The 72,089-nt window shown below is 47.4% G+C and overlaps 1 protein-coding gene across 1 annotated transcript; it reads left to right on the top strand.

Moving 5' to 3' along the window:
* Positions 1 to 19,127: 19,127 nt before the first annotated feature.
* LOC109883381 (dual specificity protein phosphatase 7) lies at positions 19,128 to 39,709 on the top strand. Its single transcript, XM_031825800.1, has 3 exons — positions 19,128 to 19,966; positions 25,011 to 25,442; positions 34,350 to 39,709. The coding sequence occupies exons 1-3, from the start codon at positions 19,558 to 19,560 to the stop codon at positions 34,658 to 34,660; spliced, it is 1,152 nt and encodes a 383-aa protein (XP_031681660.1). The 5' UTR covers positions 19,128 to 19,557; the 3' UTR covers positions 34,661 to 39,709.
* The last annotated feature ends 32,380 nt before the right edge of the window (positions 39,710 to 72,089 follow it).

Raw genomic sequence — 72,089 nt, 5'->3', positions numbered from 1 at the left:
ACCCTGGACTCTAGTCATCAACCCTCCATTTACCTCAGAAACCCTGGACTCTAGTCATCAACCCTCCATTTACCTCAGAAACCAAACTAATCATCAACCCTCCATTTACCCCAGAAACCCTGGACTCTAGTCATCAACCCTCCATTTACCTCAGAAACCAAACTAATCATCAACCCTCCATTTACCTCAGAAACCAAACTGAATGTTCTTGAAATGTGCTTGACCTAATTTCCCTACAGCTCTAGCTACATAAATCCTCTCAATAATAGTGTACCATTAGCTATGGCTCAAACTGCAAAGACACTGAATATGTGTCCCAAATGGCACCCTATTCCCTATACAGTGCACTACTTTTGACGTTGGCCCATAGGGCTCTGGTCTAAAGTAGTGCATTATGTAGGGAATAGGGTGCCATAGGGCTTTGGTCTAAAGTAGTGCATTATGTAGGGAATAGGGTGCCATAGGGCTTTGGTCTAAAGTAGTGCACTATGTAGGGTGCCATTTTGGATACCACCTGAAACTTTATCACCTGGTGGTAGCTACTCTACTACTCTTGTGTTATACACACTGCCTCCCTCCCACACACACACACACACCCACCCACATATACCTACACACACCCACATACACACACATACCCAAACACACACATACCCAAACACACACACACACACACCCACCCACATATACCTACACACACCCACATACACACACATACCCAAACACATACCCAAACACACACACTCACACACACCCACATGCACACATACCCACACACACACACACACACACACACACCCACATTGACATGCACACACATACCCAAACACACACACCCACACATACCCAAACACACACACCCACATACACACACATGCCCACATGCACACACACCCACATATACCCACATACACACCCACATATACCCACCTATACACCCACATACCCTCACATACACACACACACACCAACATACACACACAAGCACACCAACATACACACACACACACACCCACATACACATACACACACACACCCACACCAACGTAAATACACACACACAGACTTCATGTATTACTTAGTGTAGAATAAGTGTGTGTATTAATGATTAGGAGTCATCCAGGTCTCCATGGTAACCCGACCCCTGTCCGTCAACATCACAGAGTAAACACAAAGGTTCCGCTGGTTTATGAGGACACTGCAGTTATGGTTATCTGTGTCCTGTTTAACCGTATCGGAGGTACGTCATCCTGATTCATCGGGCCTTTATACACAGAGATCATCTCGTGTTCACTTCCAGAAGCACTTAGATCTCAATCTGATACTTCACAATGGGTGGGAATACTTTAAAAAATATATATATACAGTCTGAATGTACGGCTAATCCACTGTGTAGAATTTTAAATTTTATTTTACTAGGCAAGTCAGTTAAGAATAAACTCTTATTTTCAATGACGGCCTAGGAACAGTGGGTTAACTGCCTGTTCAGGGGCAGAATGACAGATTTGTACCTTGTCAGCTCGGGGATTCGAACTTGCAACCTTTCGGTTACTAGTCCAACACTCTAACCACTAGGCTACCCTGCCGCCCCATGAATGAAAAGACTGTTCTCTTTTTAAAAAGGCACCGGGAGCCAAAGTGGAGCGAGAGACAGGCCTACAGACAGACAGGCAGGCAGGCAGACTGACAGGCAGACAGTAAAGCAGGCAGACTGACAGGCAAACCGACAGGCAGACAGACAGACAAGCAGGCAGACAGACTGAGAGAGAGAGAGAGAGCGAACTCAAATGAATAGGTTTTCCATGCAACAGCCGTACAGAACTTTATGAGTTGTGGACGTTGGTGTTCTTTGGGCTGGCCAGAGGAAGTCCCTGCAGAGGAAATGTGTGGGAGTCTGTGCATGCATCCCAAATGGTATCCTATTACCTAGTGCACTATATAGGGAATAGGGTGCTGTTCTAAAGTAGTGCACTATATAGGGAATAGGGTGCCATTTGAAACACTCAAGACGGGGAAGGATCAGGACTGGAGTGGGCTGCTCTGTAAAAAAAAAAACGACCGTCAGACTACAGCACTTTGTCATTGGCTGAATTAAGAAACCACACTTCATCCCAGCGGTGTTCATTTAGCTCTCACTTCATCCCAGCGGTGTTCATTTAGCCCTCACTTCATCCCAGCGGTGTTCATTTAGCCCTCACTTCATCCCAGCGGTGTTCATTTAGCCCTCACTTCATCCCAGCGGTGTCCTGTTGAAAAACAAATGATAGTCCCACTAAGCACAAACCAGATGGGATGTCGCATCGCTGCAGAATGCTGTGGTAGCCATGCTGGTTAAGTGTGCCTTGAATTCTAAATAAAACACAGACCGTATCACCAGCAAAGCACCCCCACACCATTACACCTCCTCTTCCATGCTTCACGGTGGGAACCACACATGCGGAGATCATCCATTCACCTACTCTGCGTCTCACAAAGACAGTCCAAATCTCAAATTTGGACTCATCAGACCAAAGGACAGATTTCCACCAGTCTAATGTCCATTGCTCGTGTTTCTTGGCACAAGAAAGTATCTTCTTCTTATTGATGTCCTTTAGTAGTGGTTCCTTTGCAGTAATTCGACCATGAAGACCTGATTCACGCAGTCTCCTCTGAACAGTTGATGTTGAGATGTGTCTGTTACCTGAACTCTGTGAAGCATTTATTTGGGCTGCAATCTGAGGCTGGTAACTCTAATGAACTCATCCTCTGCAGCAGAGGTAACTCTGGGTCTTACTTTCCTGTGACGGTCCTCATGAGAGCCAGTTTCATCATAGCGCTTCATGGTTTTTGCTTGATGGTTTTTGCATTTTCTGTATTGACTGACCTTCATGTCTTAAAGTAAGGATGGACTGTCATTTCTCTTTGCTTATTTGAGCTGTTCTTGCCATTATATGGACTTGGTCTTTTACCAAATAGTGCTATCTTCTGTATACCAACCCTACCTTGTCACAACACAACTGATTGGCTCAAACGCATGAGGAAGGAAAGAATTTCCACAAATTAACTTTTAAGAAGGCACACCTGTTTAAATTAAATGCATTCCAGGTGACTACCTCATGAAGCTGGTTGAGAGAATGCCAAGAGTGTGCAAAGCTGTCATCAAGGCAAAAGGGTGGCTACTTTGAAGAATCTCAAATATAAACTATATTGTTTAACACTTTTATGGTTACTACATGATTCCATATGTGTTATCTCATAGTGTTGATGTCTTCACTGTTATTCTACAACGTAGAACATAGTAAAATAAAGAAAAACCCTTGAATGAGTAGATGTCTGAACTTTTGACTGGTACTGTAAATGTGAAAGATAGTTTTTTTTTGTAGTATACTTCATAAACACGTTTGTGTCTGTGAAACAACGTTTTACATTGGAATTAGTAGTTCATATATTCATGGTTGAACAGTATCTATGTCTGCTGAAGATAGTTTTTCATTTGGAATAGTTTGTCCTGTACGTTCATGGTTGTATATCTGTGAAAGGTAGTATAGGTCATAAAGTCATGGTTGTATATCTGTGAAAGGTAGTATAGGTCATAAAGTCATGGTTGTATATCTGTGAAAGGTAGTATAGGTCATAAAGTCATGGTTGTATATCTGTGAAAGGTAGTATAGGTCATAAAGTCATGGTTGTATATCTGTGAAAGGTAGTATAGGTCATATAGTCATGGTTGTATATCTGTGAAAGGTAGTATAGGTCATAAAGTCATGGTTGTATATCTGTGAAAGGTAGTATAGGTCATAAAGTCATGGTTGTATATCTGTGAAAGGTAGTATAGGTCATAAAGTCATGGTTGTATATCTGTGAAAGGTAGTATAGGTCATAAAGTCATGGTTGTATATCTGTGAAAGGTAGTATAGGTCATAAAGTCATGGTTGTATATCTGTGAAAGGTAGTATAGGTCATAAAGTCATGGTTGTATATCTGTGAAAGGTAGTATAGGTCATAAAGTCATGGTTGTATATCTGTGAAAGGTAGTATAGGTCATAAAGTCATGGTTGTATATCTGTGAAAGGTAGTATAGGTCATAAAGTCATGGTTGTATATCTGTGAAAGGTAGTATAGGTCATAAAGTCATGGTTGTATATCTGTGAAAGGTAGTATAGGTCATAAAGTCATGGTTGTATATCTGTGAAAGGTAGTATAGGTCATAAAGTCATGGTTGTATATCTGTGAAAGGTAGTATAGGTCATAAAGTCATGGTTATATATCCAGGTCATTTACAGTTACAATAGTTCATATACACTATTCTTGCACTCTACTGATCCAGGACTAGGGTTGCGAAATTCCAGGGAATGTTGAAATAAACCATGGTTTTCCAGAAATTCTGCTTGGAGGAGTCATTTTTTTATTCCCTCTTGATTCCGGAAATCCTCAAAAAGGGATTTGGGGATTAGTATTGAAAAAGTAAACGCAGACAGTGGAACTAGTGGCTCCTGACCAGGGAAAACTCTGATTCCTTGTAGTGTATGTATGTATGTATGTATGTATGTACAGTTGAAGTCGGAAGTTTACATACACTTAGGTTGGAGTCATTAAAACTCGTTTTTCAACCACTCCACAAATGTCTTGTTTTAACAAACTATAGTTTTGGCCAGTCAGTTAGGACATCTGCTTTGTGCATGACACGAGTAATTTTAGCAACAATTATTTACAGGCAGTGTATGTAAACTTCTGACCCACTGGAAATGTGATACATGAATTATAAGTGAAATAATCTAAGTTGACTGTGCCTTTAAACAGCTTTGAAAATTGGGCTAATTGACATCATTTGAGTCAATTGGAGGTGTACCAGTGGATGTATTTCAAGGCCCACCTTCAAACTCAGAGCCTCTTTGCTTGACATCATGGGAAAATCAAAAGATATCAGCCAAGACTTCAGAAAAAAAATTGTGGACCTCCACAAGTCTCCTCCAATTGACTCAAATTATGTCAGTTAGCCTATCTGTCACGACTCCTACCGAAGGTGGCTCCCCTTCCTGTTCGGGTGGCGCTCGGCGGTCGTCGTCACCGGCCTACTAGCTGCCACTGATGCTTTCTCCCCTTTCTGTTTATTGGTTTCACCTGTTTGTGTTTAGGCTGATTAGTCGGGCTTTATTTACCAGTAGGAGGACGGTGGTATGGTGGAGGATTGTTTTGTGTAACTTGTGTGCACGTCTGTGGGTTACATGTTTCCCATTTAGTGGGGTTTTGCTGGACAGTTTAAGTCCCATGTTTGGCGCCATCGTTTTGTTGTGCGCCCTGCCCTGTGTTTTCGTGGGGTTTGCTTCTGTTCGCCACTTTGTGCATTAAAGTAGCACTACCCTGAAGTCTCTGCTTCCTGTGCCTGACTTCTCACCCACTACACCCAGTCGGTTACAGAATCCCGCACCCTCTATGGAGTCAGCAGCAGCTGCTGCCAACCCCCTTCCATCCATGGAGGAACGTGTCCTCCACCATACCACCGTCCTCCATCGTACCACCGTCCTCCATCATACCACCGTCCTCCATCATACCACCGTCCTCCATCGTACCACCGTCCTCCACCATACCACCGTCCTCCATCGTACCACTGTCCTCCACCATACCACCGTCCTCCACCATACCACCGTCCTCCATCGTACCATCGTCCTCCATCGTACCACTGTCCTCCACCATACCACCGTCCTCCACCATACCACCGTCCTCCATCGTACCACTGTCCTCCATCGTACCACTGTCCTCCATCGTACCACTGTCCTCCATCATACCACCGTCCTCCATCATACCACCGTCCTTCACCATACCACCGTCCTCCATCATACCACCGTCCTCCAACATACCACCGTCCTCCACCATACCACCGTCCTCCATCATACCACCGTCCTTCACCATACCACCATCCTCCATCATACCACCATCCTCCATCATACCACCGTCCTCCATCGTACCACTGTCCTCCACCCTACCACCGTCCTCCATCATACCACCGTCCTCCATCGTACCACTGTCCTCCACCATAGCACCGTCCTCCACCATACCACCGTCCTCCATCGTACCACTGTCCTCCATCGTACCACTGTCCTCCATCATACCACCGTCCTCCACCATACCACCGTCCTCCACCATACCACCGTCCTCCATCGTACCACTGTCCTCCATCGTACCACTGTCCTCCATCATACCACCGTCCTCCATCATACCACCGTCCTTCACCATACCACCGTCCTCCATCATACCACCGTCCTCCACCATACCACCGTCCTCCACCATACCACCGTCCTCCACCATACCACCGTCCTTCACCATACCACCGTCCTCCATCATACCACCGTCCTCCATCGTACCACTGTCCTCCACCATACCACCGTCCTCCATCGTACCACCGTCCTCCATCGTACCACTGTCCTCCACCATACCACCGTCCTCCACCATACCACCGTCCTCCACCATACCACCGTCCTCCATCGTACCACCGTCCTCCACCATACCACCGTCCTCCACCATACCACCGTCCTCCATCGTACCACCGTCCTCCATCATACCACCGTCCTCCACCATACCACCGTCCTCCACCATACCACCGTCCTCCACCATACCACCGTCCTCCATCGTACCACTGTCCTCCATCGTACCACTGTCCTCCATCATACCACCGTCCTCCATCATACCACCGTCCTCCATCGTACCACCGTCCTCCACCATACCACCATCCTCCACCGTACCACCGTCCTCCATCATACCACCGTCCTCCATCATACCACCGTCCTCCATCATACCACCGTCCCCCATCGTACCACCGTCCTCCACCATACCACCGTCCTCCACCATACCACCGTCCTCCATCGTACCACTGTCCTCCATCGTACCACCGTCCTCCATCATACCACCGTCCTCCATCATACCACCGTCCTCCATCGTACCACCGTCCTCCACCATACCACCGTCCTCCACCGTACCACCGTCCTCCATCATACCACCGTCCTCCATCATACCACCGTCCTCCATCATACCACCGTCCCCCATCGTACCACCGTCCCCCATCGTACCACCGTCCTCCACCGCACCACCGTCCTCCATCGTACCACCGTCCTCCATCATACCACCGTCCACCATCATACCACCGTCCCCCATCGTACCACCGTCCTCCACCACACCACCGTCCTCCATCGTACCACCGTCCTCCATCGTACCACCGTCCTCCATCATACTACCGTCCTCCATCATACCACCGTCCTCCATCATACCACCGTCCACCATCATACCACCGTCCCCCATCGTACCACCGTCCTCCACCACACCACCGTCCTCCATCGTACCACCGTCCTCCATCGTACCACCGTCCTCCATCATACTACCGTCCTCCATCATACCACCGTCCTCCATCATACCACCGTCCTCCATCATACCACTGTCCTCCATCATACCACTGTCGTCCATCGTACCACTGTCCTCCACCCTACCACCATCCTCCATCATACCACCGTCCTCCATCGTACCACTGTCCTCCACCATAGCACCGTCCTCCACCATACCACCGTCCTCCATCGTACCACTGTCCTCCATCGTACCACTGTCCTCCATCATACCACCGTCCTTCACCATACCACCGTCCTCCATCATACCACCGTCCTCCATCGTACCACTGTCCTCCACCGTACCACCGTCCTCCATCGTACCACCGTCCTCCATCGTACCACTGTCCTCCACCATACCACCGTCCTCCACCATACCACCGTCCTCCATCGTACCACCGTCCTCCATCATACCACCGTCCTCCACCATACCACCGTCCTCCACCGTACCACCGTCCTCCACCATACCACCGTCCTCCATCGTACCACTGTCCTCCACCATACCACCGTCCTCCACCATACCCCCGTCCTCCACCGTACCACCGTCCTCCATCATACCACCGTCCTCCATCGTACCACTGTCCTCCATCGTACCACCGTCCTCCAACGTACCACCGTCCTCCACCGTACCACCGTCCTCCATCGTACCACCGTCCTCTATCATACCACCGTCCTCCATCATACCACAGTCCCCCATCGTACCACCGTCCCCCATCGTACCACCGTCCTCCACCACACCACCGTCCTCCATCGTACCACCGTCCTCCATCATACCACCGTCCACCATCATACCACCGTCCCCCATCGTACCACCGTCCTCCACCACACCACCGTCCTCCATCGTACCACCGTCCTCCATCGTACCACCGTCCTCCATCATACTACCGTCCTCCATCATACCACCGTCCTCCATCATACCACCGTCCTCCATCACACCACCGTCCTCCACCACACCACCGTCCTCCATCGCACCACCGTCCTCCATCGTACCACCGTCCTCCATCGTACCACCGTCCTCCACCGTACCACCGTCCTCCACCACACCACCGTCCTCCATCACACCACCGTCCTCCACCATACCACCGTCCTCCATCACACCACCGTCCTCCACCATACCACCGTCCTCCATCATACCACTGTCCTCCATCGTACCACTGTCCTCCATCGTACCACCGTCCTCCATCGTACCACCGTCCTTCACCATACCACCGTCCTCCATCATACCACCGTCCTCCAACATACCACCGTCCTCCACCATACCACCGTCCTCCACCATACCACCGTCCTCCATCATACCACCGTCCTTCACCATACCACCATCCTCCATCATACCACCATCCTCCATCATACCACCGTCCTCCATCATACCACCGTCCTCCATCGTACCACTGTCCTCCACCATAGCACCGTCCTCCACCATACCACCGTCCTGCATCGTACCACTGTCCTCCATCGTACCACTGTCCTCCATCATACCACCGTCCTCCACCATACCACCGTCCTCCACCATACCACCGTCCTCCATCGTACCACTGTCCTCCATCGTACCACTGTCCTCCATCATACCACCGTCCTCCATCATACCACCGTCCTTCACCATACCACCGTCCTCCATCATACCACCGTCCTCCACCATACCACCGTCCTCCACCATACCACCGTCCTCCACCATACCACCGTCCTTCACCATACCACCGTCCTCCATCATACCACCGTCCTCCATCGTACCACTGTCCTCCACCATACCACCGTCCTCCATCGTACCACCGTCCTCCATCGTACCACCGTCCTCCACCATACCACCGTCCTCCACCATACCACCGTCCTCCACCATACCACCGTCCTCCATCGTACCACCGTCCTCCATCATACCACCGTCCTCCACCATACCACCGTCCTCCACCATACCACCGTCCTCCACCATACCACCGTCCTCCACCATACCACCGTCCTCCATCGTACCACTGTCCTCCATCGTACCACTGTCCTCCATCATACCACCGTCCTCCATCATACCACCGTCCTCCATCGTACCACCGTCCTCCACCATACCACCATCCTCCACCGTACCACCGTCCTCCATCATACCACCGTCCTCCATCATACCACCGTCCTCCATCATACCACCGTCCCCCATCGTACCACCGTCCTCCACCATACCACCGTCCTCCACCATACCACCGTCCTCCATCGTACCACTGTCCTCCATCGTACCACTGTCCTCCATCATACCACCGTCCTCCATCATACCACCGTCCTCCATCGTACCACCGTCCTCCACCATACCACCGTCCTCCACCGTACCACCGTCCTCCATCATACCACCGTCCTCCATCATACCACCGTCCTCCATCATACCACCGTCCCCCATCGTACCACCGTCCCCCACCGTACCACCGTCCTCCACCGCACCACCGTCCTCCATCGTACCACCGTCCTCCATCATACCACCGTCCACCATCATACCACCGTCCCCCATCGTAACACCGTCCTCCACCACACCACCGTCCTCCATCGTACCACCGTCCTCCATCGTACCACCGTCCTCCATCATACTACCGTCCTCCATCATACCACCGTCCTCCATCATACCACCGTCCACCATCATACCACCGTCCCCCATCGTACCACCGTCCTCCACCACACCACCGTCCTCCATCGTACCACCGTCCTCCATCGTACCACCGTCCTCCATCATACTACCGTCCTCCATCATACCACCGTCCTCCATCATACCACCGTCCTCCATCATACCACTGTCCTCCATCATACCACTGTCGTCCATCGTACCACTGTCCTCCACCCTACCACCATCCTCCATCATACCACCGTCCTCCATCGTACCACTGTCCTCCACCATAGCACCGTCCTCCACCATACCACCGTCCTCCATCGTACCACTGTCCTCCATCGTACCACTGTCCTCCATCATACCACCGTCCTCCACCATACCACCGTCCTCCACCATACCACCGTCCTCCACCATACCACCGTCCTCCATCGTACCACTGTCCTCCACCGCACCACCGTCCTCCATCGTACCACCGTCCTCCATCATACCACCGTCCACCATCATACCACCGTCCCCCATCGTACCACCGTCCTCCACCACACCACCGTCCTCCATCGTACCACCGTCCTCCATCGTACCACCGTCCTCCATCATACTACCGTCCTCCATCATACCACCGTCCTCCATCATACCACCGTCCACCATCATACCACCGTCCCCCATCGTACCACCGTCCTCCACCACACCACCGTCCTCCATCGTACCACCGTCCTCCATCGTACCACCGTCCTCCATCATACTACCGTCCTCCATCATACCACCGTCCTCCATCATACCACCGTCCTCCATCATACCACTGTCCTCCATCATACCACTGTCGTCCATCGTACCACTGTCCTCCACCCTACCACCATCCTCCATCATACCACCGTCCTCCATCGTACCACTGTCCTCCACCATAGCACCGTCCTCCACCATACCACCGTCCTCCATCGTACCACTGTCCTCCATCGTACCACTGTCCTCCATCATACCACCGTCCTCCACCATACCACCGTCCTCCACCATACCACCGTCCTCCACCATACCACCGTCCTCCATCGTACCACTGTCCTCCATCATACCACCGTCCTCCATCATACCACCGTCCTTCACCATACCACCGTCCTCCATCATACCACCGTCCTCCACCATACCACCGTCCTCCATCATACCACCGTCCTTCACCATACCACCGTCCTCCATCATACCACCGTCCTCCATCGTACCACTGTCCTCCACCGTACCACCGTCCTCCATCGTACCACCGTCCTCCATCGTACCACTGTCTTCCACCATACCACTGTCCTCCACCATACCACCGTCCTCCATCGTACCACCGTCCTCCATCATACCACCGTCCTCCACCATACCACCGTCCTCCACCGTACCACCGTCCTCCACCATACCACCGTCCTCCATCGTACCACTGTCCTCCACCATACCACCGTCCTCCACCATACCCCCGTCCTCCACCGTACCACCGTCCTCCATCATACCACCGTCCTCCATCGTACCACTGTCCTCCATCGTACCACCGTCCTCCAACGTACCACCGTCCTCCACCGTACCACCGTCCTCCATCGTACCACCGTCCTCTATCATACCACCGTCCTCCATCATACCACAGTCCCCCATCGTACCACCGTCCCCCATCGTACCACCGTCCTCCACCACACCACCGTCCTCCATCGTACCACCGTCCTCCATCATACCACCGTCCACCATCATACCACCGTCCCCCATCGGTGCTCCATCGTACCACCGTCCTCCATCATACTACCGTCCTCCATCATACCACAGTCCTCCATCATACCACCGTCCTCCATCACACCACCATCCTCCACCACACCACCGTCCTCCATCGCACCACCGTCCTCCATCGTACCACCGTCCTCCATCGTACCACCGTCCTCCACCGTACCACCGTCCTCCACCACACCACCGTCCTCCATCATACCACCGTCCTCCACCATACCACCGTCCTCCACCACACCACCGTCCTCCATCATACCACCGTCCTCCATCGTACCACCGTCCTCCACCGTACCACCGTCCTCCACCGTACCATCGCACCACCGTCCTCCATCGCACCACCGTCCTCCATCGCACCACCGTCCTCCATCGTACCACCGTCCTCCACCGTACCACTGTCCTCCATCGTACCACCGTCCTCCATCATACCACCGTCCTCCATCATACCACAGTCCCCCATCGTACCACCGTCCTCCACCGTACCACCGTCCTCCACCGTACCACCGTCCTCCATCGCACCACCGTCCTCCATCGCACCACCGTCCTCCATCGCACCACCGTCCTCCATCGTACCACCGTCCTCCATCGCACCACCGTCCTCCATCGTACCACCGTCCTCCATCGCACCACCGTCCTCCATCGTACCACCGTCCTCCATCGTACCACCGTCCTCCACCGTACCACCGTCCTCCACCGTACCACCGTCCTCCACCGTACCACCGTCCTCCACCATCCTCCATCGCACCACCGTCCTCCATCGCACCACCGTCCTCCATCGTACCACCGTCCTCCATCGCACCACCGTCCTCCATCGTACCACCGTCCTCCACCACACCACCGTCCTCCATCACACCACCGTCCTCCACCATACCACCGTCCTCCATCACACCACCGTCCTCCACCATACCACCGTCCTCCATCGTACCACCGTCCTCCATCGTACCACCGTCCTCCACCGTACCACCGTCCTCCATCGTACCACCGTCCTCCACCGTACCACCGTCCTCCACCGCACCACCGTCCTCCATCACACCACCGTCCTCCACCATACCACCGTCCTCCATCACACCACCGTCCTCCACCATACCACCGTCCTCCATCACACCACCGTCCTCCACCATACCACCGTCCTCCATCTCACCACCGTCCTCCATCGTACCACAGTCCTTCATCGTACCACCGTCCTCCATCGTACCACCGTCCTCCACCATACCACCGTCCTCCATCGTACCACCGTCCTCCATCGCACCACCGTCCTCCATCGTACCACCGTCCTCCACCGTACCACCGTCCTCCACCGTACCACCGTCCTCCACCGTACCACCGTCCTCCACCGTACCACCGTCCTCCACCGTACCACCGTCCTCCACCGCACCACCGTCCTCCACCGCACCACCGTCCTCCATCGCACCACCGTCCTCCATCGTACCACCGTCCTCCATCGCACCACCGTCCTCCATCGCACCACCGTCCTCCATCGTACCACCGTCCTCCACCGTACCACCGTCCTCCACCGTACCACCGTCCTCCACCGTACCACCGTCCTCCACCGTACCACCGTCCTCCACCGTACCACCGTCCTCCACCGTACCACCGTCCTCCACCGTACCACCGTCCTCCATCGCACCACCGTCCTCCATCGCACCACCGTCCTCCATCGCACCACCGTCCTCCATCGCACCACCGTCCTCCATCATACCACCGTCCTTCACCATACCACCGTCCTCCATCATACCACCGTCCTTCACCATACCACCGTCCTCCATCATACCACCGTCCTCCACCATACCACCGTCCTCCATCATACCACCGTCCTTCACCATACCACCGTCCTCCATCATACCACCGTCCTCCATCGTACCACTGTCCTCCACCGTACCACCGTCCTCCATCGTACCACCGTCCTCCATCGTACCACTGTCCTCCACCATACCACCGTCCTCCACCATACCACCGTCCTCCATCGTACCACCGTCCTCCATCATACCACCGTCCTCCACCATACCACCGTCCTCCACCGTACCACCGTCCTCCACCATACCACCGTCCTCCATCGTACCACTGTCCTCCACCATACCACCGTCCTCCACCATACCCCCGTCCTCCACCGTACCACCGTCCTCCATCATACCACCGTCCTCCATCGTACCACTGTCCTCCATCGTACCACCGTCCTCCAACGTACCACCGTCCTCCACCGTACCACCGTCCTCCATCGTACCACCGTCCTCTATCATACCACCGTCCTCCATCATACCACAGTCCCCCATCGTACCACCGTCCCCCATCGTACCACCGTCCTCCACCACACCACCGTCCTCCATCGTACCACCGTCCTCCATCATACCACCGTCCACCATCATACCACCGTCCCCCATCGTACCACCGTCCTCCACCACACCACCGTCCTCCATCGTACCACCGTCCTCCATCGTACCACCGTCCTCCATCATACTACCGTCCTCCATCATACCACCGTCCTCCATCATACCACCGTCCTCCATCACACCACCGTCCTCCACCACACCACCGTCCTCCATCGCACCACCGTCCTCCATCGTACCACCGTCCTCCATCGTACCACCGTCCTCCACCGTACCACCGTCCTCCACCACACCACCGTCCTCCATCACACCACCGTCCTCCACCATACCACCGTCCTCATCACACCACCGTCCTCCACCATACCACCGTCCTCCATCATACCACCGTCCTCCACCATACCACCGTCCTCCACCACACCACCGTCCTCCATCATACCACCGTCCTCCACCATACCACCGTCCTCCATCGTACCACCGTCCTCCACCGTACCACCGTCCTCCACCGTACCATCGCACCACCGTCCTCCATCGTACCACCGTCCTCCACCGTACCACCGTCCTCCATCGTACCACCGTCCTCCATCGTACCACCGTCCTCCATCGTACCACCGTCCTCCATCATACCACCGTCCTCCATCATACCACAGTCCCCCATCGTACCACCGTCCTCCACCGTACCACCGTCCTCCACCGTACCACCGTCCTCCATCGCACCACCGTCCTCCATCGCACCACCGTCCTCCATCGCACCACCGTCCTCCATCGTACCACCGTCCTCCATCGCACCACCGTCCTCCATCGTACCACCGTCCTCCATCGCACCACCGTCCTCCATCGTACCACCGTCCTCCATCGTACCACCGTCCTCCACCGTACCACCGTCCTCCACCGTACCACCGTCCTCCACCGTACCACCGTCCTCCACCATCCTCCATCGCACCACCGTCCTCCATCGCACCACCGTCCTCCATCGTACCACCGTCCTCCATCGCACCACCGTCCTCCATCGTACCACCGTCCTCCACCACACCACCGTCCTCCATCACACCACCGTCCTCCACCATACCACCGTCCTCCATCACACCACCGTCCTCCACCATACCACCGTCCTCCATCATACCACCGTCCTCCACCATACCACCGTCCTCCATCATACCACCGTCCTCCATCTCACCACCGTCCTCCATCGTACCACAGTCCTTCATCGTACCACCGTCCTCCATCGTACCACCGTCCTCCACCATACCACCGTCCTCCATCGTACCACCGTCCTCCATCACACCACCGTCCTCCATCGTACCACCGTCCTCCACCGTACCACCGTCCTCCACCGTACCACCGTCCTCCACCGTACCACCGTCCTCCATCGCACCACCGTCCTCCATCGTACCACCGTCCTCCATCGCACCACCGTCCTCCATCGTACCACCGTCCTCCATCGTACCACCGTCCTCCACCGTACCACCGTCCTCCACCGTACCACCGTCCTCCACCGTACCACCGTCCTCCACCGTACCACCGTCCTCCACCATCCTCCATCGCACCACCGTCCTCCATCGCACCACCGTCCTCCATCGTACCACCGTCCTCCATCACACCACCGTCCTCCATCGTACCACCGTCCTCCATCGCACCACCGTCCTCCATCGCACCACCGTCCTCCATCGCACCACCGTCCTCCATCGCACCACCGTCCTCCATCGCACCACCGTCCTCCATCGTACCACCGTCCTCCACCGTACCACCGTCCTCCACCGTACCACCGTACCACCGTCCTCCACCGTACCACCGTCCTCCACCGTACCACCGTCCTCCATCGCACCACCGTCCTCCATCGCACCACCGTCCTCCATCGCACCACCGTCCTCCATCGTACCACCGTCCTCCATCGCACCACCGTCCTCCATCGCACCACCGTCCTCCATCGCACCACCGTCCTCCATCGCACCACCGTCCTCCATCGCACCACCGTCCTCCATCGTACCACCGTCCTCCACCGTACCACCGTCCTCCATCGCACCACCGTCCTCCATCGCACCACCGTCCTCCATCGCACCACCGTCCTCCATCGTACCACCGTCCTCCATCGCACCACCGTCCTCCATCGTACCACCGTCCTCCATCGTACCACCGTCCTCCACCGTACCACCGTCCTCCACCGTACCACCGTCCTCCACCGTACCACCGTCCTCCACCATCCTCCATCGCACCACCGTCCTCCATCGCACCACCGTCCTCCATCGTACCACCGTCCTCCATCGCACCACCGTCCTCCATCGTACCACCGTCCTCCACCACACCACCGTCCTCCATCACACCACCGTCCTCCACCATACCACCGTCCTCCATCACACCACCGTCCTCCACCATACCACCGTCCTCCACCATACCACCGTCCTCCATCATACCACCGTCCTCCATCTCACCACCGTCCTCCATCGTACCACAGTCCTTCATCGTACCACCGTCCTCCATCGTACCACCGTCCTCCACCATACCACCGTCCTCCATCGTACCACCGTCCTCCATCACACCACCGTCCTCCATCGTACCACCGTCCTCCACCGTACCACCGTCCTCCACCGTACCACCGTCCTCCACCGTACCACCGTCCTCCACCGTACCACCGTCCTCCACCGTACCACCGTCCTCCACCGTACCACCGTCCTCCACCGTACCACCGTCCTCCACCGTACCACCATCCTCCACCATCCTCCATCGCACCACCGTCCTCCATCGCACCACCGTCCTCCATCGTACCACCGTCCTCCATCGCACCACCGTCCTCCATCGTACCACCGTCCTCCATCGTACCACCGTCCTCCATCGTACCACCGTCCTCCATCGTACCACCGTCCTCCATCACACCACCGTCCTCCATCACACCACCGTCCTCCATCACACCACCGTCCTCCACCATACCACCGTCCTCCATCATACCACCGTCCTCCATCTCACCACCGTCCTCCATCACACCACCGTCCTCCATCACACCACCGTCCTCCATCACACCACCGTCCTCCATCGTACCACCGTCCTCCATCGTACCATCGTCCTCCACCGTACCACCGTCCTCCACCGTACCACCGTCCTCCACCGTACCACCGTCCTCCATCACACCACCGTCCTCCATCGTACCACCGTCCTCCATCGTACCACCACCAGGGCCCAGTTTTGCAAGGCTAACAGTCACAGCTCACTGTGATACAGTAGCTAGCCTAAAAGCATTAGCACTCAGTGGGCAGGTCTTTATCTTATTGTTGAGAGGCTAACAGTAGCTAGCTTAGTGGCTAACTGTTAGCCTCTCAACAATAAGTTACAGACCTGCCCAATGAGTACTAATGCTACTAGGCTACAGTTAGCCTAGCTACAGTTAGCCTAGTGTGTATTAGGTAGTTGTTGGGGAATTGTTAGAATATTTGCTAGATATTACTACACTGTCGGAACTAGACACACAAGCATTTCGCTACACTCACATTAACATCTGCTAGCCACGTGTATGTGACAAATAAAATTTGATTTGATTTTGATTTGTCGTTAGCGCTCAGTGGGCAGGTCTGTATCTTATTGTTGAGAGGCTAACTGTAGCTTGTAGCGTTAGCGCTCAATGGGCAAGTCAGCCTCTCAACAATAAGATACAGACTTGCCCATTGAGAGCTAACGCTACAAGCTACAGTTAGCCTCTCAACAATAAGATACAAACTGTAGCTTGTAGCATTAGCGCTCAGTGGGCAAGTCTGTATCTTATTGTTGAGAGACTAACTGTAGCTTGTAGCGTTAGCGCTCAGTGGGCAAGTCTGTAACTTATTGTTCATGGGGGGTGGGGGGGGGGGGGTTGTGATGAGAGGGATGGAAACACAAGAGCTTGCTGTCAGAGAGTCTGAAGTAACTGTAAGTCATTGGGACTGAGGGATAAAGAGCCATTGTCTGCTGTCAGTGGGTCTCTACGCCTTCTGTCCTGCAGCTGTGTGTGTGTGTGTGTACGTGTGTGTGTGTGTGGTCTGTGTAAAATCCTACAGTTTCTCTCTCCACCAGTGGATGTAGGCTCCCAACTGTACAAATATGCTACTTAGCTGTCCAAAGGAGTAGGTCAGTAAAACTGTACTTGTCAATTATGGAAATTCTATGGTATTCCATTTATTTAACCAGGCAAGTCTAATTTAATATAATGTCATAGATTAGAATAGAATACCATAGAATGAAATAGAATAGGATGGAATATAATGTCATAGATTAGAATAGAATACCATAGAATGAAATAGAAGAGGATGGAATATAATGTAATAGATTAGAATAGAATAGAAAAGAATATCATAGAATGAAATAGAATAGGATGGAATATAATATAATGTAATATATTATAATAGAAGGAAATATAATATAATGGAATAGAATAGGACTGAATTTAATATAATGTATTCGATTAGATTATAATACCACAGTATGGAATATAATGTATTCGATTAGATTATAATACCACAGTATGGAATATAATGTAATAGATTAGATTATAATATCATGAAATAGAATAGAGCAGACAACACGTCTGCTTGTGATCAACTACAGGTTAATTTCAGTCAGATTTGATCAACCATGAGATATTTTTTTTCAATCGAGGGGCGGTCCATTCATAACGAATGTTCTTATCAGGTTGGGAGGGTGAAAGAGAGGATGGAGGGTGAGACAGAGTGGGGCAGATCTGTTAAAGAGGAACCGGCTGCATCTGAGTCTTCTGTAGCCATCGATAGAGCATTATGCGTTGTCCTTTAGTTTCTAATATCTCTGTATTGAAAAGCATCTATGTGGACGTTTAGAAGGGGTGTTGTTATGGTCCAATGGCTTTACTCCTATGAATTGGCATTGTCATATATCCTATGTGCCAAAAGGTGTCTAGACGCAATTACGCATTTGGAGATTATAATAGACTAGGTTTCCCCCTAGGAATCCGACAAGGTTGAATTAATTATCAGTGTAATATTTTAGGCCATTTGTTGCTGTCCAAATTGGTGAGAGAGAGAGGGATATGATGTCTGAAAGTTGAAAAACCTTTCCCATGCTGTATGCTACGTCTTTAACTGTTGCCTAGCTCCTCCTTCCACAGTGACATGTCTACTCTCTGCAAAACCCTTTTAGTTCAGCCTGCTTGTCACAGCGGTTACTGGAAATGACATACGGGAGGCGGTCGAATGGCAAACATGTTAAAAACATGTGCTATAGCTACGATTCATCCGGAATCCACATTTTCATCAGATTTATATAATAACGCGATATAGGTCATTTTCATTAATAAAGGACCGCTTAAAAGACCGCAGTGTCAAATGGACGTCGACGGCATCTGAATGAACCCAGCATAATTTCTAGCCAACGGACTGAAATAAAATATCTTTAATGTGTTCAAGCCTGGTGGTGTGTTCATTCCGTCTACCAGCCTTGGCGAGCAGCGGTACTACTGTATCGGTGGACGAAAGTGATCAGAGCGGACTCGGTTCTGTCCTTATCCACAGCAGTAGAAGTTTAGCGCCGTGATTTGTATTTCCCTCCTCATGTTACTGCAAAGAGCCATCTCCACATTTCCCTAATGAAAATTAATCTTTGGAACGGTTCCCGGGACGTGACAGAGATTATGTCGAGTAAAAGTGTGGAATGGCTTCAAGAAGAACTGGAGTCCGGGCTCGGGGTGAGCTCACTACTGCTGTTGGACTGCCGATCTCACGAGCTTTACGAATCGTCGCACATTGAGTCGGCCATCAACCTGACGATCCCCGGTTTGATGCTGCGGAGACTGAAGAAGGGGAATCTACCGATCCGGTCCATCATCCCCAACAACGAGGATAAGGAGAAATTCGTGAAGCGGTGCAAGACAGACATGGTTCTTCTCTATGACGAGGCCACTACGGACTGGCAGGAGACCGGGGTGGCGAGCTCTGTTCTCGGCTTGCTGTTGCAAAAGCTCCGAGATGAAGGTTGTAAGGCTTTCTACCTGGAAGGTGAGAATGAACTTCTTCGATCTTTTAGATTTGTTTTTGTTTTTATGTTCTCGTATTATTTTATGTTTCCTAGTACATTTTCAACGTCTAAAGACTAGGCTACTTGTCAACAAAAACAACAACAACAAATCGACTTAAAGCACAATTTATATTGTATTCCTACGTGACCGAGTTCGGAGACTAGCTAGACTCTTCGTCTAATGAAACAGTTACACAAATGGACTTCAGCGCAAAGTTACATTGTAGCTCATTCAAGGCAGCGGAATGCAACTATGGATCCGTTCGTTTCCCTCTCGCTATAATGTTATTATCGACTAGCTATTTGATTGTATTCTTGATCATATTAAAGTTGTCAAATATTTATTGTCTAAATGAAAAGTCAACGGAAGGCAGCCACGGGTCCTATGTAATAATGTGTAAGAAATATATATAAAAAAAAATAAAGGCTTATATTTTCCTCAAGTGCTTCAAGATAATGAAACTAATAATATTCATCTCGATGTTTAATTCCTCTTCCCCTTCACGAAAGCCTAGAAATAATAAGCAGTCGTGAAATTAACTTATTCTATTGTCAAATATTCGCTTATATTCCCACACCGTGACAGTAGTAAGAATCATAGTGTTTCAACCGGATTTTCGATTGTTAATCTAATAGAGTACATATGTTATATTCATTATTTGAGGGTTTTAACTTTGAAAGAATGTTGGCCAAAACAAATATGTTTTCAATTAATGTTCTAAAATGGCTCCGCCATGTTGTCAAGTGCTTCTTCTGGAAAAGACGTGCATTTCATGAATGAACAGAACAGAAACTATTTCTTCTCTGTGTGCTGTCTGAAACTAGTCTAGGCTATATAAAAACTCTATTATTTATACCACACAATCAACACCGTTCTTGTCATAGGCCTATTCATGTCCTATCTCATGTGTGTAGGAAAATAATCCAAACATGTTTCAGATTCACTTGTCTGATATTCAGGAACCACTTCTTCAGGGCAGAAGAGACTAGCTACTAATGTAACAAATGTCTCAGCATCAGCGTAACAGATGTGAATGTACTTTGTAGAACTCTCTTGCGATGTTGATTTGAAAGAAAGGACTCTCCAGCCAGCGGCCCCAGTTGATTGGTGTTTATTCTGACGATAAACACAAGGAGGCACATTAGATGCTGTAGACCTATGATTATGATTAGATGTGCTGGACAATACTATGTTGATGGCTGTAGACTCTGGATTCGTCGCTTGCATGTCAATATCAGACTAGATATTTTGTAATTAAACATCACAACAATGACAAAAACTGTACAAAATATAATATAACTTTAGACCGTCCCCTCGCCCATACCCGGGCGCGAACCAGGGACCCTCTGCACACATTAACAACAGTCACCCACGAAGCATCGTTACCCATCGCCCTACAAAACTCTGTGTTGTTGTATGTGTCAAATTGCTACACTTTATCTTGGCCAGGTCGCAGTTGCAAATGAGAACTTGTTCTCAACTAGCCTACCTAGTTAAATAAAGGTGTTCTCAACTAGCCTACCTGGTTAAATAAAGGTGTTCTCAACTAGCCTACCTGGTTAAATAAAGGTGTTCTCAACTAGCCTACCTGGTTAAATAAAGGTGTTCTCAACTAGCCTACCTGGTTAAATAAAGGTGTTCTCAACTAGCCTACCTGGTTAAATAAAGGTGTTCTCAACTAGTCTACCTGGTTAAATAAAGGTGTTCTCAACTAGCCTACCTGGTTAAATAAAGGTGTTCTCAACTAGCCTACCTGGTTAAATAAAGGTGTTCTCAACTAGCCTACCTAGTTAAATAAAGGTGTTCTCAACTAGCCTACCTGGTTAAATAAAGGTGTTCTCAACTAGCCTACCTGGTTAAATAAAGGTGTTCTCAACTAGCCTACCTGGTTAAATAAAGGTGTTCTCAACTAGCCTACCTGGTTAAATAAAGGTGTTCTCAACTAGCCTACCTGGTTAAATAAAGGTGTTCTCAACTAGCCTACCTGGTTAAATAAAGGTGTTCTCAACTAGCCTACCTGGTTAAATAAAGGTGTTCTCAACTAGTCTACCTGGTTAAATAAAGGTGTTCTCAACTAGCCTACCTGGTTAAATAAAGGTGTTCTCAACTAGCCTACCTGGTTAAATAAAGGTGTTCTCAACTAGCCTACCTGGTTAAATAAAGGTGTTCTCAACTAGTCTACCTGGTTAAATAAAGGTGTTCTCAACTAGCCTACCTGGTTAAATAAAGGTGTTCTCAACTAGCCTACCTGGTTAAATAAAGGTGTTCTCAACTGGCCTACCTGGTTAAATAAAGGTGAATAAAACATGTAAAAAAAAATAAGAAATCCGCGGCCCTTGCAGAGCAAAGGGGAACTACTACTTCAAGGTCTCAGAGCAAGTGACGTCACCGATTGAAACTCTATTTAGCGCGCACCACCGCTAACATGCTAGCGGTTTCACATCCGTTATGTAAGTACCTGACGATAGACACGAGGAAGTACATTAGCAGGGCACCAGTATGTTGATGGCTGTTAATTCGTGTTTCTTCCGTTAGTATGGAAATAACTGAGTTAGCAGGGAGCTAATTGGACAATTACAGCAAAAACATCCAAAAGCACATCCCAGGATGTCCCCCAATATCTAACAGGTATGTACACACATATATTGTGTTTACTTGATAGCTACCTACACAAATAGCTAGCTAGAACAAGGTGTTAATTAGATAAATTCATTAAGGACATGTACACAGTGAACTCTTACACATTGTAAATATGAAAATAGAATATAGTATTTCAGAATGTGACCGCTTGCATTGAAATATCAGACTAAGAAGAATTGACGTTCACGATCTCCCCCTATCGGCAAGCATGACCAATGGCATGACACCTTATTGGTATGTAAATTAAACCAACCAATTGGAATACATAAACATCGAATACATATTTCTGCAGTGGAAACATAAACCAACCCTGTTACAGAAAGACCTGCAACCTATTCGTAATGTTAACGTGCAGACCACGAGCGGCACAGTCGATAGCGCGCTGGACTTCGGGCTAGAAGGTTGACGGTTCGAGACCTGCTCCCTCTTCCTGTTTCATTACAATAATATTACAGTCCTGACCCATAGGCCGGTTATTGGCTTATATTGTCACTGTGAACAACATTGTAATAGTTGTGAGAAATATTCCATAGGCCTACATGTTTGAGGCTCACTGTCATCTGTCATTCACAAAAAAAGTCCACACATAGCACTTTATGTCACTTTTAATGTCTCCTTAGATCAGATCAGCGGTAAGCTACTAGCTGCAGGAAGTTTTTCACCAAAGTAATGCACTAGGCCTGTACTAGTCCAATATTAGCGGATCTCACAGCTGTCTGTAGCACGGGCAACAACAACAACATTTTCCGCGTTTTTATTGGAGTGGAAACATCAGTGTATGAGATGGGTTTATTATTGTGTTATAGGATGTAATGTGATAATATATCAGTATACATTTATTTTTACCAAGTAAAATAGGAAGTAGGTCCATATCCTGTTCCTGTCTGGTACGTATACAGTGGGGCAAAAAAGTATTTAGTCAGCCACCAATTGTGCAAGTTCTCCCACTTAAAAAGATGAGAGAGGCCTGTAATTTTCATCATAGGTACAGTTCAACTATGACAGACAAAATGATAAAAAAAATTCCAGAAAATCACATTGTAGGATTTTTAATGAATTTATTTGCAAATTATGGTGGAAAATAAATAAAGATTTATTTATTTATTTTTAACAAGTCAAATAGGAAGTAGGTCCATATCCTGTTCCTGTCTGGCACATGTACATCATATCAGGTTTTTTGATTTGGTACAGTGTATTTTTATTTCACCACTTTGAAATGCTGTGTACACACACACAACTTGTATTTTTTTTATTTATTTAACCTTATTTAACTAGGCAAGTCAGTTAAGAACAAATTCTTATTTACAATGACAACCTACCAAAAGACAAAAGGCCTCCTGCGGGGACAAGGGTTTGGGATTAAAAAAATACAAATAAATCCAATATAAATATAGGACAAAACACACATCACAACAAGAGAGACAACACAACACTACATAAAGAGAGACCTAAGACAACAACGTAGCAGGGCAGCAACACATGACAACACAGCATGGGTAGCAACACAACATAACAAGAACATCTCAAATCTCAGTACTGATAAGAGTAGATGAAATGAAACGTTTACGCAACCTTTCATCGCTCAGAGATGACTTCCACATTGGACAATAAAGTTGTATTCTATGCTCCCAATTTCATTTCTCTGTATTGGACTTTTTGAACAAGTGAAATGACAACATGTAGCACAATCTTTCTCATATTCTGACCCAGCTCTGTGTAGCTTTGTTTTCAGGGGTTCTATTTGTTTCTACTCTTTTATATTATATTCTACTGTATTCTACTCTATTATATTATATTAGATTCTACTGTATTCTACTGTATTATATTATATTATATTCTACTGTATTCTACTCTATTATATTATATTAGATTCTACTGTATTCTACTCTATTATATTATATTAGATTCTACTGTATTCTACTCTATATTATATTAGATTCTACTGTATTCCATTCTACTCTGTTCTATTGTATTCTATTATACTCGATTCTACTGTATCCTACTCCGTTCTATTCTGTTCTGTTCTACTCTATTATATTCTACTCTATTCAATTCTACTCTACTATATTCTACTCTATTCAATTCTACTCTACTATATTCTACTCATATTATATTGTACTTTATTCTATCCTACTCTATTCAATTCTACTTCTATTCTACTCTACTATATTCTACTCTATTCAATTCTTCTCAACTATATTCTACTCTACTATATTCTACTCTATTCAATTCTACTCTACTCTACTATATTCTACTCTATTATATTCTTATATTTGGATTCTGATCCATCTATGTGTTGTTGTTGTTTCCAGGACAATAGTTATATTGTATTTTACTCTACTATATTCTATTTTATTCTATTTAGTCTCTGTTGTTGTTTCCAGGTGGCTTCAACAAGTTCCAGACCGAGTACCCTGAGCACTGTGAGACCAACCTGGACTGTTCCTGCCCCAGCAGCTCCCCGCCGGCCTCCGTCCTGGGTCTGGGCGGGCTGAGGATCAGCTCTGACTGTTCTGATGGGGAGTCGTCGGACAGAGAACCGGTCAGCGCCACCGAGTCCGAGGGCAGCCCTCTCCCCAACAACCAGCCTGCCTTCCCGGTCCAGATCTTACCGTACCTCTACCTGGGCTGTGCCAAAGACTCCACCAATCTGGACATCCTGGGGAAGTATAATATTAAGTACATCCTGAACGTCACACCCAACCTGCCCAACATGTTTGAACACGACGGAGACTTCAAGTACAAACAGATCCCCATCTCCGATCACTGGAGCCAAAATCTCTCGCAGTTTTTCCCAGAGGCCATTTCTTTCATTGGTGAGTATAAGCGGCCTCATTTGGATGCTTTTACAGATCATTTGGAGTTTACAGTCTTTTACAGATCATTTGGAGTTTACAGTCTTTTACAGATCATTTGGAGTTTACAGTCTTTTACAGATCATTTGGAGTTTACAGTCTTTTACAGATCATTTGGAGTTTACAGTCTTTTACAGATCATTTGGAGTTTACAGTCTTTTACAGATCATTTGGAGTTTACAGTCTTTTACAGATCCGTTGGAGTTTACTGTCTTATTTTTTTTTTTAAATCATTTCACCTTCATTTTTTTATTTAACCTTTATTTAACCAGGTAGGCCAGTTGAGAACAAGTTCTCATTTACAACTGCGACCTGGCCAAGATAAAGCAAAGCAGTGCGACACAATCAACACAGAGTTGCACATGGAATAAACAAACATACAGTCAATAACACAATATACAAATCTATATACAGTGTGTGCAAATTAAGTAAGATTAGGGAGGTAAGGCAATAAATAGGCCATAGTGGCGAAATAATTACAATTTAACAATTAAACACTGGAATGATAGATGAGCAGAAGATGAATGAGCAAGTAGAGATACTGGGGTGCAAAGGAGCAAAAAAACAATATGGGGATGAGGTAGTTGGGTGCAGTGATTGGTAAGCTGCTCTGACAGCTGATGCTTAAAGTTAGTGAGGGAGATATAGTCTCCAGCTTGAATCATTTTTGCAATTCGTTCCAGTCATTGGCATTAGAGAACTGGAAGGAAAGGTGGCCAAAGGAGGAGTTGGCTTTGGGGATGACCAGTGAGATATACCTGCTGGAGCGCGTGCTACGTGTGGGTGCTGCTATGGAGACCAGTGAGCTGAGATAAGGCGGGGCTTTGCTTAGCAAAGACTTATAGATGACCTGGAGCCAGTGGGTTTGGCTATGAATATGAAGCAAGGGCCAGCCAATGAGAATCTTTACAGATTTACAGATAATTTGGAGTTTACAGTCTTTTACAAATCAGATGTGAGTTTACAGCATTTTAAAGTCTTGTTTTGGGATGTTCATTTTTGTAACACCTCATGAACCCATCTCATATTTGATTCATCAGAGAACCATGGTCGTGTCTAAACTTGACACTTACATGTGACTTCTGCTATCAAAATACAAAAAAATGCATTGAAAATACGGGTCTAGATGCACAAAAGTCACTTTGTGGTCCGATTGTGTTCAGATCTGTCTGACCGCTTCAACAGGTAGTCAGGAATGCGTTGTGTGTGGATTACTCCTCAGTCTGGACGTGTTTGCTGGCCTCATAAATGCTAGCCAGTTGGATAACATTTATAAAAATATGTTTTGTTTGGCTAGAGTTATGCTAACAATGTTTTCCAATCCCTTTAGAATTGCTTGCTGGCTAGTTAACTACAGTAGTTAGCTGGCTAGTTAGTTGCAGTAGTTAGCTGGCTAGTTAGTTGCAGTAGTTAGCTGGCTAGTTAACTACAGTAGTTAGCTGGCTAGTTAGTTGCAGTAGTTATCTGGCTAGTTAGTTTAAGTAGTTAGCTGGCTAGTTAGTTGCAGTAGTTAGCTGGCTAGTTAGTTGCAGTAGTTAGCTGGCTAGTTAGTTACAGTAGTTAGCTGGCTAGTTAGTTGCAGTAGTTAGCTGGCTAGTTAGTTGCAGTAGTAAGCTGGCTAGTTAGCTGGCTAGTTAGTTGCAGTAGTTAGCTGGCTAGTTAGTTACAGTAGTTAGCTGGCTAGTTAGTTGCAGTAGTTAGCTGGCTAGTTAGTTTAAGTAGTTAGCTGGCTAGTTAGTTGCAGTAGTTAGCTGGCTAGTTAGTTGCAGTAGTTAGCTGGCTAGTTAGTTGCAGTAATTAGCTAGCTAGTTAGTTGCAGTAATTAGCTGGCTAGTTAGTTACAGTAGTTAGCTGGTTAGTTAGTTGCATTATTTAGCTGGTTAGTTAGTTACAGTAGTTAGCTGACTAGTTATCTGGCTAGTTAGTTACAGTAGTTAGCTGGCTAGTTAGCTACTGTAGTTAGCTGGCTAGTTAGTTACAGTTGTTAGCTGGCTAGTTAGCTACTGCCATCAGTTGTGGTGTTATTATCATATTTAGCCTATTCCACCGTTTGTGGAGTAGACACTGTCATTTGAATATAGCGCTGGAAAAGGGAATCAGGACACACTGTGGACACGGTAGACACATTTAATGTAGGTGTAGACACATGACGTGTTCAGAATGCCAGGATCAGAACTCATAAGATCAGAATGCTAAAGCTGCATGAACTGTCAAGTGTAGACAGGGCCTGTGTATCCTTGCTGTCATTTCACCAACATTCAGGTTATATAACTATTCATTTAACACTAAATGAGGCATCAATAGATGAATCAAACGTTTATTGTGCCTCATATCTATTGAGGGATGAGCCAAATAGTTGTTTTATTACTAAGTACAATAAAACATATTTTAGCTTAAAACATATAGATTTATACATTTATTATTATATATATAAAAAAATAAATATTAAGTCATTTAGCAGACGCTCTTATCCAGAGGAATTTACACAAGAGCAATTAGGATTAAGTGACTGATTTTTCACCTAGTCAGCTTGGGGATTCGAACTAGGAACCTTTTCGCTGGGCTTCCTGTCGCCCGTACAATAACGGGTGTTATTGCCTTAAACATATCGTATAAATCTTATTGTTTAAAACATATAGATTGATAAGTTCATACTCAAAACATATAATATAGATTTATTAGTTAGCAACTTAAGCTAACTAGCCCTATCTCAGATGCAACAAAACGTTGCTTCAACCCTCCAAGGAACAAAACCGTGCTTTACCCTCCAAATGAACAATATTGAACTCTGAGTTGATTTATGTATTCTGAGCGGTTTGTGGTATTTCCTGTTACACGCCTCATTTCACACCATGAAAGAGTCATGGCTTGATCTGAGTCATTGGCGGGATTATATTATTATCAAACCACAGAGAGGACCTTTTTTTAATTAACTCATCAAAAGTTGGCCTACAGGTTTCTAGCACACTCATTATACTACGGAAGGGAATCTATGAATGAAGTAGGCCAGGTCATCCTGAGAACCATTGTGAAGACTTTAGTTTTTAATGATGGGTGTTGTCCTCCACTGCACCTAGAGGTTAGGGTTGTTTTGGTTGATGCCAGCTTCTTCGTCTACTGTAACACAGAGATGGCAAAGACCTCATGCTAATGTTGTCTAAGAGTCCACACGTCTATTCCATTACCTTATTCCGTTACCTTATCCCATTACCTTTTCCATTACCGTATTCCATTACCTTTTCCGTTACCTTTTCCGTTACCGTATTCCATTACATTTTCCGTTACCGTATTCCATGACCTTTTCCGTTACCGTATTCCATTACCTTTTCCGTTACCGTATTCCGTTTCCTTATTCCATTTCTGTAATGTGGTTGTCTGACATGGCTACTAGCCTTCAGTCAGAAGATAAAAACCTCAAGATGGCTGAATGTACAGAACATAATCTCATACATTACTTCACAGACATCATTCCCCAAATTAGCCTTATAGTTATGTGAATTACTGGTATTATTCGGTCCCTCTTTAAATCACATTCATGTTATAAAGCCTTCATAAAGCCTTTATAAGCACTACATAAATGTGTTACAAAGCATCTATAACCGTATGTCGTGGTTTTATAAAGGGTTCATAAATGTGGCAGAACTGTGACGTAATCACCAAGGTCAAATGTGACGTAACCCACTATGTCAAATATGATATAAACACGTGCTTTATAAAGGGTGACCTGTTGTGGTGAAGGATTGGAATACGCTCTAAAGTGAAGTCATGTTAGTCACATTTCAACGAATCTCATTCCCAGACACTTTCACCCAAATGAAGGTCTGGTGGACCAATGCATCAAACTTGGCCTTCATGGGGACTCCCGAGTGGCACAGCGGTCTAAGTTACTGCATCGCATTGCTGGAGGCGTCACTACAGACCCTGGTTCAATCCCAGGCTGTGTCGCAGCCGGCCGCGACCGGGAGACCGATGAGGCGGCGCACAATTGGCCCAGCATCGTCCAGGTTATGGGAGGGTTTGGCCGGCCGGGACGTCCTTGTCCCATCGCTCTAGCGACACCTTGTGGAGGGCCGGGACGTCCTTGTCCCATTGCTCTAGCGACACCTTCTGGAGGGCCGGGACGTCCTTGTCCCATCGCTCTAGCGACTCCTTGTGGAGGGCCGGGACGTCCTTGTCCCATCGCTCTAGCGACACCTTGTGGAGGGCCGCCCCTGAGCATACACGCTGACACGGTAGCCAGGTGTACGGTGTTTCCTCCAACACATTGGTGCGGCTGGCTTCCGCGTTAAGAGAAGCAGTGTGTCAAGAAGCAGCGCGGCTTGGCAGGGTCGTGTTTCGGAGGACGCATGGCTCTCGACCTTGGCCTCTCCCGAGTTCGTACGGGAGTTGCAGCGATGGGATAAGACTGTAACTACCGATTGGATGTCACGAAATTGGGGAGAAAAAGTGTGGCTTTTAGGTTAGGGGTTAAAATCACATTTTAAGAAGATACATTTTGGAAATGGGCAGGGTTTAACCATAATTATGACTTGTTAACTGTGTTATTCATGACGATGACAAATCCTTTACTCAGTGAGGTCACTCCTATAGAATTCTATGGTCACTCCAATTAAGGCTAGCTTAGAATGGTTGATGTCCCAGGCTTATACAGTACCAGTCTAAAGTTTGGACACACCTACTCATTCCAGGGGTTTCTTTATTTTTACTACATTGTAGAATAATAGTGAAGACATCAAAACTATGAAATAACACACATGGAATCATATAGTAACCAAAAAAGTGTTAAACAAATCAAAAAATATATTTTATATTTGAGATTTTTCAAAGTAGCCACCCTTTGCCCTTTGCCAGTTTTTAAGGAGTTCCCACATATGCTGAGCACTTGTTGGCTGCTTTACCTTCACTCTGCGGTCCAACTCATCCCAAGCCATCTCAATTGGGTTGAGGTCGGGTGATTGTGGAGGCCGGGTCATCTGATGCAGCACTCCATCACTCTCTTTCTTGGGGTCAAATAGCGCTTACACAGCCTGGAGGTGTGTTGGGTTATTGTCCTGTTGAAAAACTATTGATAGTCCCGCTAAGTGAAACCAGATGAGATGGCATATCGCTGCATAATGCTATGGTAGCCATGCTGGTTAAGTGTGCCTTGAATTCTAAATAAATCACAGACCGTGTCACCAGCAAAGCACCATCACACCTCCTCTTCCATGCTTCACGGTGGGAACCAGACATGCGGAGATCATCCGTTCACCAGCTCTGTGTCTCAGAAAGACACGGCGGTTAGAACCAAAAATCTCAAATGTGGACTCATCAAACCAAAGGACAGATTCCTACCGGTCTAACATCCATTGCTCGTGTTTCTTGGCCCAAACAAGTCTCTTCTTCTTATTGGTGTCTTTAGTAGTGGTTTCTTAGTAGCAATTTGACCACGAAGGCCTGATTCACACAGTCTCCTCTGAACAGTTGATGTTGAGATATGTCTGTTACTTGAACTCCCTGAAGCATTTTTTTGGAGCTGCAATTTCTGATGCTGATAACTCTTAATGAACTTATCCTCTGCAGCAGAGGGAACTCTGGGCCTTCCTTTCCTGCACTTTATAGAGTATGTGTCCCCCTGCAGCACAGCATTGTGGGGGAAGTTGAGATCAGGTCCAATATTGACTATGCACCCAAGATGGAAAGAGGTTGTGCAATCCTACTCCCTCGAGTTGAATTCAATATCCTGACATTGCAATGCTCTACCAAGATGCATGACAGGGTTATAAGTGATTTGTTAAGCCTCCTTTACTAAGCAATGCTTAGGTCACCCTTTATAAAAGCACATGTTTGTCATAGTAAGTTATATCACACGGTTATTCCACATTTATGAACCCTTTTAGAAAGCATGACATACGGTTATAGATGCTTTGTAACACATTCATGGTGTGTTTATAAAGGCTTTTTATGAAGCCTTTTAAAGCTACACGATCATTATGGGTCTCGTTGTTATTGTTCAGGGTCTCTTCATGAAGAAACACTGGGTTAAAACATTTATTAACATTTATTAACATTAAAACAACAATCACTTCTATAGAAACACAATGTGAAAAGGAATGAAGTCACAGTGATATTTGGCAGGAGAGAAAAGCCTCTTATACCACATTCACATTCAAGACAGGTTTATTAATATCCTCCTCATGGTCACGCCTGGGATGAGTCCCAAATGGTACCCTATTACCTATGGGTCCTGGTCTATAGTAGTGCACTATATAGGGAATAGAGTCCTGGTCTATAGTAGTGCACTATATAGGGCCTTGGTCTAAAGTAGTGCACTATATAGGGCCCTGGTCTAAAGTAGTGCACTATATAGGGCCCTGGTCTAAAGTAGTGAACTATATAGGGAATAGGGCCCTGGTCTATAGTAGTGCACTATGTAGGGCTCTGGTCTAAAGTAGTGCACTATGTAGGGAATAGGGTCCAGGTCTAAAGTAGTGCACTATATAGGGAATAGGGCCCTGGTCTAAAGTAGTGCACTATATAGGGAATAGGGCCCTGGTCTAAAGTAGTGCACTATATAGGGAATAGGGCCCTGGTCTAAAGTAGTGCACTATATAGGGAATAGGGCTCTGGTCTAAAGTAGTGCACTATATAGGGAATAGGGTCCAGGTCTAAAGTAGTGCACTATATAGGGAATAGGGCCCTGGTCTAAAGTAGTGCACTATATAGGGAATAGGGCTCTGGTCTAAAGTAGTGCACTATATAGGGAATAGGGCCCTGGTCTAAAGTAGTGCACTATATAGGGAATAGGGCCCTGGTCTATAGTAGTGCACTATATAGGGCCTTGGTCTAAAGTAGTGCACTATATAGGGAATAGGGTCCTGGTCTAAAGTAGTGCACTATGTAGGGAATAGGGTGCTATTTGAGATGCATAACTATTTTCAGAGAGTTTCTCTTCACTTACTCAGAGGCACAACACAATGTCTACCAATATAGACTCATTTTCACCTCGTATTCAAAGTATCAATAGAAAACCCAAGAAGATTTTTTTGACTGTTGACTCAATCCCACTACACAGTGTAGGAATACTGGTTAGTCACGACAGTTGAGTCACGACTATACACAAGGGATAATAACGGAGAGCTTTGCTTAGAGTTGTTATGTGCAATTTCATAGTGCATTTCAGTATTTCAGATCAGACTTTTAGTATTTAACATCAGATTATTAGTTGTTAGTTTCAGTATTTGAGATTAGACTTTCAATTTTACAGCTCAGACTATTTATTTTTAGTAGCAGTATTCCAGATCAGACTATTTTGACGATAGTTTCAGTACTTCAGATCAGACGATTTGACGTTAGTTTCAGTATTTCAGTAATCAGTCTACTAGACGTACCTTCTCCCATCCCCAAGGAATATCCAGTGTTTTCCCCTCTTCAGCTTCATGGGAATGTGGAGTTTTTGTTTGGCTCTGGAATGTCCGATGCCTTGTTTGTTTTGAAAGTGCCGTATTTAAGAAATACACTATGACGTGAAACGATCGAGTCGGGAAGTATTTAAAGGTCTTGGTCGATCTCCGGAATGGTGGTAGCGGGTTTTTCTCCTCAACGTTTAGGGAAATATACTACATTACAAACAAATGTATGCGGACACCTGCTCATCCAACATCTCATTCCAAAATCATGGTCATTAATATGGAGTTTGTCCCCCCTTTGCTGCTATAACAGCCTCCACTCTTCTGGGAAGGCTTTCCACTACATGTAGGAACATTGCTGCTATAACAGCCTCCACTCTTCTGGGAAGGCTTTCCACTAGATGTAGGAACATTGCTGCTATAACAGCCTCCACTCTTCTGGGAAGGCTTTCCACTAGATGTTGGAACATTGCTGCTATAACAGCCTCCACTCTTCTGGGAAGGCTTTCCACTAGATGTTGGAACATTGCTGCTATAACAGACTCCACTCTTCTGGGAAGGCTTTCCACTAGATGTAGGAACATTGCTGCTATAACAGCCTCCACTCTTCTGGGAAGGCTTTCCACTAGATGTAGGAACATTGCTGCTATAACAGCCTCCACTCTTCTGGGAAGGCTTTCCACTAGATGTTGGAACATTGCTGCTATAACAGCCTCCACTCTTCTGGGAAGGTTTTCAACTTGATGTTGGAACATTGCTGTGGGGACTTGCTTCCATTCAGCCCAAGAGCCCTAGTGAGGTCGGGCACTGATGTTGGGCGATAAAGGCCTGGCTCGCAGTCAGCGTTCCATTTAATCCCAAAGGTGTTTGATGGGGGTTGAGGTCAGGGCTCTGTGCTGGCCAGTCAAGTTCTTCCACACTTTTCTTATTATAAACTCTAGAAACCAGAGAGGTGGAGTTGTTGTATCTGTTCTCTCATTATAAACTCTAGAAACCAGAGAGGTGGAGTTGTTGTAGCTGTTCTCTCATTATAAACTACTCAAACCAGAGGTGGAGTTGTTGTAGCTTTTCTCTCATTATAAACTCTAGAAACCAGAGAGGTGGAGTTGTTGTAGCTGTTCTCTCATTATAAACTCCTCAAACCAGAGAGGTGGAGTTGTTGTAGCTGTTCTCTCATTATAAACTCCTCAAACCAGAGAGGTGGAGTTGTTGTAGCTTTTCTCTCATTATAAACTCCTCAAACCAGAGAGGTGGAGTTGTTGTAGCTGTTCTCTCATTATAAACTCCTCAAACCAGAGAGGTGGAGTTGTTGTAGCTTTTCTCTCATTATAAACTCTAGAAACCAGAGAGGTGGAGTTGGTGTAGCTTTTCTCTCATTATTAACTCCTGAAACCAGAGAGGTGGAGATGGTGTAACTCTAAATGGCGTCTCAAACACATAAAACTAATCTGTACCTCTATCTTTTCTCTAACCCCTCCAGACGAAGCTCGTTCCAAAAAGTGTGGTATCCTGGTGCACTGCCTGGCAGGGATCAGTCGCTCGGTAACGGTAACCGTGGCCTACCTGATGCAGAAGCTCAACCTGTCGCTCAACGACGCGTACGACTTTGTGAAACAGAAGAAGTCCAACATCTCACCCAACTTCAACTTCATGGGTCAGCTCTTGGATTTTGAGAGAACATTGGGTCTCAATAGCCCGTGTGACAACCGTTCCTCCACCAATGACCAACTGTTTTTCACCACGCCAACCAATCACAACGTGTTCCAGCTCGACACGCTGGAATCTACATGAAGGGGTGGTGGGGGTGGGGGAGGGGGGGGGGCGGGACTTGAGCAGCCATCTTGGATGTGAATGTTTTTCTCTTCTCTTCAGAGATTGGCTGGCTTTGACAGCATATAGCCTGGGATGGTGGACTGACGGTGCGTGGACAGGGACAGATCAGAGGCCAAATGGAAGTCTGCTTGGCTTGTAGAGCTCTGTTGGTCTCGCAGAGGGTTGACAGGAAGAGGAAGAGGAAGAAGCCCTGTCTCCTCTCCTCAGTGGTTTGGGAAGCTTGTCATCTTGCCTTTGGAACAGCCTGTTTTTTTTGTTGTCTAAGGAAAGAGGAAGTGCTAGGAGTAGACTGAGACATGCTACGCTGTAGAACAGAACATAGAAGAGCAGAACATAGAAGAGCAGAACAGAGAAGAGCAGAACATAGAAGAGCAGAACATAGAAGAACAGAACATAGAAGAACAGAACAGAGAAGAACAGAACATAGAAGAACAGAACAGAGAAGAACAGAACAGAGAAGAACAGAACAGAGAAGAACAGAACAGAGAAGAGCAGAACAGAGAAGAGCAGAACAGAGAAGAGCAGAACAGAGAAGAGCAGAACAGAGAAGAGCAGAACAGAGAAGAGCAGAACAGAGAAGAGCAGAACAGAGAAGAGCAGAACAGAGAAGAGCAGAACAGAGAAGAGCAGAACAGAGAAGAGCAGAACAGAGAAGAGCAGAACAGAGAAGAGCAGAACAGAGAAGAGCAGAACAGAGAAGAGCAGAACAGAGAAGAGCAGAACAGAGAAGAGCAGAACAGAGAAGACAGACAGAGAAGAGCAGAAGAAGAGCAGAACAGAGAAGAGCAGAACAGAGAAGAGCAGAACACAGAGTGTTGTCATACAAAGACAGAAAACGAATTGTGTATCTGCTCCAGTCATTCATTTATTGTTGTCCTCTTGGGAGACGACCTCGTCAACAACCTCCTGATGATAATGGTGCCAATGTGTTGCAGTGTCTGGGGGGGGTCACCTTTACGGAGGTGATCTCACCCTACTGAATGACGAAGATGGTGCCAATGTGTTGCAGTGTCTGGGGGTCATCTTTATGGAGGTGATCTCACCCTACTGAATGTAGGTTTGGATTTTTTAAATTTTTATTTAAAACAAAGATATTTTTTAACACAAACACAAGTATGTTCAAGTGATGCATATAACATGTACAAGTACTAATGTATGTCTACATACATTTTGTATATTTGTATACATTTAGACACATATGTATGGACATACTGTATGTCTCCTACTACTACGAGAATCGTACCTGTCCAAAACCAGAAACAGAAGCACTTGAACATCGAAAGGAGACTCTATAACTAAAGACAAAACAGACCAAGAGAAATGTACTTTTCATAATATTCTGGTTGTTTTTTGTATATTTTGTTGTTGTCTATGTTTGTAACGATGATCTAATGCAGTTTGCACAGTGGTGAAGCCTATATCACTTCTAGGCACATAAACTAGTACTCTAGAGAAAGATAGATTGAAAGAGAAGGGGAGAGGGAGGAGAGAGGGAGAGACTAGCACAGAGATGGTGTAGTGTAGAGGCAGTCCTAGGCAGAGACTAGCTCCTGCAGCTGGTCTGGCCATGTTGTGGGCTGGGATTGGCTGGGTGAAGCGTATTGTTCCTTAACTGCATATGAAAAGATGGGTCTGCATCCAAAATGGCACCATATTCCTTATATCGTGCACTACTTTTGACTAGGACCCATAAGGCTCTGGTCAAAACTAGTGGACTACATAGTGAATAGGGTGCCATTTTGGGGACGAAGTCATGGATCTGTTTGTCTCGGCAAAGAACCTCACTTCCTCTCCGAGAGCTTTAAATCCTGGGTCGATTCACCCCCCCCCCCCCCCGCAAGCCTTGGCGATATTATGAATATTATATTACATTACACTAAATTATTACTTGATGAATAAAATATAAGGTAAATGATATATTCTGTTATGTTCTATACATGAACAAACTACTGTGTGTTGTCCAACAGTGGTATGCAGGTGACTACCCTAGGAAGAGGTTGTGGAGGTGGGCCTGGCTACCAGTCTATTTGTGCCATATCATTTCCCTCCTTGTCTCTTGTTTGGCATGACAAGTGGGAATGACAGCTAGAATGATATTGCACAAACAGACTGGTACCCAGGCTATTTGGGAGTTTGTTGGATGTTGTTTATATACCAGCTGGAAGTCGGGAACGACGAGAACTGTTTTTAACAGTTTAACAGTTTAACAGTTGTCTTATAACAGGTGATAAGCTGTAGCTGATAACATACAGCGGCACACAGTATGTAGCTAGGAGGATTTATGACTAGGGTTGGACATTTCCTGTACATTTTAACAAGGTTTTCCTGGTTGGAGGATTCCTGTGTTTCCTGTGGGGGGGGGGGGACCTGGGAATGTTTTGGGGGAAACCTTTTCTTGTGACATTGATACACGAGACTGGTCAAAGAGCAGGGTTCCGCTGGCCTTATTCTATAACCTTATAATACATCTCGTTCTATATTATTGACTGTTCAATACTCTTTGTATCTCACTTTTAGAAATATCGTTGTGTATATATATATAAAAAAAAAATACACTTTTACAATTTGCCCCTAAATGCTGATCTTGGGTCAGTTTAGCATTTTCTCCTCTAATGTTTAAGGTTAGGATTCGGGTAGGGAAGGCTGATTCTAGACCTGTACCTAGGGGAAATGTTACCCACGGAGCGCTCTGCTTTGGGACTGAAGCTACCTTTCCTTCCTCTGGGGTGTCCAAAGTGCAGGGCTTCATTTGGTTTGCTAGCCTGGGTCCCACATCTGTGCGTCATCTCGCCAATGTAACAGAGTGAGCCTCGTAAACGTTACTCTCCAGCTAAGGCCGTGTGAGGAAGAAATCTATAGCGTTAGGCGAGCACAGGGAAACCTGTTACAACAACTCCATTGTCAACCCAGACAAATTTGTTTCCTACAAAGCAAAAAACAGACTGGCACCCAGGCTAATACGGTGGTAGGTAGCCTAGTGGTTAGAGCGTTGGGCCAGTAACCGAAAGGTCGTTGGTTCACCCTGTCGGCTTAGGGGTTTGAACTATCTGTCGATGTGCCCTTGAGCGCATTACTCCTAATGGCTCCAGGGTCGTCGCTGTTAATATTGGCAGACCCTGGCCGTGACCCCACTCTCTGGGGTTGTCTCAGGGAGAGTTGGGATATGCAAACAAATGTTTTTTAAATTAAATTCACACATGCCTATTAATACACATGTGATAAGACAGATATAGGCTCTTCTTAATAACAGCAGTTTGTTTGCGTCTCAACACCTAGCCCGGGGAGCCAGTCTGTTTGTGCTAACATTCCACTCCTTATCCTCTTGTGTCCTATGTTTAGCCATTGGAGTGGAACGATAACACGAACATATCTGAGACTCGGCTACAGAGCCAGGAGACAACCTGCACTTATATCTGAGCGTAATTCTGGATCTATCGCAGCTCATTAAATCCAAATGTCTTTTCTTCTTCAACCATTTCAGTTGTGTTTTTGATAATGTGCTCTATCCTATCAGTCTAATTCCTGTGGCCTTTCAATATATTATATCTTAAAGCTGATATGCAAAGTTATTTTCTCCGAAATATAATATATAGCATTATTATTATTATTCCAGATGATAATGCATTGTTGTTTTTGTACATATTCTCCATAGGACTTTATCAGTTTGGAGTCTGAACCCAGTCACAACAATAAGGAAATGTGGATCACACGTCGTCCCAAATCGCACACTTTATAGTGCGCTACTTCTTGACGATGCCACCATAGGGCTCTGGTCAAAAGTAGTGCATTATGTAGGGAAATAGGGTGCCATTTGGGACACAGAGGGTTGAAATGTATTTCAGTGCCCAAGTTTTTTATTCGTTTTATTTTTTTAAAGAGAAAATCTTTGATTTCAAGCTGCTTGATGTGTTTATGATGAAAGAAAAACGTTTAAGTGTTTTTCTCCGTTTGTATATTTGACAAAACACAAGAATATTTGTATTTTTTGTTGTGACATTTTATTGTAGCTTCTTCCTGTTTAACTAAGCATGCGTTCCAAATTGCACCCTATTCCCTATATATATAGTGCACTACTTTAGACCAAGTTTCAAAACAGGTCAAAATTTGTGCACTATATAGGGAATAGGGTGCCATTTGGGACATAGACCTAAGAGTGTGTTGGATCCGTGAGATGGAGGGAGCGAGAGAGGCCAGGGAAAAGAGGAGAAGAACGGAAGTGAATGTTTACAGCGCCTTCACAAAGTATTCACACCCCTTGACTTTTTCCACATTTTGTTGTGTTGCGGCCTGAATTTAACATTTTTATTAAATTAAGATTTTGTGTTACTGGCCTACCCACAATAATGTCAAAGTGGAATTAGAGAGAAGGGCACCTACTGCAGACATTGAATATCCCTTTGAGCATGGTGAAGTTATTAATTACACTTTGGATGGTGTATCAATACACCCAGTCACTACAAAGATACAGGTGTCCTTCCTAACTCAGTTGCCGGAGAGGAAGGAAACCACTCAGGGATTTCACCATGAGGCCAATGGTGACTTTAAAACAGTTACAGAGTTTAATGGCTGTGATTGGAGAAAACTGAGGATGGATCAACAACAATTCACTTTTTGCCCTGAACACAAAAGTGCTGGGACAAATCCAACGCATGGGTGAGAATTATTTTTTATTTTTTTATCCATTGTGAATTCAGGCTGTCACACAAGAACATGTGAATAAGTCAATGGGTTTGGATGCTTTCTGAAGGCTCTGTATCTTACCTCACTGAGGGAATTTTCAGGGATTTTTTTTGACAATGCATCTTTCTGCATCTTGTAACAGCTTCCTGCCCGTTCAATAGCTGTTTCTATGTATGCTGTATATAAGACGCTGTGCATTAAACTGTCAGCAGGGCAGTTGATACTTCCTGATGTCGAAGGATGTTAAACCTATGTATTGTATAGTTATATGGAAAACAATGCAAGATGTTTATACAGCAAATAAATATTGAATTATTTTTTCTTTAACGTGTAATCTGCTCTTATTTTGGGTGCATGTATGATGATAATGTGCTGCTGAGAGAGAGAGAGAGAGAGAGAGAGAGAGAGAGAGAGAGAGAGAGAGAGGGGGGGATAGAGAGAGAGAGAGAGAGAGGGGGGATAGAGAGAGAGAGAGAGAGAGAGGGGAGAGAGAGAGAGAGAGAGAGAGAGAGAGAGAGAGAGAGAGAGAGAGAGAGAGAGAGAGAGAGAGAGAGAGAGGAGAGAGAGGGGGGATAGAGAGAGGGGGGATAGGGAGAGGGGGGATAGAGAGAGAGGAGAGAGAGAGAGAGAGAGAGAGAGAGAGGGGGGATAGAGAGAGGGGGGATAGGGAGAGGGGGATAGAGAGAGGGGGGATAGAGAGAGAGGAGGGGGGGATAGAGAGAGGAGAGAGAGGAGAGAGGGGGGATAGAGAGAGGGGATAGAGAGAGGGGGGATAGAGAGAGGGGGATAGAGAGAGAGAGAGAGGGGGGATGGGGGAGAGAGAGAGAGAGGAGAGAGAGAGAGAGAGGAGGGGGGATAGAGAGAGAGAGAAAGAGAAGAGGAAAGGAGAGAGGACAGAGAGAGAGGATAGAGAAGAAGAGAAAGAGAGAGGGGGATAGAGACAGAGAGAGAGAGAGAGAAAGAGAGAGGACAGAGAAAGAGAGGAGAGAGGGATAGAGACGAGAGAGAGAGAGGGGGGATAGAGAGAGGGGGGATAGAGAGAGAGAGAGAGAGAGAGAGGGGGGATAGAGACAGGGGGGATAGAGAGAGAGAGACAGAGAGAAAGAGAGAGGAAAGAGAGAGGACAGAGAGAGAGGGATAGAGAAGAGAAAGAGAAGGGGGGATAGAGACAGAGAGAGAGAGAGAGAGAGAAAGAGAGAGGACAGAGAAAGAGAGAGAGAGGGATAGAGACAGAGAGAGAGAGGGATAGAGACAGAGAAAGAGAGAGGGGAGAGAGCGAGAAGAAAGAGAGAGGGATAGACAGAGAGAAAGGGATAGAGAGAGGGGGGTAGAGAGAGGGATAGAGACAGAGAGAGAAAGGGATAGAGAGAGGGGGGGGGTAGAGAGAGGGGAGGTAGAGATAGAGACAGAGAGAGGGATAGAGAAAGAGGGACAGAGAGAGAGGGGGATAGACAGAGAGGGGGATAGACAGAGAGAGGGATAGAGACAGAGAGAGGGATAGAGACAGAGAGAGAATCCATAGACTCTAACCACTTCTGGGAAAATTGGAAAACACTAAACAAACATCAACACGAAGCGTTATCTAAAACAGAGATATATGGGGTAAACCACTTCTCCAATCTTTTTGGCTCTATAACAAAGAACAAATAGCAAAAACATATACATCATCAAATACAAATCTTAGAATCAACAATTGAAGACTACCAGAACCCACTGGATTCTCCAATTACCTTGAATGAACTACAGGACAAAATACAAACCCTCCAACCCAAAAAGGCCTATGGGGTTGATGGTATCCTCAATGAAATGATCAAATATACAGACCACATATACTTAAACTCTTTAACATCGTCCTTAGCTTCCCCAATATTTGGAACCAATGAATGATCACCCCAAATTGGAGACAAATTTGATATGTGTCAACCGCAACCTTGGAAAAATCCTCTTCATTATCATTAACAGACTAGTGCATTCTCAGTGAAAACAAGGTGCTGAGCAAATGTCAAATTGGCTTTTTACCAAATTACAGTACGACAGACCACGTATTCACCCTGCACACCCTAATTGACAAACAAACAAACCAAAACAGAGGCAAAGTCTTCTCATGCTTTGTTGATTTCCAAAAAGCTTTGACTCAATTTGGCATGAGGGTCTGCTATACAAACTGATGGAAAGTCATGCTGGGGGAAAAACAGAGTATAAAATCCATGTACACAAACAACAAGTGTGTGGTTAAAATTGGCAAAAACCACAATTCTTTCCACAGGGCCGTGGGGTGAGACAGGGATGCAGCTTAAGCCCCACCCTCTTCAACATATATATCAACGAATTGGCGCGGGCACTAGAAAAGTCTGCAGCACCCGGCCTCACCCTACTAGAATCCGAAGTCAAATGTCTGCTGTTTGCTGATGATCTGGTGCTTCTGTCATTGAAATTGGCAAAAACCACAATTCTTTCCACAGGGCCGTGGGGTGAGACAGGGATGCAGCTAAAGCCCCACCCTCTTCAACACACACATTATATATATATATATATATATATATATATATACACACACAGTGGGGCAAAAAGGTATTTAGTCAGCCCCCAATTGTGCAAGTTCTCCCACTTAAAAAGATGAGAGAGGCCTGTAATTTTCATCATAGGTACACTTCAACTATGGCAGACAAAATGAGAAAAATATCCAGAAAATCACATTGTAGGATTTTTAATGAATTTATTTGCAAATTATGGTGGAAAATAAGTATTTGATCAGTAACACAAGTTTATCTCAATACTTTGTTATATGGCCTTTGTTGGCAATGACAGAGGTCAAACATTTTCTGTAAGTCTTCACAAGGTTTTCACACACTGTTGCTGGTATATTGGCCCATTCCTCCATGCAGATCTCCTTTAGAGCAGTGATGTTTTGGGGCTGTTGCTGGGCAACACAGACTTTCAACTCCCTCCAAATTTCTATGGGGTTGAGATCTGGAGACTGGCTAGGCCACTCCAGGACCTTGAAATGCTTCTTACGAAGCCACTCCTTGGTTGCCCGGGCGGTGTGTTTGGGATCATTGTCATGCTGAACGACCCAGCCACGTTTCATCTTCAATGCCCTTGCTGATGGAAGGAGGTTTTCACTCAAAATCTCATGATACATGGCCCCATTCATTCTTTCCTTTACACGGATCAGTCGTCCTGGTCCCTTTTCAGAAAAACAGCCCCGAAGCATGATGTTTCCACCCCCATGCTTCACAGTAGGTATGGTGTTCTTTGGATGCAACTCAGCATTCTTTGTCCTCCAAACACGATTAGCTTCAGGTCCTAGTCCTCACACATACCAGACTGTTAGCTTCAGGTCCTAGTCCTCACACACCAGACTGTTAGCTTCAGGTCCTAGTCGTCACACATACCAGACTGTTAGCTTCAGGTCCTAGTCCTCACACACCAGACTGTTAGCTTCAGGTCCTAGTCCTCACATACCAGACTGTTAGCTTCAGGTCCTAGTCCTCACATACCAGACTGTTAGCTTCAGGTCCTAGTCCTCACACACCAGACTGTTAGCTTCAGGTCCTAGTCCTCACATACCAGACTATTAGCTTCAGGTCCTAGTCCTCACATACCAGACTGTTAGCTTCAGGTCCTAGTCCTCACACACCAGACTGTTAGCTTCAGGTCCTAGTCCTCACATACCAGACTGTTAGCATCAGGTCCTAGTCCTCACATACCAGACTGTTAGCTTCAGGTCCTAGTCCTCACATACCAGACTGTTAGCTTCAGGTCCTAGTCCTCACATACCAGACTGTTAGCTTCAGGTCCTAGTCCTCACATACCAGACTGTTAGCTTCAGGTCCTAGTCCTCACATACCAGACTGTTAGCTTCAGGTCCTAGTCCTCACATACCAGACTGTTAGCTTCAGGTCCTAGTCCTCACACATACCAGACTGTTAGCTTCAGGTCCTAGTCCTCACATACCAGACTGTTAGCTTCAGGTCCTAGTCCTCACATACCAGACTGTTAGCTTCAGGTCCTAGTCCTCACACACCAGACTGTTAGCTTCAGGTCCTAGTCCTCAAATACCAGACTGTTAGCATCAGGTCCTAGTCCTCACATACCAGACTGTTAGCTTCAGGTCCTAGTCCTCACATACCAGACTGTTAGCTTCAGGTCCTAGTCCTCACATACCAGACTGTTAGCTTCAGGTCCTAGTCCTCACACATACCAGACTGTTAGCTTCAGGTCCTAGTCCTCACATACCAGACTGTTAGCTTCAGGTCCTAGTCCTCACATACCAGACTGTTAGCTTCAGGTCCTAGTCCTCACATACCAGACTGTTAGCTTCAGGTCCTAGTCCTCACACATACCAGACTGTTAGCTTCAGGTCCTAGTCCTCACATACCAGACTGTTAGCTTCAGGTCCTAGTCCTCACATACCAGACTGTTAGCTTCAGGTCCTAGTCCTCACATACCAGACTGTTAGCTTCAGGTCCTAGTCCTCACACACCAGACTGTTAGCTTCAGGTCCTAGTCCTCACATACCAGACTGTTAGCTTCAGGTCCTAGTCCTCACATACCAGACTGTTAGCTTCAGGTCCTAGTCCTCACATACCAGACTGTTAGCTTCAGGTCCTAGTCCTCACATACCAGACTGTTAGCTTCAGGTCCTAGTCCTCACATACCAGACTGTTAGCTTCAGGTCCTAGTCCTCACATACCAGACTGTTAGCTTCAGGTCCTAGTCCTCACACATACCAGAATGTTAGCTTCAGGTCCTAGTCCTCACATACCAGACTGTTAGCTTCAGGTCCTAGTCCTCACATACCAGACTGTTAGCTTCAGGTCCTAGTCCTCACATACCAGACTGTTAGCTTCAGGTCCTAGTCCTCACACACCAGACTGTTAGCTTCAGGTCCTAGTCCTCACATACCAGACTGTTAGCTTCAGGTCCTAGTCCTCACATACCAGACTGTTAGCTTCAGGTCCTAGTGCTCACATACCAGACTGTTAGCTCAGGTCCTAGTCCTCACATACCAGACTGTTAGCTTCAGGTCCTAGTCCTCACATACCAGACTGTTAGCTTCAGGTCCTAGTCCTCACATACCAGACTGTTAGCTTCAGGTCCTAGTCCTCACATACCAGACTGTTAGCTTCAGGTCCTAGTCCTCACACACCAGACTGTTAGCTACAGGTCCTAGTCCACACATACCAGACTGTTAGCTTCAGGTCCTAGTCCTTACATACCAGACTGTTAGCTTCAGGTCCTAGTCCTCACATACCAGACTGTTAGCTTCAGGTCCTAGTCCTCACATACCAGACTGTTAGCTTCAGGTCCTAGTCCTCACATACCAGACTGTGAGCTTCAGGTCCTAGTCCTCACACTACCAGACTGTTAGCTTCAGGTCCTAGTCCTCACATACCAGACTGTTAGCTTCAGGTCCTAGTCCTCACATACCAGACTGTTAGCTTCAGGTCCTAGTCCTCACATACCAGACTGTTAGCTTCAGGTCCTAGTCCTCACATACCAGACTGTTAGCTTCAGGTCCTAGTCCTCACATACCAGACTGTTAGCTTCAGGTCCTAGTCCTCACATACCAGACTGTTAGCTTCAGGTCCTAGTCCTCACATACCAGACTGTTAGCTTCAGGTCCTAGTCCTCACATACCAGACTGTTAGCTTCAGGTCCTAGTCCTCACATACCAGACTGTTAGCTTCAGGTCCTAGTCCTCACATACCAGACTGTTAGCTTCAGGTCCTAGTCCTCACATACCAGACTGTTAGCTTCAGGTCCTAGTCCTCACATACCAGACTGTTAGCTTCAGGTCCTAGTCCTCACATACCAGACTGTTAGCTTCAGGTCCTAGTCCTCACACACCAGACTGTTAGCTACAGGTCCTAGTCCTCACACACCAGACTGTTAGCTTCAGGTCCTAGTCCTCACATACCAGACTGTTAGCTTCAGGTCCTAGTCCTCACATACCAGACTGTTAGCTTCAGGTCCTAGTCCTCACATACCAGACTGTTAGCTTCAGGTCCTAGTCCTCACACACCAGACTGTTACCCAGACTTACAGGTCCTAGTCCTCACACACCAGACTGTTAGCTTCAGGTCCTAGTCCTCACATACCAGACTGTTAGCTTCAGGTCCTAGTCCTCACATACCAGACTGTTAGGCTTCAGGTCCTAGTCCTCACATACCAGACTGTTAGCTTCAGGTCCTAGTCCTCACATACCAGACTGTTAGCTTCAGGTCCTAGTCCTCACATACCAGACTGTTAGCTTCAGGTCCTAGTCCTCACATACCAGACTGTTAGCCTTCAGGTCCTAGTCCTCACATACCAGACTGTTAGCTTCAGGTCCTAGTCCTCACATACCAGACTGTTAGCTTCAGGTCCTAGTCCTCACATACCAGACTGTTAGCTTCAGGTCCTAGTCCTCACATACCAGACTGTTAGCTTCAGGTCCTAGTCCTCACATACCAGACTGTTAGCTTCAGGTCCTAGTCCTCACACACCAGACTGTTAGCTTCAGGTCCTAGTCCTCACACACCAGACTGTTAGCTTCAGGTCCTAGTCCTCACATACCAGACTGTTAGCTTCAGGTCCTAGTCCTCACATACCAGACTGTTAGCTTCAGGTCCTAGTCCTCACATACCAGACTGTTAGCTTCAGGTCCTAGTCCTCACACACCAGACTGTTAGCTACAGGTCCTAGGTCCTCACACACCAGACTGTTAGCTTCAGGTCCTAGTCCTCACATACCAGACTGTTAGCTTCAGGTCCTAGTCCTCACATACCAGACTGTTAGCTTCAGGTCCTAGTCCTCACATACCAGACTGTTAGCTTCAGGTCCTAGTCCTCACATACCAGACTGTTAGCTTCAGGTCCTAGTCCTCACATACCAGACTGTTAGCTTCAGGTCCTAGTCCTCACATACCAGACTGTTAGCTTCAGGTCCTAGTCCTCACATACCAGACTGTTAGCTTCAGGTCCTAGTCCTCACATACCAAGACTGTTAGCTTCAGGTCCTAGTCTCACCATACCAGACTGTTAGCTACAGGTCCTAGTCCTCACATACCAGACTGTTAGCTTCAGGTCCTAGGTCCTCACATACCAGACTGTTAGCGTCAGGTCCTAGTCCTCACATACCAGACTGTTAGCGTCAAGGTCCTAGTCCTCACATACCAGACTGTTAGCTTCAGGTCCTAGTCCTCACATACCAGACTGTTAGCGTCAGGTCCTAGTCCTCACATACCAGACTGTTAGCTTCAGGTCCTAGTCCTCACATACCAGACTGTTAGCTACAGGTCCTAGTCCTCACATACCAGACTGTTAGCTTCAGGTCCTAGTCCTCACATACCAGACTGTTAGCTTCAGGTCCTAGTCCTCACATACCAGACTGTTAGCTTCAGGTCCTAGTCCTCACATACCAGACTGTTAGCTTCAGGTCCTAGTCCTCACATACCAGACTGTTAGCTTCAGGTCCTAGTCCTCACATACCAGACTGTTAGCTTCAGGTCCTAGTCCTCACATACCAGACTGTTAGCTTCAGGTCCTAGTCCTCACATACCAGACTGTTAGCTTCAGGTCCTAGTCCTCACATACCAGACTGTTAGCTTCAGGTCCTAGTCCTCACATACCAGACTGTTAGCGTCAGGTCCTAGTCCTCACATACCAGACTGTTAGCTTCAGGTCCTAGTCCTCACATACCAGACTGTTAGCGTCAGGTCCTAGTCCTCACATACCAGACTGTTAGCTTCAGGTCCTAGTCCTCACATACCAGACTGTTAGCTTCAGGTCCTAGTCCTCACATACCAGACTGTTAGCTTCAGGTCCTAGTCCTCACATACCAGACTGTTAGCGTCAGGTCCTAGTCCTCACATACCAGACTGTTAGCGTCAGGTCCTAGTCCTCACATACCAGACTGTTAGCTTCAGGTCCTAGTCCTCACATACCAGACTGTTAGCTTCAGGTCCTAGTCCTCACATACCAGACTGTTAGCTTCAGGGGTCCTAGTCCTCACATACCAGACTGTTAGCATCAGGTCCTAGTCCTCACATACCAGACTGTTAGCTTCAGGTCCTAGTCCTCACATACCAGACTGTTAGCTTCAGGTCCTAGTCCTCACATACCAGACTGTTAGCTACAGGTCCTAGTCCTCACATACCAGACTGTTAGCTTCAGGTCCTAGTCCTCACATACCAGACTGTTAGCTTCAGGTCCTAGTCCTCACATACCAGACTGTTAGCTTCAGGTCCTAGTCCTCACATACCAGACTGTTAGCTTCAGGTCCTAGTCCTCACATACCAGACTGTTAGCTTCAGGTCCTAGTCCTCACATACCAGACTGTTAGCTTCAGGTCCTAGTCCTCACATACCAGACTGTTAGCTTCAGGTCCTAGTCCTCACATACCAGACTGTTAGCTACAGGTCCTAGTCCTCACATACCAGACTTTTAGCTTCAGGTCCTAGTCCTCACATACCAGACTGTTAGCTTCAGGTCCTAGTCCTCACATACCAGACTGTTAGCTTCAGGTCCTAGTCCTCACATACCAGACTGTTAGCTTCAGGTCCTAGTCCTCACATACCAGACTGTTAGCTACAGGTCCTAGTCCTCACATACCAGACTGTTAGCTTCAGGTCCTAGTCCTCACATACCAGACTGTTAGCTTCAGGTCCTAGTCCTCACATACCAGACTGTTAGCTACAGGTCCTAGTCCTCACATACCAGACTGTTAGCTTCAGGTCCTAGTCCTCACATACCAGACTGTTAGCGTCAGGTCCTAGTCCTCACATACCAGACTGTTAGCGTCAGGTCCTAGTCCTCACATACCAGACTGTTAGCTTCAGGTCCTAGTCCTCACATACCAGACTGTTAGCGTCAGGTCCTAGTCCTCACATACCAGACTGTTAGCTTCAGGTCCTAGTCCTCACATACCAGACTGTTAGCTTCAGGTCCTAGTCCTCACACACCAGACTGTTAGCTACAGGTCCTAGTCCTCACATACCAGACTGTTAGCTACAGGTCCTAGTCCTCACATACCAGACTGTTAGCTTCAGGTCCTAGTCCTCACATACCAGACTGTTAGCTTCAGGTCCTAGTCCTCACATACCAGACTGTTAGCTTCAGGTCCTAGTCCTCACATACCAGACTGTTAGCTTCAGGTCCTAGTCCTCACATACCAGACTGTTAGCTACAGGTCCTAGTCCTCACATACCAGACTGTTAGCTTCAGGTCCTAGTCCTCACATACCAGACTGTTAGCTTCAGGTCCTAGTCCTCACATACCAGACTGTTAGCTACAGGTCCTAGTCCTCACATACCAGACTGTTAGCTTCAGGTCCTAGTCCTCACATACCAGACTGTTAGCGTCAGGTCCTAGTCCTCACATACCAGACTGTTAGCGTCAGGTCCTAGTCCTCACATACCAGACTGTTAGCTTCAGGTCCTAGTCCTCACATACCAGACTGTTAGCGTCAGGTCCTAGTCCTCACATACCAGACTGTTAGCTTCAGGTCCTAGTCCTCACATACCAGACTGTTAGCTTCAGGTCCTAGTCCTCACATACCAGACTGTTAGCTTCAGGTCCTAGTCCTCACACACCAGACTGTTAGCTACAGGTCCTAGTCCTCACATACCAGACTGTTAGCTACAGGTCCTAGTCCTCACATACCAGACTGTTAGCTTCAGGTCCTAGTCCTCACATACCAGACTGTTAGCTTCAGGTCCTAGTCCTCACATACCAGACTGTTAGCTTCAGGTCCTAGTCCTCACATACCAGACTGTTAGCTTCAGGTCCTAGTCCTCACATACCAGACTGTTAGCGTCAGGTCCTAGTCCTCACATACCAGACTGTTAGCGTCAGGTCCTAGTCCTCACATACCAGACTGTTAGCTTCAGGTCCTAGTCCTCACATACCAGACTGTTAGCGTCAGGTCCTAGTCCTCACATACCAGACTGTTAGCTTCAGGTCCTAGTCCTCACATACCAGACTGTTAGCTTCAGGTCCTAGTCCTCACACACCAGACTGTTAGCTACAGGTCCTAGTCCTCACATACCAGACTGTTAGCTACAGGTCCTAGTCCTCACATACCAGACTGTTAGCTTCAGGTCCTAGTCCTCACATACCAGACTGTTAGCTTCAGGTCCTAGTCCTCACATACCAGACTGTTAGCTTCAGGTCCTAGTCCTCACATACCAGACTGTTAGCTTCAGGTCCTAGTCCTCACATACCAGACTGTTAGCTACAGGTCCTAGTCCTCACATACCAGACTTTTAGCTTCAGGTCCTAGTCCTCACATACCAGACTGTTAGCTTCAGGTCCTAGTCCTCACATACCAGACTGTTAGCTACAGGTCCTAGTCCTCACATACCAGACTGTTAGCTTCAGGTCCTAGTCCTCACATACCAGACTGTTAGCGTCAGGTCCTAGTCCTCACATACCAGACTGTTAGCGTCAGGTCCTAGTCCTCACATACCAGACTGTTAGCTTCAGGTCCTAGTCCTCACATACCAGACTGTTAGCGTCAGGTCCTAGTCCTCACATACCAGACTGTTAGCTTCAGGTCCTAGTCCTCACATACCAGACTGTTAGCTTCAGGTCCTAGTCCTCACATACCAGACTGTTAGCTTCAGGTCCTAGTCCTCACACACCAGACTGTTAGCTACAGGTCCTAGTCCTCACATACCAGACTGTTAGCTACAGGTCCTAGTCCTCACATACCAGACTGTTAGCTTCAGGTCCTAGTCCTCACATACCAGACTGTTAGCTTCAGGTCCTAGTCCTCACATACCAGACTGTTAGCTTCAGGTCCTAGTCCTCACATACCAGACTGTTAGCTTCAGGTCCTAGTCCTCACATACCAGACTGTTAGCTACAGGTCCTAGTCCTCACATACCAGACTGTTAGCTTCAGGTCCTAGTCCTCACATACCAGACTGTTAGCTTCAGGTCCTAGTCCTCACATACCAGACTGTTAGCTTCAGGTCCTAGTCCTCACATACCAGACTGTTAGCTTCAGGTCCTAGTCCTCACATACCAGACTGTTAGCTTCAGGTCCTAGTCCTCACATACCAGACTGTTAGCTTCAGGTCCTAGTCCTCACATACCAGACTGTTAGCTTCAGGTCCTAGTCCTCACATACCAGACTGTTAGCTTCAGGTCCTAGTCCTCACATACCAGACTGTTAGCTTCAGGTCCTAGTCCTCACATACCAGACTGTTAGCTTCAGGTCCTAGTCCTCACACACCAGACTGTTAGCTACAGGTCCTAGTCCTCACATACCAGACTGTTAGCTACAGGTCCTAGTCCTCACATACCAGACTTTTAGCTTCAGGTCCTAGTCCTCACATACCAGACTGTTAGCTTCAGGTCCTAGTCCTCACATACCAGACTGTTAGCTTCAGGTCCTAGTCCTCACATACCAGACTGTTAGCTTCAGGTCCTAGTCCTCACATACCAGACTGTTAGCTACAGGTCCTAGTCCTCACATACCAGACTGTTAGCTTCAGGTCCTAGTCCTCACATACCAGACTGTTAGCTTCAGGTCCTAGTCCTCACATACCAGACTGTTAGCTACATGTCCTAGTCCTCACATACCAGACTGTTAGCTTCAGGTCCTAGTCCTCACATACCAGACTGTTAGCGTCAGGTCCTAGTCCTCACATACCAGACTGTTAGCGTCAGGTCCTAGTCCTCACATACCAGACTGTTAGCTTCAGGTCCTAGTCCTCACATACCAGACTGTTAGCGTCAGGTCCTAGTCCTCACATACCAGACTGTTAGCTTCAGGTCCTAGTCCTCACATACCAGACTGTTAGCTTCAGGTCCTAGTCCTCACACACCAGACTGTTAGCTACAGGTCCTAGTCCTCACATACCAGACTGTTAGCTACAGGTCCTAGTCCTCACATACCAGACTGTTAGCTTCAGGTCCTAGTCCTCACATACCAGACTGTTAGCTTCAGGTCCTAGTCCTCACATACCAGACTGTTAGCTTCAGGTCCTAGTCCTCACATACCAGACTGTTAGCTTCAGGTCCTAGTCCTCACATACCAGACTGTTAGCTACAGGTCCTAGTCCTCACATACCAGACTGTTAGCTTCAGGTCCTAGTCCTCACATACCAGACTGTTAGCTTCAGGTCCTAGTCCTCACATACCAGACTGTTAGCTACAGGTCCTAGTCCTCACATACCAGACTGTTAGCTTCAGGTCCTAGTCCTCACATACCAGACTGTTAGCGTCAGGTCCTAGTCCTCACATACCAGACTGTTAGCGTCAGGTCCTAGTCCTCACATACCAGACTGTTAGCTTCAGGTCCTAGTCCTCACATACCAGACTGTTAGCGTCAGGTCCTAGTCCTCACATACCAGACTGTTAGCTTCAGGTCCTAGTCCTCACATACCAGACTGTTAGCTTCAGGTCCTAGTCCTCACATACCAGACTGTTAGCTTCAGGTCCTAGTCCTCACACACCAGACTGTTAGCTACAGGTCCTAGTCCTCACATACCAGACTGTTAGCTACAGGTCCTAGTCCTCACATACCAGACTGTTAGCTTCAGGTCCTAGTCCTCACATACCAGACTGTTAGCTTCAGGTCCTAGTCCTCACATACCAGACTGTTAGCTTCAGGTCCTAGTCCTCACATACCAGACTGTTAGCTTCAGGTCCTAGTCCTCACATACCAGACTGTTAGCTACAGGTCCTAGTCCTCACACACCAGACTGTTAGCTTCAGGTCCTAGTCCTCACATACCAGACTGTTAGCTTCAGGTCCTAGTCCTCACATACCAGACTGTTAGCTACAGGTCCTAGTCCTCACATACCAGACTGTTAGCTTCAGGTCCTAGTCCTCACATACCAGACTGTTAGCTTCAGGTCCTAGTCCTCACATACCAGACTGTTAGCTTCAGGTCCTAGTCCTCACATACCAGACTGTTAGCTTCAGGTCCTAGTCCTCACATACCAGACTGTTAGCTTCAGGTCCTAGTCCTCACATACCAGACTGTTAGCTTCAGGTCCTAGTCCTCACATACCAGACTGTTAGCTACAGGTCCTAGTCCTCACATACCAGACTGTTAGCTTCAGGTCCTAGTCCTCACAAACCAGACTGTTAGCTTCAGGTCCTAGTCCTCACATACCAGACTGTTAGCTACAGGTCCTAGTCCTCACATACCAGACTGTTAGCTTCAGGTCCTAGTCCTCACATACCAGACTGTTAGCGTCAGGTCCTAGTCCTCACATACCAGACTGTTAGCTTCAGGTCCTAGTCCTCACATACCAGACTGTTAGCATCAGGTCCTAGTCCTCACATACCAGACTGTTAGCTTCAGGTCCTAGTCCTCACATACCAGACTGTTAGCATCAGGTCCTAGTCCTCACATACCAGACTGTTAGCATCAGGTCCTAGTCCTCACATACCAGACTGTTAGCTTCAGGTCCTAGTCCTCACATACCAGACTGTTAGCGTCAGGTCCTAGTCCTCACATACCAGACTGTTAGCTTCAGGTCCTAGTCCTCACATACCAGACTGTTAGCGTCAGGTCCTAGTCCTCACATACCAGACTGTTAGCTACAGGTCCTAGTCCTCACATACCAGACTGTTAGCGTCAGGTCCTAGTCCTCACATACCAGACTGTTAGCGTCAGGTCCTAGTCCTCACATACCAGACTGTTAGCTTCAGGTCCTAGTCCTCACATACCAGACTGTTAGCGTCAGGTCCTAGTCCTCACATACCAGACTGTTAGCTTCAGGTCCTAGTCCTCACATACCAGACTGTTAGCTTCAGGTCCTAGTCCTCACATACCAGACTGTTAGCTTCAGGTCCTAGTCCTCACATACCAGACTGTTAGCTTCAGGTCCTAGTCCTCACATACCAGACTGTTAGCTTCAGGTCCTAGTCCTCACACACCAGACTGTTAGCTTCAGGTCCTAGTCCTCACACACCAGACTGTTAGCTTCAGGTCCTAGTCCTCACATACCAGACTGTTAGCTTCAGGTCCTAGTCCTCACATACCAGACTGTTAGCTTCAGGTCCTAGTCCTCACATACCAGACTGTTAGCTTCAGGTCCTAGTCCTCACATACCAGACTGTTAGCTTCAGGTCCTAGTCCTCACATACCAGACTAGTAGTGTGTCTGTAACTGCTGTATCTTGTAGTTAATTAGTTGTTGTTTTATTGAATTATCATGTTGATTCGTGAATTGTTTTTTTTTCTCAGGGCACCATTGAAAATGATACCCTGGTTTCACACACACACACACACACACACACACACACACACACACACACACACACACACACACACACACACACACACACACACACACACACACACACACACACACACACACACACTATTTACTCAACACAACAGTAGAGACATGTAAATCTCAAGAATAACTCTTACCTGGAGAACAACGTTGTTTTACACGACCAGCTGTGGTTCAAAGGTCATTTCCAATTGAGCCGACATGAGCAGCATTTAACGAGAACGCCGTCTCCTCTCATGCGATACTGATTGAATAGAGAGAGGCCCTTACTCTTAACTGTACACGGGTTAAACCGTCTTCATGTCAGCATTCCCACCAGTTTGACCTATACTGATGGAACTATCGTTGTTGCTGAGTGACCTCACTCTTTCCTAACAGTTCTTTGTGAAGGTAAAACACAACCACAGTCAGCCAAAACACGTAAAACAGATACTATTAGCTAGGTTAGAGAAGGAATGATCAAGAGATCAACTGTCTGAATTCATATTTTATTAGCTAGGTCAGAGAAGGAATGATCAAGATATCAACTGTCTGAATTCATATTTTATTAGCTAGGTCAGAGAAGGAATGATCAAGATATCAACTGTCTGAATTCATATTTTATTAGCTAGGTCAGAGAAGGAATGATCAAGATATCAACTGTCTGAATTCATATTTTATTAGCTAGGTCAGAGAAGGAATGATCAAGATATCAACTGTCTGAATTCATATTTTATTAGCTAGGTCAGAGAAGGAATGATCAAGATATCAACTGTCTGAATTCATATTTTATTAGCTAGGTCAGAGAAGGAATGATCAAGATATCAACTGTCTGAATTCATATTTTATTAGCTAGGTCAAGAGATCAACTGTCAGAATGAATATTTTATTAGCTTGGTCAAGAGATCAACTGTCAGAATGAATATTTTATTAGCTTGGTCAAGAGATCAACTGTCTGAATTCATATTTTATTTATTTAACCTTTATACAATATTTATTCAAGTCAATTAGAGGGGCAATCTGTGATTGCTACTTCCATTTTTTGGACATTTAAATGAATAATATTTACCTATTGATTCTTGAAGAATATTATGAATGAGCTTAGTTCAACTGTCGTACCCGATCAGAACCCCAAATAAAAGCTTGTTTTTACTTTGAACTGCAGATTGTTCCTTTAAGAGTTAAGAGTTTTAAGTTTCTTATTGCAAAAACAACTAGTCAAATACACAGACAACTTGGAGGAGAGAAGTTAAAATATTTGCTTCAGTATTGAATGTGCCAGTAATAATATAGGATGAGAGGAGTAGTTCGTCCCACCAGCGAATGTCTGACGGAGCGCTATTTGGCACGCTTACACACAGTTAACTTTACACCCATCAGTCTGGCTTACACACAGTTAACTTTACACCCATCAGTCTGGCTTACACACAGTTAACTTTACACCTATCAGTCTGGCTTACACACAGTTAACTTTACAACCATCAGTCTGGCTTACACACAGTTAACTTTACACCCATCAGTCTGGCTTACACACAGATAACTTTACACCCATCAGTCTGGCTTATACACAGTTAACTTTACAACCATCAGTCTGGCTTACACACAGTTAACTTTACACCCATCAGTCTGGCTTACACACAGTTAACTTTACACCCATCAGTCTGGCTTACACACAGTTAACTTTACACCCATCAGTCTGGCTTACACACAGTTAACTTTACACCCATCAGTCTGGCTTACACACAGTTAACTTTACACCCATCAGTCTGGCTTACACACAGTTAACTTTACACCCATCAGTCTGGCTTACACACAGTTAACTTTACACCCATCAGTCTGGCTTACACACAGTTAACTTTACACCCATCAGTCTGGCTTACACACAGTTAACTTTACACCCATCAGTCTGGCTTACACACAGTTAACTTTACACCCATCAGTCTAGCTAACACACAGGCCAGGTCAGACACAGTGCACATGCAAACACACACACACACATTAGTGTTGTTACGATATCAGAATTTTGACTTCGATACTGATGTCAGGTTTAGTATCGCGATACACCCCCCCCCCCCCCCCCCCAAAAAAAAGGCGTATTAGCCAAGGTCACAGAATGGCACTCGGTCCAGACAGATAAACTCATCTACTGCTCTATTTAATTGTTGGGTATCTTTTGAGTTCAATATCTTTATCATTTGAAATAATAATGTGACAGCCCTGTATACATTCATTAATCAATTATACAATTATACAATCATTCAATCAATTTGAATTTGTTTTGACCAATCTAACTACAAAACAACAAAAATAATAATAATTTACTGGAATGGTAAATCAAGATGTAGCCTAGGTCTATTCGGTAATACAGGTGAATGCATATTATTCAATAGGAGTGTGTGTCTTGCGTTGAGTTTTTCAACTTGTTTTAGCTCAACAATCCCTTACATTTAGGACATATTATATTGGCAACTGCTAGGAGAACATATTTTTAATTGTACTGCTCAACAACATTTCATAGAGGAAGCAATCATTTTTTTGTTTTTAAATAAAAGTGTGCGCTGTCTCTTTAAGAAAGCAATGATGTCATTCATGAGGCAGAACATGACTGTGGAATCCAGACAGGAGTTGAGGGAGACGAAGAAGTGACTGAGTAATTGGTGAGGAGAGAGACGAAGTAAGGAAAGTTAGTCTAAAAAGCTGGAATCTCTGGTATCTTCATCAAATTCAAATCAAAGTTTATTTGTCATGTGTGCCGAATACAACATTACCTTACAGTGAAATGCTTACTTACAACCTTTAACCAATAATGCAAAAAAAGGTATTAGGTGAACAATAGCCTCCTCCTGTGTATGACCTTCTGCCTGCCCCTGGACCCAGCTACCTGCCTCCTCCTGTGTATGACCTTCTGCCTGCCCCTGGACCCAGCTACCTGCCTCCTCCTGTGTATGACCTTCTGCCTGCCCCTGGACCCAGCTACCTGCCTCCTCCTGTGTATGACCTTCTGCCTGCCCCTGGACCCAGCTACCTGCCTCCTCCTGTGTATGACCTTCTGCCTGCCCCTGGACCCAGCTACCTGCCTCCTCCTGTGTATGACCTCCTGCCTGCCCCTGGACCCAGCTACCTGCCTCCTCCTGTGTATGACCTCCTGCCTGCCCCTGGACCCAGCTACCTGCCTCCTCCTGTGTATGACCTCCTGCCTGCCCCTGGACCCAGCTACCTGCCTCCTCCTGTGTATGACCTCCTGCCTGCCCCTGGACCCAGCTACCTGCCTCCTCCTGTGTATGACCTCCTGCCTGTCCCTGGACCCAGCTACCTGCCTCCTCTTGTCATCCTTTACTAATAAACACCTGCTGCGCCCTGCGCTTGAAACCAGCTCTCTGTCTCCCTTCGTAATCATTACACTTCCATTGTAAAGTGTTGTAGCCTGTAGGGACATTGTTTTGTGAACAGTAAATACAATTCTACATGCCGTGTTACATTATTCACCTGTAATAACGTCTATGCAACATGATGAGCAGGGAGCTAACAACACAGCCAGACAGCTCTAGTAATGAATCAGGAAGTGGACAGACACCTCTAGTAATGAATCAGGAAGTGGACAGACAGCTCTAGTAATGAATCAGGAAGTGGACAGACGGCTCTAGTAATGAATCAGGAAGTGGACAGACAGCTCTAGTAATGAATCAGGAAGTGGACAGACAGCTCTAGTAATGAATCAGGAAGTGGACAGACAGCTCTAGTAATGAATCAGGAAGTGGAGCAGGCTCTTTGGTCTTGGTTCTATAAAGGGGCTGATACAGAGTTGATCCTCTCAATCACCTGAGACAAATTTGACAGAAGTACCGAATGTAACAAAAATTATAGTACCGAACCATTTTCTTATTTTTTTTAATAGAAAAAGTACAGATTTTTCTGGTATACCGTGCAACACACACAATAAACACACACACACACACACACACACTTCAGTAGGTAAGACACAGAGCTACAATATAACCAATCCTGAGATGACGTGACTTGCCCAAATACATTCTAGCAGTATAATTACAATAGATTGCATGTCTGCTCTGTGTGTGTGTGTGTGTGTGTGTGTGTGTGTGTGTGTGTGTGTGTGTGTGTGTGTGTGTGTGTGTGTGTGTGTGTGTGTGTGTGTGTGTGTGTGTGTGTGTGTGTGTGTGTGTGTGTGTGTGTGTGTGTGTGTGTGTGTGTGTGTGTGTGTGTGTGTGTGTGTGTGTGTGTGTGTGTGTGTGTGTGTGTGTAGTAGGTGACTAATAACTCTTCCAGCTCTCTGTCAGAGGTTACACAAACAAACACACACAGCCCTGATGATGCTCTACTTCCACTGCACAAAGAGAAGAAGGTAGGTGAGTGAGACGAAAGAGAGACAGGGAAAGAGAGAGGGGGAAAGAGAGAGAGGGAAAGAGAGACAGGGAAAGAGGGAGAGGGAAAGAGAGACAGGGAAAGATAGACAGGGAAAGAGAGAGAGGGAAAGAGAGACAGGGAAAGAGAGGGAAAGAGAGACAGGGAAAGAGAGAGAGGGAAAGAGAGGGAGGGAAAGAGAGAGAGGGAAAGAGAGACAGGGAAAGAGAGAGAGGGAAAGAGAGAGCAGGAGAGGAGGGGATGTGTAGTAGCCTGTAGTGGCTTGGTGGGTGTGTTTAGACCGACAGACAGGCGTGGCTGTGGTTTGGTAACTGACTGGACTGACTGACTGACTGGCTGGATGACTGGCTGGCTGACTGACTGGATGACTGGCTGGCTGACTGGATGAATGGCTGGATGACTGGCTGGCTGGGTGACTGACTGGCTGGCTGGCTGTCTGACTGGATGGATGGCTGGCTGACTGGCTGGATGACTGGCTGGATGACTGACTGGCTGATTGACTGGCTGACTGGCTGACTGACTGGCTGACTGGCTGGCTGATTGACTGGCTGGATGACTGGCTGACTGACTGGCTGATTGACTGACTGACTGACTGACTGGCTGGTTGGCTGACTGGCTGATGGACTGACTGGCTGATTGACTGACTGACTGACTGACTGGCTGGCTGACTGGCTGGCTGACTGGATGGCTGGCTGGCTGACTGGCTGGATGACTGGCTGGATGACTGACTGGCTGATTGACTGGCTAGATGACTGGCTGACTGACTGGCTGATTGACTGACTGACTGACTGACTGGCTGGCTGGCTGGCTGATTGACTGACTGGCTGATTGACTGACTGGCTGATTGACTGACTGGCTGGCTGATTGACTGGCTGGATGACTGGCTGATTGACTGACTGACTGGCTGATTGACTGACTGACTGACTGGCTGATTGACTGACTGGCTGGCTGATTGACTGACTGGCTGATTGACTGACGGGCTGATTGACTGACTGGCTGATTGACTGACTGGCTGGCTGATTGACTGGCTGGATGACTGATTGACTGACTGACTGACTGACTGGCTGGCTGGCTGGCTGGCTGACTGGCTGATTGACTGACTGACTGACTGACTGGCTGGCTGACTGGCTGACAACTAGAGCCACCTCACCATTACTGCCACGTCTGACCCAGAATTCAAACCCATGTCACAAAGCACCGTCAGTGCTTCTAGTCTTAAGACGATGACATCACTTACTTACTCCTCTTCCTATTGGACATGAGGCTACAATGAGCTCCTCTTCCTATGGGCCATAAGGCTACAATGAGCCTCTCTTTATATGGGACATATGGCTACAATGAGCTCTTCCTATGGAACATATGGCTACAATGAGCTGTTCTTCCTATGGGACATATGGCTACAATGAGCTCCTCTTTAAATGGGACATAAGGCTACAATGAGCTGCTCTTCCTATGGGACATATGGCTACAATGAGCTCTTCCTATGGGACATAGGGCTACAATGAGCTCCTCTTCCTATGGGACATATGGCTACAATGAGCCTCTCTTCCTATGGGACATATGGCTACAACGAGCTCCTCTTCCTATGGGACATATGGCTACAATGAGCTCCTCTACCTATGGGACATAAGGCTACAATGAGCTGCTCTTCCTATGGGACATATGGCTACAATGAGCTCTTCCTATGGGACATAGGGCTACAATGAGCTCCTCTACCTATGGGACATATGGCTACAATGAGCTCCTCTTTAAATGGGACATAAGGCTACAATGAGCTCCTCTTCCTATGGAACATATGGCTACAATGAGCTCTTCCTATGGGACATAGGGCTATAATGAGCTCCTCTTCCTATGGGCCATAAGGCTACAATGAGCTCCTATTCCTATGGGACATAAGGCTACAATGAGCTCCTCTTCCTATGGAACATATGGCTACAATGAGCTCTTCCTATGGGACATAGGGCTACAATGAGCTCCTCTTCCTATGGGCCATAAGGCTACAATGAGCTCCTATTCCTATGGGACATATGGCTACAATGAGCTCCTCTTTAAATGGGACATATGGCTACAATGAGCTGCTCTTCCTATGGGCCGTGAGGCTACAATGAGCCATGTTTATATGGGCCATGAGGCTACAATGACCCTCTCTTTTTATGGGACATAAGGCTACAATGAGCTGCTCTTCCTATGGGCCATGAGGCTACAATGAGCCATGTTTATATGGGCCAGAAGGCTACAATGAGCCTCTCTTCCTATGGGCCATGAGGCTACAATGAGATCCTCTTCCTATGGGCCATGAGGCTACAATGAGCCATGTTTATATGGGCCATAAGGCTACAATGAGCTCCTCTTCCTATGGGACATATGGCTACAATGAGCTCCTCTTTAAATGGGACATAAGGCTACAATGAGCTGTTCTTCCTATGGGCCATGAGGCTACAATGAGCCATGTTTATATGGGCCATAAGGCTACAATGAGCTGTTTTTCCTATTGGACATATGGCTACAATGAGCTGCTCTTCCTATGGGCCATGAGGCTACAATGAGCCATGTTTATATGGGCCATGAGGCTACAATGACCCTCTCTTTTTATGGGACATAAGGCTACAATGAGCTGCTCTTCCTATGGGCCATGAGGCTACAATGAGCCATGTTTATATGGGCCAGAAGGCTACAATGAGCTCCTTCCGTCACTCTATATGGCTATGTCACTGTGCAATGCTTTCTGGACCACCGGCTGTGATTTCAGTTGGCCTCCCACTGCACTGCCATAAGTGATAAGCCAGGTGATATTTGTGGTGAAAAGGTCAGACAGGCAGGAAGATAGCTGAGGTCATTAAGAGTGTGTGTGTGTGTGTATATGTGTGTATATGTGTGTATATGTGTGTGTGTGTGTGTGTGTCTATGTTTGTGTGTATTGTATATATATATGTGTGTGTGTGTGTGTGTGTGTGTGTGTGTGTGTGTGTGTGTGTGTGTGTGTGTGTGTGTGTGTGTGTGTGTGTGTGTGTGTGTGTGTATATGTGTGTATATGTGTGTATATGTGTGTGTGTGTGTGTGTGTGTGTGTATATGTGTGTGTGTGTGTGTGTGTGTGTGTGTGTGTGTGTGTGTGTGTATATGTGTGTATATGTGTGTGTGTGTGTGTATATGTGTGTGTGTGTGTGTGTGTGTATATGTGTGTATATGTGTGTATATGTGTGTATATATGTGTGTGTGTGTGTGTGTGTGTGTATAAGTTTGTGTGTATTGTATATATATGTGTGTCATTAAAGAGGCTGTGAGGCTTTGAGCCACATCACACCATGCCAAGTTCCCATGCTGCAGTCACTACTGGTCTGTTCCCATGCTGCAGTCACTACTGGTCTGTTACCATGCTGCAGTCACTCTGTTCCCATGCTGCAGTCACTACTGGTCTGTTCCCATGCTGCAGTCACTATTGGTCTGTTCCCATGCTGCAGTCACTACTGGTCTGTTCCCATGCTGCAGTCACTCTGTTCCCATGCTGCAGTCACTACTGGTCTGTTCCCATGCTGCAGTCACTCTGTTCCCATGCTGCAGTCACTATTGGTCTGTTCCCATGCTGCAATCACTACTGGTCTGTTCCCATGCTGCAGTCACTACTGGTCTGTTCCCATGCTGCAATCACTACTGGTCTGTTCCCATGCTGCAGTCACTCTGTTCCCATTCTGCAGACACTACTGGTCTGTTCACATGCTGCAGTCACTCTGTTCCTATGCTGCAGTCACTACTGGTCTGTTCCCATGCTGCAGTCACTCTGTTCCCATGCTGCAGTCACTACTGGTCTGTTCACATGCTGCAGTCACTCTGTTCCTATGCTGCAGTCACTACTGGTCTGTTCCCATGCTGCAGTCACTCTGTTCCCATTCTGCAGTCACTACTGGTCTGTTCCCAAGCTGCAGTCACTCTGTTCCCATTCTGCAGTCACTCTGCTCCCATCTGGTCCCATGCTGCAGTCACTACTGGTCTGTTCCCAAGCTGCAGTCACTCTGTTCCCATGCTGCAGTCACTCTGTTCCCATGCTGCAGTCACTACTGGTCTGTTCCCATGCTTCAGTCACTACTGGTCTGTTCCCATGCTGCAGTCACTACTGGTCTGTTCCCATGCTGCAGTCACTCTGTTCCCATGCTGCAGTCACTCTGTCCCCATGCTGCAGTCACTTCTGGTCTGTTTCCATGCTGCAGTCACTCTGTTCCCATGCTGCAGTCACTCTGTTCCCATCTGTTCCCATGCTGCAGTCACTACTGGTCTGTTCCCATGCTGCAGTCACTACTGGTCTGTTCCCATGCTACAGTCACTCTGTTCCCATGCTGCAGTCACTACTGGTCTGTTCCCATGCTGCAGTCACTCTGTTCCTATGCTGCAGTCACTACTGGTCTGTTCCCAAGCTGCAGTCACTCTGTTCCCATTCTGCAGTCACTCTGTTCCCATGCTGCAGTCACTCTCTTCCCATTCTGCAGACACTACTGGTCTGTTCCCAAGCTGCAGTCACTCTGTTCCCATTCTGCAGTCACTCTGCTCCCATCTGGTCCCATGCTGCAGTCACTACTGGTCTGTTCCCAAGCTGCAGTCACTCTGTTCCCATGCTGCAGTCACTCTGTTCCCATGCAGCAGTCACTACTGGTCTGTTCCCATGCTTCAGTCACTACTGGTCTGTTCCCATGCTGCAGTCACTACTGGTCTGTTCCCAAGCTGCAGTCACTCTGTTCCCATGCTGCAGTCACTCTGTTCCCATGCTGCAGTCACTACTGGTCTGTTCCCATGCTTCAGTCACTACTGGTCTGTTCCCATGCTGCAGTCACTACTGGTCTGTTCCCATGCTGCAGTCACTCTGTTCCCATGCTGCAGTCACTCTGTCCCCATGCTGCAGTCACTTCTGGTCTGTTCCCATGCTGCAGTCACTCTCTTCCCATTCTGCAGACACTACTGGTCTGTTCCCAAGCTGCAGTCACTCTGTTCCCATTCTGCAGTCACTCTGCTCCCATCTGGTCCCATGCTGCAGTCACTACTGGTCTGTTCCCAAGCTGCAGTCACTCTGTTCCCATGCTGCAGTCACTCTGTTCCCATGCAGCAGTCACTACTGGTCTGTTCCCATGCTTCAGTCACTACTGGTCTGTTCCCATGCTGCAGTCACTACTGGTCTGTTCCCAAGCTGCAGTCACTCTGTTCCCATGCTGCAGTCACTCTGTTCCCATGCTGCAGTCACTACTGGTCTGTTCCCATGCTTCAGTCACTACTGGTCTGTTCCCATGCTGCAGTCACTACTGGTCTGTTCCCATGCTGCAGTCACTCTGTTCCCATGCTGCAGTCATTCTGTCCCCATGCTGCAGTCACTTCTGGTCTGTTTCCATGCTGCAGTCACTCTGTTCCCATGCTGCAGTCACTCTGTTCCCATCTGTTCCCATGCTGCAGTCACTACTGGTCTGTTCCCATGCTGCAGTCACTACTGGTCTGTTCCCATGCTACAGTCACTCTGTTCCCATGCTGCAGTCACTACTGGTCTGTTCCCATGCTGCAGTCACTCTGTTCCTATGCTGCAGTCACTACTGGTCTGTTCCCAAGCTGCAGTCACTCTGTTCCCATTCTGCAGTCACTCTGTTCCCATGCTGCAGTCACTCTGTTCCCATTCTGCAGACACTACTGGTCTGTTCCCAAGCTGCAGTCACTCTGTTCCCATTCTGCAGTCACTCTGCTCCCATCTGGTCCCATGCTGCAGTCACTACTGGTCTGTTCCCAAGCTGCAGTCACTCTGTTCCCATGCTGCAGTCACTCTGTTCCCATGCAGCAGTCACTACTGGTCTGTTCCCATGCTTCAGTCACTACTGGTCTGTTCCCATGCTGCAGTCACTACTGGTCTGTTCCCATGCTGCAGTCACTCTGTTCCCATGCTGCAGTCACTACTGGTCTGTTCCCATGCTGCAGTCACTCTGTTCCCATGCTGCAGTCACTCTGTCCCCATGCTGCAGCCACTTCTGGTCTGTTTCCATGCTGCAGTCACTCTGTTCCCATGCTGCAGTCACCTTGTTCCCATCTGTTCCCATGCTGCAGTCACTACTGGTCTGTTCCCATGCTACAGTCACTCTGTTCCCATGCTGCAGTCACTACTGGCCTGTTCCCATGCTGCAGTCACTCTGTTCCTATGCTGCAGTCACTACTGGTCTGTTCCCAAGCTGCAGTCACTCTGTTCCCATTCTGCAGTCACTCTGTTCCCATGCTGCAGTCACTTCTGGTCTGTTCCCATGCTGCAGTCACTACTGGTCTGTTCCCATTCTGCAGTCACTCTGTTCCCATCTGTTCCCATGCTGCAGTCACTACTGGTCTGTTCCCATGCTGCAGTCACTCTGTTCCCATCTGTTCCCATGCTGCAGTCACTACTGGTCTGTTCCCATGCTGCAGTCACTCTGTTTCTATGCTGCAGTCACTACTGGTCTGTTCCCATGCTGCAGTCACTCTGTTCCCATTCTGCAGTCACTCTGTTCCCATCTGTTCCCATGCTGCAGTCACTACTGGTCTGTTCCCATGCTGCAGTCACTCTGTTCCCATGCTGCAGTCACTCTGTTCCCATGCTGCAGTCACTCTGTTCCCATTCTGCCGTCACTCTGTTCCCATTCTGCAGTCACTCTGTTCCCATGCTGCAGTCACTCTGTTCCCATTCTGCAGTCACTCTGTTCCCATGCTGCAGTCACTCTGTTCCCATTCTGCAGTCACTCTGTTCCCATGCTGTAGTCACTCTGTTCCCATGCTGCAGTCACTCTGTTCCCATTCTGCCGTCACTCTGTTCCCATGCTGCAGTCACTCTGTTCCCATTCTGCAGTCACTCTGTTCCCATGCTGCAGTCACTCTGTTCCCATTCTGCAGTCACTCTGTTCCCATGCTGTAGTCACTCTGTTCCCATGCTGCAGTCACTCTGTTCCCATGCTGCAGTCACTCTTTCCCATTCTGCAGTCACTCTGTTCCCATGCTGCAGTCACTGAAGGCCAGGGGAGTAACATGAGAGGGTAGAGGGAGGCAGAGGGGGAGAGAGAGAGAGAGGAAAGGAGAGAGGGAGATGGGGGAAAGAGAGTGAGAGCAGGGGAGAGAGAGAGAGGGAGGGAGAGAGAGAGAGAGAGAGAGAGAGAGAGAGAGAGAGAGAGAGAGAACAAGGTCAGAGAGCAGAAAGGAAAGTCTCTCCTACCCGTCTAGGCTGAACAGGAAGAAAGTGTGTTACAACACCGTTGGTTCTACAGGAAGTAACAGCATCCTGGAGACGATGAGTGATGACCTCATATCGAGTAGCACTTCCTCCCAGCAGCCGGCTGCCAGCCGCTGAAACCTAAGATGGTGGCTGAGCCAAACCACTCCTGGACCCAGAGGAGTGACATGCCTGACATTTAGCACCTCTAGTCTATTACATATGTAGGATCTTAAATTGAGCCAGGTTGCTTCAGCAGTAAAATAATCCTGCAGCAACAAGAAATGTGAATTATGATATGGATAATAATTCATGGACATATTTGTAGGCATGAATACATTTTTTGGGAAATCAAGAAGACGATTCAAACCTTTAAAAATATCTCCTGCACCTGGGTGATCAAATTAAGATCCTACTTCTGTAGAGTAGGAGTGGCTCTGGGTTAAGGTCTGCTGAGCCAGGGCTCTTGGACGGGTTAAGGGACTGGACAGGCTAACTCACAGCTTTGACAAACTGCTAGCTCCTACACATAGATGAGAACAAGTTAGCTATAAAGTAGACGTTTTGCCCTAAAGAGATGAAGTAGCCCTGCCTGCAACTTCAAAATCCGTGTCACCCTCATGTAACGGTCAAGATGTTGGTCTCTCCCGTGGGAAACCAGGGTTCAAGATGTTGGTCTCTCCCGTGGGAAACCAGGGTTCAAGATATTGGTCTCTCCCGTGGGAAGCCAGGGGTCGAGATGTTGGTCTCTCCCGTGGGAAACCAGGGTTCAAGATGTTGGTCTCTCCCGTGGGAAACCAGGGTTCAAGATGTTGGTCTCTCCCGTGGGAAGCCAGGGGTCGAGATGTTGGTCTCTCCCGTGGGAAACCAGGGTTCAAGATGTTGGTCTCTCCCGTGGGAAACCAGGGTTCAAGATGTTGGTCTCTCCCGTGGGAAACCGGGGTTCATGATGTTGGTCTCTCCCGTGGAAAGCCAGGGGTCAAGATGTTGGTCTCTCCCGTGGGAAACCAGGGTTCAAGATGTTGGTCTCTCCCGTGGGAAACCAGGGTTCAAGATGTTGGTCTCTCCCGTGGGAAACTAGGGTTCAAGATGTTGGTCTCTCACATGGGAAACCGGGGTTCATGATGTTGGTCTCTCCCGTGGGAAGCCAGGGTTCAAGATGTTGGTCTCTCCCGTGGAAAACCAGGGTTCAATATGTTGGTCTCTCCCGTGGGAAACCAGGGTTCAATATGTTGGTCTCTCCCGTGGGAGACCAGGGTTCCACATGTTGGTCTCTCCCGTGGGAAACCAGGGTTCAATATGTTGGTCTCTCACATGGGAAACCAGGGTTCAATATGTTGGTCTCTCCTGTGGGAAACCGGGGTTCATGATGTTGGTCTCTCCCGTGGGAAGCCAGGGGTCAAGATGTTGGTCTCTCCCGTGGGAAACCAGGGTTCAAGATGTTGGTCTCTCCCGTGGGAAACCAGGGTTCAATATGTTGGTCTCTCCCGTGGGAAACCAGGGTTCAAGATGTTGGTCTCTCCCGTGGGAAGCCAGGGGTCAAGATGTTGGTCTCTCCCGTGGGAAACCAGGGTTCAAGATGTTGGTCTCTCCCGTGGGAAACCAGGGTTCATGATGTTGGTCTCTCCCGTGGAAAGCCAGGGGTCAAGATGTTGGTCTCTCCCGTGGGAAACCAGGGTTCAAGATGTTGGTCTCTCCCGTGGGAAACCAGGGTTCAAGATGTTGGTCTCTCCCGTGGGAAACTAGGGTTCAAGATGTTGGTCTCTCACATGGGAAACCGGGGTTCATGATGTTGGTCTCTCCCGTGGGAAGCCAGGGTTCAAGATGTTGGTCTCTCCCGTGGAAAACCAGGGTTCAATATGTTGGTCTCTCCCGTGGGAAACCAGGGTTCAATATGTTGGTCTCTCCCGTGGGAGACCAGGGTTCCACATGTTGGTCTCTCCCGTGGGAAACCAGGGTTCAATATGTTGGTCTCTCACATGGGAAACCAGGGTTCAAGATGTTGGTCTCTCCCGTGGGAAACCGGGGTTCATGATGTTGGTCTCTCCCGTGGGAAGCCAGGGGTCAAGATGTTGGTCTCTCCCGTGGGAAACCAGGGTTCAAGATGTTGGTCTCTCCCGTGGGAAACCAGGGTTCAAGATGTTGGTCTCTCCCGTGGGAAACCAGGGTTCAAGATGTTGGTCTCTCCCGTTGGAAACCAGGGTTCAAGATGTTGGTCTCTCCCGTGGAGAAACCAGGGTTCAAGATGTTGGTCTCTCCCGTGGGAAGCCAGGGTTCAAGATGTTGGTCTCTCCCGTGGGAAACCAGGGTTCAAGATGTTGGTCTCTCACATGGGAAACCGGGGTTCATGATGTTGGTCTCTTCCGTGGGAAACCAGGGTTCAAGATGTTGGTCTCTCCCGTGGAAAACCAGGGTTCAATATGTTGGTCTCTCCCGTGGGAAACCAGGGTTCAATATGTTGGTCTCTCCCGTGGGAGACCAGGGTTCCACATGTTGGTCTCTCCCGTGGGAAACCAGGGTTCAATATGTTGGTCTCTCACATGGGAAACCAGGGTTCAAGATGCGGATGGAATCGAGCCCTTCATGTTTTGATAAAGATTCAGATCGTTATCCCATGTTGGTCTCTCCCATGGGAAACCAGGGTTCAATATGTTGGTCTCTCCACAGGTTCAGAGCCTGCCTTTGTGTAGTTCAATGCGTTATCAGCATAATGATCCATAGCTGTGTGTTTGTCTGTTGTGTTGTGGACTGTGGAGTCTGAAATACGTGCTAACTAAATCAATAAATGTATCTGCTGATCTTTGACCAGGCAGCTAGATCCCTGATACAACAGACTAGTGTTATTCTAGCCAGCCAGGCAGCTAGGTCATCATTACCAGACTAGTGTTATTCTAGCCAGCCAGGCAGCTAGGTCATCATTACCAGACTAGTGTTATTCTAGCCAGCCAGGCAGCTAGGTCATCATTACCAGACTAGTTTTATCCTAACTAGCCAGGCAGCTAAGTCCCAGACACACCAGACTGGTGATAATCTAACCAGAGAAGCAGCCATTAAATGATTGTGAACATGCTTATTTTCTACCCACATCTAACAGTCAGAATTTGTGGGGGGTTTTTTCTTATTTTTTCGGGAATGTGTATAACTCTAGAACTCACTGTGGAACTCCGCCTGGTCTTGTCTAGTGGTGATGAATGACTGTCTGACTTCCTTCTGACACATCATTTATAAACTCCTCTGTTCTGTTCTGTCCAGAGAGGCTGGAGAGGAGCATGCGACGCAGCTATACATTGTCGTAGGCTACTCACTAGGTGCTCCATTCGATTCATTTCGCGGGAAGTTTCAGCGTGATTGAAATTTAAATGCAACGTTTCTGTGTTAGCTTGAGAGACCGCGTTCATACGTTGCGTATATCAGCTCAATGGGAAAATGTACTTCTATAGCGTAAACTATTCTAACATTACAGAGACGTTAAAGGCGTAGCGTTGCTGGAGCGTAGAGCAAGGAAAACATCACTCTTTCTTTATAACGATCTGAATCTTTATCAAAACATGAAGGGCTCGATTACATCCGTATCGCGGAAGTTCTGTGCTACAGAGCGCAAATTACATTGTTCCAATCAATTGAATTTACCACAGGTCGACTCCAATCGAGTTGTATAAACGTGTGTGTTTGTGGTGTGTGTGGTGCGATTGTGTGTGTGTGGGGTGTGTGTGTTTATAGTGTGTGTGTGTGTGTTTATGGTGTGTGTGTGTGGTTGAGAGAGAGGACCAGCTGGCAGGCTGATAAGACCAGACAGGTAAAGAGTAACAGGTGATTATAAAAGCCTAGTGCACCAGGGTCCAAACTTTAAATTGGCCACACACACACACACAGTGTAAACAGCACAATCTAGTGAGCCTGTTAATGGCCTTTCTAACGATAGATAGTCTGACTGCAGACAGGATAGATGGTGGTATATAAAACCTGTCCACTACTCCAGCACACTGTGTAAAATACCTTATACTACTCTATCTATTCTAACTACTCTACTCTAACTACTCTAACTACTCTATTCTAACTACTCTATATACTCCAGCACACTGTGTACAATACCTTATACTACTCTATTCTAACTACTCTACTCTAACTACTCTATATACTCCAGCACACTGTGTACAATACCTTATACTACTCTATTCTAACTACTCTACTCTAACTACTCTATATACTCCAGCACACTGTGTACAATACCTTATACTACTCTATTCTAACTACTCTACTCTAACTACTCTAACTACTCTATATACTCCAGCACACTGTGTACAATACCTTATACTACTCTATTCTAACTACTCTAACTACTCTATATACTCTATATACTCCAGCACACTGTGTACAATACCTTATACTACTCTAACTACTCTAACTACTCTATATACTCCAGCACACTGTGTACAATACCTTATACTACTCTATTCTAACTACTCTAACTACTCTATATACTCCAGCACACTGTGTACAATACCTTATATTACTCTATCTATTCTAACTACTCTACTCTAACTACTCTAGTCTACTCTAACTACTCTACACTACTCTACTCTACTGTACACTACTCTAACTACTCTACTATACTCGAACTACTCTACTCTACTCTACACTACTCTAACTACTCTACTCTACTCTAACTACTCTACTCTACACTACTCTACTGTACCCTACACTACTCTACACTACTCTACACTACTGTACTCTACTCTACACTACTCTACTGTACCCTACTCCTCTCTAACTACTCTACTCTACTCTAACTCTACTCTACTCTACTCTACTCTACTCTACTCTACTCAGCTACTCTAATCTAACTACTATACTCTATTCTAACTACTCTACACTACTCAAACTACTTTACACTACTCTAACTACTCTACTGTACTCTACTCTACTGTACTCTACTCTATTCTACCCTACACTACTCTACTCTACACTACTCAACTCTACTCTACACTACTCTACTCTAACTACTCTACTCTAACTACTCTACTCTACACTACTCTACTCTACTCTACTCTACACTACTCTACTCTACTCTACACTACTCTACTGTACCATACACTACTCTACACTACTCTACTGTACCCTACACTACTCTACTCTATTGTATTGTACTCTACACTACTCTACTCTACACTACTCTACTCTAACTACTCTACACTACTGTACTGTACTCTACACTACTCTACACTACTCTACCCTACACTACTCTACACTACTGTACTGTACTCTACACCACCCTACTGTACACTACTCTTCTCTACTCTGCTGATAACTACAGGTAGCACTGCTACTGCTGTACACTACAGGAAACTACAGACAGCACTGCTAGTCATATCTGATGGTTTAACCATGGTGCTAGCCAAACCACACACCAATGATAGGTCTAATAATTGATCCACATTTGAATTGCTGTGTTGTAAAGTCCCTGTGTTTGTGTGTTTGTGGCGCTGCATCCCGACCTGCCGCTCGCTCACTCCAAGATGGAGACTAGAGGAGAGGTCCGGTCACAAGCAGACATGCCTTATGTGATGAGTAGCCTTGGGCTAACTCAGTGAGCTAACTCAGTGAGCTAACTCAGTGGGTTAACTCAGTGGGCTTACTCAGTGAGCTAACTCAGTGGGCTAACTCAGTGAGCTAACTCAGTGAGCTAACTCAGTGGGCTAACTCAGTGAGCTAACTCAGTGGGCTAACTCAGTGGGCTAACTCCGTGTGGAACATATTAATCTCCCTCTCATCCCAATATGCAGCACATATTTGACACTGCTTTAACAACAGCCTTAAATCAATTAAATCGAATAAGTTACTGGATATGAATGCATCTATAGTCATTACCACAGTACCAGTCTGCAGACTGCAGTACCAGACCTTATCCCCAGGGTCCAAGCTTTCCCATTATGCTATCAGACAGGCTCCAACGTTAACGGTCTGACACTCTCTGAGCTGAACACCTCTGGGGGGTCTCCCGGTCCACTCTTCAGGGACGGATTAGGATCCATTAGTAGAATTCCATTACCCATTCTCATTACCTAGCTCACCCCAGCCCCTCCTCGCCCCTCCCTCACCCTCTTCAGCCCCTCGCCCCAGGCCAACTCCTCCTCGCCCCTTCCTCACCCTCTTCAGCCCCTCGCCCCAGGCCAACTCCTCCTCACCCCGCCCTCACCCTCTTCAGCCCCTCGCCCCAGGCCAACTCCTCCTCGCCCCTCCCTCACCCTCTTCAGCCCCTCACCCCAGGCCAACTCCTCCATAACCCCCTTTCAGCCCCTCGCCCCAGACCCTCCTCGCCCCTCCATCACCCCCTTTCAGCCCCTCGCCCCAGCCCCTCCTCGCCCCTCCATCAACCCCTTCAGCCCCTCGCCCCAGGCCAACTCCTCCTCGCCCCTCCATCACCCTCTTCAGCCCCTCACCCCAGGCCAACTCCTCCATAACCCCCTTTCAGCCCCTCGCCCCAGACCCTCCTCGCCCCTCCATCACCCCCTTTCAGCCCCTCGCCCCAGCCCCTCCTCGCCCCTCCATCAACCCCTTCAGCCCCTCGCCCCAGGCCAACTCCTCCATAACCCCCTTTCAGCCCCTCGGCCCTGCCCCTCCATCAACCCCTTCAGCCCTTGTGTACCTTGGCTCCCGCCTTCTCCACAGGGAAAAACAGACAGTCACACCCCTGTATGGTACACCGCCCGTCCAGACACTGTAGGCGTGTCTGGTATCCAGATCTATTTGCGCTGTCTTGCCCATCTCATAGGGGTCCACTGTCAAGCGTGAGTTGGCAAGGCAACAGATCTGGATAGCAGGATACTAGAATAATGTCCCTGTGATGAGAAGTGTACAGAGGTCCTCAGTGCCATATTAACCTTAGTTGCATCCTAAACGGGGCCCTGGTCTAA

Source organism: Oncorhynchus kisutch, linkage group LG5, assembly GCF_002021735.2.
Source record: "Oncorhynchus kisutch isolate 150728-3 linkage group LG5, Okis_V2, whole genome shotgun sequence".
Taxonomy (NCBI): domain Eukaryota; kingdom Metazoa; phylum Chordata; class Actinopteri; order Salmoniformes; family Salmonidae; genus Oncorhynchus; species Oncorhynchus kisutch.
This window is presented reverse-complemented; position numbering and strand designations above follow the sequence as displayed.

Coding starts and splice junctions, on each gene's coding strand:
- LOC109883381 (XM_031825800.1), top strand. CDS start 19,558: ATGAAAATTAATCTTTGGAACGGTTCCCGGGACGTGACAGAGATTATG. Junction 19,967..25,010: donor TAAGGCTTTCTACCTGGAAG/GTGAGAATGAAC, acceptor TGTTGTTTCCAG/GTGGCTTCAACAAGTTCCAG. Junction 25,443..34,349: donor AGAGGCCATTTCTTTCATTG/GTGAGTATAAGC, acceptor TAACCCCTCCAG/ACGAAGCTCGTTCCAAAAAG.